Source organism: Theropithecus gelada, chromosome 11 (genome assembly GCF_003255815.1).
Source record: "Theropithecus gelada isolate Dixy chromosome 11, Tgel_1.0, whole genome shotgun sequence".
Classification (NCBI taxonomy): Eukaryota; Metazoa; Chordata; class Mammalia; order Primates; family Cercopithecidae; genus Theropithecus; species Theropithecus gelada.
In genome coordinates, this window is record NC_037679.1 from 8979065 (window position 1) to 9049505 (window position 70441).

Below are 70441 nucleotides of genomic sequence, written 5' to 3' on the forward strand. Positions count from 1 at the left end.
GCCTGGGCAACATAGCAAAACCTGGCTCTACAAAAAATACAAAAGTTAACTGGGTGTGGTGGTACGTGCCTAGGTCCCAGCTCCTGGGGAGGCTGAGGTGGGATGGCCAATTGAACCTGGGAGGTGGAGGTTGCAGTGAGCTGAGATGGCACCACTGCCTGCAAGCCTGGGTGACAGTGAGACCCTGTCTCAACAAACAAAAAACAAAAACCTAAGCATACTCTCTGACTCAGCAATTCCATTTATAGAAATTTATTTATTTATTTTAGAGACAGGCTCTTACCCTGTTCCTCAGGCTGGAGTGCAGTGGTGGGATCGTAGCTTGCTGTAGCCTCAAACTTCTGGGCTGAAGGGATCCTCCTGCCTCAGCCTCCCAAGTAGTAGGACTACAGGTGTGTGCCACCACATCTGGCTAATTTTTGTAGCTTTTGTAGAGATGGGGTCTCTGTTGCTCAGGCTGGTCTCAAACTCCCGGCCTCAAGCAGTTCTCTCTGCCTCAGCCTTTCAAAGTGCTAAAATTACCAGCATGAGCTACCATACCTGGAGAATATAGGAATTTACCTTATGGAAATATACAAGTGGCCAAAGACACATATGGAATGTTCACTGCAGTGTTGTCATGACAAAACAAATAAATAAGGTATGTCTATACAACGAAGTACAACGTACAAAAGCGGAGATTCATGGGTTTTGGAAAAATCTCCAAGATACATTATTGAGTGCTAAAGGGAAGATCAGTAACTACAAGATAATCTCGTTGTCTAATAAAAGGTAAACATAAATATGCTTGTATATATGTGGATTTTAAAAACATCTGAAAGGGGCCAGGAACAGCGGCTCATGCCTATAACCCCAACACTTTGGGAGGCCAAGACTGGCAGATCACATGAGGCCAGGAGTTTGAGACCAGCCTGGGCAACATGGTAAAACCCCCATCTCTACTAAAAATACAAAAATTAGTTGGGTGTGGTGGTGCACATCTGTAATACCAGCTACTCAGGAGGCTGAGGCATGAGAATCACTTGAACCTGGGAGGCAGAGGTTGCATTGAGCCGAGATCCTGCCACTGCACTCTCAGCCTGGATGACAGAACGAGACTCTGTGTCAAAAATAAATAAATAAAAATAAATAAAAACATCTGAAAGGATAACCAATTAACTCAGGTTGCCTGTGGAACGAAACTGAGGGTGCAGTATGAAGGGAATTTTTCCTTTTTTCTGTTTTTTATTATTTTTAATTTTTAGAGACAAGGCCTTGCTTTGTTGCCTAGGCTGAAATGTAGTGGGATTCTAATAGCTCACTACAGCCTCAAATTCCTGGGTTCATGCAATCATCCCACCTCAGCTTCCCAAGTAGGTAGGACTAGAGGCTCACACGACCATGCCCAGCTAATTTTTTACTCTTTATTTTTTGAGACAGGGTCTCACTCTGTTGCCCAGGCTGACTGCAGTGACACGATCATTGCTCACTGCAGCCTCCAATCACTCAGGCTCAAGCCATCCTCCCACCTCAGCCTCTTGAGTAGCTGGGATTACAGGTGTGCACTACCATGCCAGGGTAATTATTTATTTATTTATTTTTGAAACAGAGTCTTGCTCTGTTGCCCAGGCTGGAGTGCAGTGGTGCGATCTCGGCTCACTGCAACCTCCGCCTCCTGGGTTCAAGCGATTCTCTCACCTCTGCCTCCCAAGTAGCTGGGATTACAGGCCTGTGCCACCACACCTAGCTAATTTGTGTATTTTTAGTAGAGACAGGGTTTCACCATGTTGGCCAGGCTGATCTCAAATTCCTGACCTCAAGTGATCTGCCTACGTTGGCCTCTCAAAGTGCTGGGATTACAGGTGTGAGCCACACCCCCGGCCTAATTTTTTATTTTTTTGTAGAGACACGGTCTCACTGTGTAGCCCAGGCTGGTCTCAAACTCCTGGGTGCAAGTGATCTTCCTCCCTTGGCTTCGCGAAGTGCTGGGATTACAGGTGTGAGCCACCATGCCCAGCCCCTTTTTTCCCCCTAGTATAACATTCAATTTCTTTTCCTTTTTTTTTTTTTTTTTTTTTTTTTGAGACCAATACGGAGTCTCACTCTGTTGCCCACGCTGGAGTGCAGTGGCGTGATCTTGGCTCACTGCAACCTCTGCCTCCGGGTTCAAGTGATTCTTCAGCTTCAGTCTCCTGAGTAGCTGGGATTACAGGCACGTGCCAACACGCCTGGCTAATTTTCTTTTTCTTTTTTATTTATTTTATTTTTATTTTTATTTTTATTTTTTTTTTTTTGAGACGGAGTCTCGCTCTGTCGCCCAGGCTGGAGTGCAGCGGCACGATCTCGGCTCGCTGCAAGCTCTGCTTCTCGGGTTCACGCCATTCTCCTGCCTCAGCCTCCTGAGTAGCTGGGACTACAGGCACCCGCCACCGTGCCCGGCTAATTTTTTGTATTTTTTTAATAGAGACAGGGTTTCACTGTGGTCTCGATCTCCTGACCTTATGATCCGCCCGCCTCGGCCTCCCAAAGTGCTGGAATTACAGGCGTGAGCCACCGCGCCCAGCCTCTTTTTAATTTTTTTGTATTTTTAGTAGAGACGGGGTTTTACCATGTTGGTCAGGGTGGTCTCAAACTCCTGACCTCGTGATCTGCCCACCTTGGCCTCCCAAAGTGCTGGGATTACAGGTGTGAGCCACCGCACGTGGCCTAATTTCTTTTCAATTATTTCTTTTTATTTTTTGAGGCGGAGTCTCGCTCAGTCACCAGGCTGGAGTGCAGTGGCATGATCTCAGCTCACTGCAACCTCCGCCTCCCGGGTTCAAGTGATTCTCCTGCCTCAGCCTCCCAGGTAGCTGGGACTAGAGGTGTGCATCACCATGCCCAGCTAATTTTTGTATTTTTAGTAGAGATGGGGTTTCACTGTGTTGGCCAGGATGGTCTTGATCTCCTGACCTCATGATCTGCCCACCTTGGCCTCCCAAAGTGCTGGGATTACAGGTGTGAGCCTCAGTGCGCAGCCTCTTTTCAATTTTTTTTTTTTTTTTTTGAAATGGAGTCTTGCTCTGTCATCCAGGCGGGAGTGCAGTGGTGCGGTCTCGGCTCACTGTCAGCTCCGTCTCCCGGGTTCACACCATTCTCCTGCCTCAGCCTCCCGAGTAGCTGGGATTACAGGCACCTGCCACCATGCCCAGGTAACTTTTTCTATTTTTAGTAGAGATGAGGTTTCACCATGTTAGCCAGGATGGTCTCGATCTCCTGACCTCGTGATCCGCCCGCCTCCGCCTCCCAAAGTGCTGGGATTACAGGAGGGAGCCACCACACCCGGCCTCTTTTCAATTTTTGACACATTATAATTGTATGCACTTATGGGATACAATGTGATGTTTCCATACATGGATACATTGTATAGTGATCAAATCAGGGTATTTAGGACAGCCATCTCATTATGCATTTATCGTTTTTTTGTGGTGAGAACATTCAAAACCCTTTCTTCTATTTTGTAATAACATACCATAACTTGTTAACCATCGTCACCCTACTGTGCAATACAACACCAGAACTTATTCCTCCTATCTAGTTTTGTACCCTCAAACCACCTCCCCTCAACCTCCTCTCCTGCACTGGCTCCACAGCCTCTGGTAACCACTGATCTGCTCTATACTTCCGTAAGATTGGCTTTTTCTTTTTCTTTCTTTCTTTCTTTCTTTCTTTTTTTTTTTTTTTTTTGAGATGGAGTCTCGCTCTGTCACCCAGGCTGGAGTGCAGTGGCCAGATCTCAGCTCACTGCAAGCTCCGCCTCCCGGGTTCACGCCATTCTCCGGCCTCAGCCTCCCGAGTAGCTGGGACTACAGGTGCCCGCCACCTCGCCCGGCTAGTTTTTTGTATTTCTTAATAGAGACGGGGTTTCACCGTGTTAGCCAGGATGGTCTCGATCTCCTGACCTCGTGATCCGCCCGTCTCGGCCTCCCAAAGTGCTGGGATTACAGGCTTGAGCCACCGCGCCCGGCCTCCTTTTTTTTTTTTTTTTTTTTTTTTAAAGATTCCATGTCTCAGTGAGATCATGTGGTATTTGTCTTTGTGTCTGACTTATTTCACTTAACATAATGTTCAGGTTCATATAATTTGTTTCAAAAGACAGGATATCATTCTTTTTCATTGCTGAATAGTATTCTACTGTGTAGATATACCACATTTTATCCATTCATCCATTGCTGGCATTTAGGTTGACTTCAAGTCTTGGCTATTGTGAACAGTGCCTCCATTTACCCACTGGTGGGATTGCTGGATCATATAGTAGCTCTACTTTTAATTTTTTTGAGGAACCTCCACAGTTTTCCTTAATAGAGGTACTAATTTACATTCCCACCAACAGTGTATAAGGGTTCTATTTTCTCTACATCCTCACCAACACTTGTTTTGTCTTTTTGATAAGAGCTATTCTAACTAGAGTGAGATGGTATTTCATTGTGGTTTTGATTTGCATTTCCCTGATAATTAGTTGTAACATTCAACTTCAATTCCTTTTTTAAAAACCATGAACGTATACTTTTTTTTTTTTTTGAGACGGAGTCTCGCTCTGTCGCCCAGGCTGGAGTGCAGTGGCCAGATCTCAGCTCACTGCAAGCTCCACCTCCCGGGTTCACGCCATTCTCCTGCCTCAGCCTCCCGAGTAGCTGGGACTACAGGCGCCCGCCACCTCGCCTGGCTAGTTTTTGTATTTTTTAGTAGAGACGGGGTTTCACCGTGTTAGCCAGGATTGTCTCGATCTCCTGACCTTGTGATCCACCCGTCTCGGCCTCCCAAAGTGCTGGGATTACAGGCTTACTCTTTTTTTTAAGATGGAGTTTTGCATTTGTTGCACAGGCTGGAGTGCAATGGTGCGATCTCGGCTCACTGCAACCTCTACCTCCCAAGTTCAAGCTATTCTCCTGTCTCAGTCTCCCAAGTAGCTGGGATTACAGGCATGCGCCATCACGCCCAGCTAATTTTGTATTTTTTAGTGGAGACGGGGTTTCTCCATGTTGATTAGGCTGGTCTCAAGCTCCCGACCTCAGGTGATCCACCCACCTTGGCCTCCTAAAGTGCTGGGATTACAGACATGAGCCAGCGTACCTGGGGAACATATACTTCTATAATTTCTATGCCTTTAATAATTAAAAACCTTTTAAGGGGCCAGGCACAGTGGCTCACGCCTGTAATCCCAGCACTTTGGGAGGCTGAGAAGGGTAGATCACGAGGTCAGGAGATCGAGACCATTCTGGCTAAGACGGTGAAACTCTGTCTCTGCTAAAAATACAAAAAATTAGCTGGGCGTGGTGGTGGGAGCCTGTAGTCCCAGCTACTCGGGAGGCTGAGGCAGGAGAATGGCGTGAACCTGGGAGGCAGAGCTTGCAATGAGCCGAGATCGCGCTGCTGCACTCCAGCCTGGGTGACAGAATGAGATGCTGTCTCAAAAAAAAAAAAAAAAAAAATGTTAAAAAAAAATTTTTCCCAAGACCATAGAAATGCTCACCTTTATTTACTTCAAATTCATATAAATAAGTAAGTTATTTATATGCTTGAACTAACTCACATAGGATTATAGAATGAGGGTATATATCTAGAGTTTGCTGCAGAGAATGATTATTTCTCTTTTAAAACTTTTTTTGATAAAGAAAACAAAACAGGTTGGATGCAGTGGCTCACACTGTAATCCCAGAACTTGGAGAGGCCAGGGTGGGAGGATCTCTTGAGGCCAGGAGTTTGAGACAAGCTTGGGCAACATAGTGAGACCCCATCTCTAAAAAAAAAAAATTTTTTTTCTTAAAGAAAACAAAGCACACTATTTGTAGAAAATCTAGAAAAGGGTAAAGAAGAAAAAAGAAAAAAACCACTGGCTACCCAGAGAAAACCTGAGTTAACATTTTTGGGACATTTCCTGCAAAAGGCAAAGTGCCCAGTGAAATTGAACCTGAAGCCTTGTCATAATCTTTTGCTGATGCCTTGATGCCATTCTGGGGGATGGAGGAGGTGGCCTGGCAGTTTTGTCTTCCTTTGTTTGGAAAACCCAGCAGAATGGGTCTCGCACATTGGAAAGGCAAACATTCACCTGTTCTTGGAGGAAACAGTGAATTTACCTGAGTTCTGTAGGAAGATGTTGCAAACTGAGATTTGCAGTGTTCTGCCCTAGTAAGGATCAAATGGTCTTTTAGCCAAACCTTTCTTTGAAGTGCAAGAAATTGATTCCCCAAGAGTGTCTTTAAACTCAACTGCACATCCTCCTCCACAGAATTATTTGAGATAAAATATTGGGTCTGTGTGGAGGGCACACAATTATGTGGGCTGTGGGGTGGCTCATCTGGGCCCAGGGTCCCTTCGCGGAATGCTGAGAGATTTAGGAAGTTTCCCACCATGGAACAGTTGGTAGGCAAGAGCTGCCTCCAGGCGCCAGGTGTAAATGATGCCACCTACCCTGCCCTGGTCAGTCAGCCCACATTGCCCTGGAAACCAAGGTGATGCCCTGCATTTGCAAACACCAGAGAATAGAGCCTGGCGGCAGATGGATCAGACCCTGGTGGCAAGAATGTGGATGGACCCTCTGATCTCAGCTTGAAAGAGGTGGAGTCCTGCGTCAAACCCGCTATGCCAAACTCCTTCCCCAAAAGGAAATAGGAGAAATATCCTGCAGGCAAACAATTCTATTCTAACTAGGAAATGAGGTAATCTACCAAGTTCAAGCAGAGAAGAGGGCTTGAAAAACCAAGAAATAAAAAGTGGGAAGGAGGTAGACCTCTCGAATTCCACCTGGCAAGAAGCAGAGATTTACAGCTTGGTAATACTATGCTTAAGCCCATAAAAGCAGAAGGGATAGGACAGTGGGATAGGAACCCGGAAGCAGAAGACAGAGGTAAGAAAATGGGATATCGACTTAAAAGAAAAACCCAGACATCTGACTTGATCCTCTCCGTCTTGTTCATTTCTTCAATGATGATATTAACTAAGAGAAGGAGTAGGAAGAGAATGCTGAGAAGAAAGTCTGGCTGATGGGACCAGCTCGTCTGGATTAACCTTCTAATCTTCTGTAGAGGAGGAAAACCAAGGTCTGGAGAAGAGATGCAACTCTGCTCAGAGTCTGCATGTCCCATCCCGCCTGGGACACGTGGGGCCTGAATGCATGTCCACAGCCATCTTCCTCAGCTCCTTCTCCAAGGGGCTGCCCAGCCTCATGTCCTGCCCAAGTCCTGGGCCAGGAGAATCTCTCTGAGCCCAGGCACCCTTCCAGGCCTAAGCAGGCCCTACCCTCCCAACCCTCTGTTACCTCCTGTGATGACTCCAGCCAGCTGCCCTGGTTGGGGGGCTGTGTCACAAGGGTGCCTGGGGTCCCTCAACCTGGCACCCATGCAGTATCCTCCGACCTGGCCTGCCTGAGTCCTCCCACACAACAAGCCGAGTCAGGGGCAGGGAGGGGGCCTCCACATTTTATTAGGGATACGGCAGAAGCAGAGGCAGGGAGCAGAGCAGCCGCATTTTAAACAACAGATAAATTAACCGCAGTGCGGGGCTGGGGGCTGGGCCAGACGCTTCAATATATAAAAACAACAACGAAAAAGACGGACGAATAGACCCCAAAGGCATGGGGCAGGGGAGGGCAGCACCATCCAGACAGCAGGGAGGACCAGGACAGAGAGAGAAGGCAACTTGTCCCCCAGCCCCCAAACTCCACAAGCACAGGGGCCTCCAGGAGGACCTTGCGAGGGCTTCGGGGCAGAGGAGCAGCCAGGTTGGGCAGAGATGGCACGGCTGGTGGGCAGGAAGCCCAGCACCACAAGATAGCTCAGCCTGAAGTAGGAGCTGGGGGGCTGTGACACAGTGGCCTTAAACCCCCAGTCCCTTCAAGGAAGAGCCTTACTCTGGGTGAGAGAAGGGACCAAGGGCGGGGTCTCTCCCTGAGCTGAGCATGGTCATCTCATCCGCAGTAGCAGTGGGTGGTGGGGTGTGCCAGGGACTCCCTTTTCACCTTCTTATCCACCTGCCTCCTTGGTCCCTTCAGGGAGGGCCCTGGCTCCAGGGGCATGAAGAGAGCCGATCCAGTCTGTGGTCCCCAAATCCAGCGGGGCCGTGGTGTGGCGCAGACCCTCAGCCCTGACTCCCACAGGAGGATAGCGAGTCGTAGAGCGAGTCACTGAGAGACTCCGAGGTCTCCAGCCCTGGGGGGCCCCCGCTGGCCACTCTGCCTTCCTCAGCCATGTCCGACGTGCTGGGGGTGCGGCTACCCCCAAAAGCTGGGCCCTGGGGCATAGGGGATGGGCGGCTGGACTCCTGGCTTCGCTTCCGGTCCACGGGCAGGGCCTGGGAAAGGAGGGGCAGCTCGGGAGGAAGCTCCTCTCCACCTTTCGGCCCAGCCTCAGAGGCACTGAGCTCTGAGGGGCGTCTGTGCACCCGATGGGGAGCTGCTCCAGAAGGGGCCCCCCAAGGTGGAGTGTACTTCAGAGGAAGCAGGCTGGAGGTACAACTGAGAACAGTCCTACAAGGTTCTGGGGAGGGACAGAAACCCTTTCCCCACGAGAGGAGTGCAACGAGGGTGGGGGGAGGGCCGCTCACAGGGCATCCCGGCAGTCCTCCTCCCAGAGGGTGCAGCGCTGAGACTGTGCGATATACAGGCCATACCTCACTGGAGAAACTGGTCTCCCCACATCACTCCCTCCTGCTCCCGAGTCCTTTCCCTTTCCCCTGCTGCAATTCTCACCATGGGGGTCCTGGGCAGCCCCTCCAATTGTCGGGGTGGGCACATGAAAGGATCCGAGGAGCTGCCAGCTGCCCTAGTATTGGGGAAGGTCCAGTTCTTGGCCAGCTGGACAGGAGGGGTGGGGCCCGGGTCTTCACAGGGATCTGTCCAGGAACAAAGGGAAGGCGGATGGAGCTGCCTGGCTCTCAGGGGCATCCCACCCTCCCACCTGGACACTCACCATCAGGACAGGTCTCATGGCCCCGGTGGCCCGGAGCAGCAGGTAGCAGTGCAGGGAAGGCTGGCATGCTGGGGTGCCGCCCGCTCACCAGCAGCTCCTCTATGCCTGGCACTTCCCGCTCCAGTGTGTGGGCACGGCGGGGGACTTTGGTAAGGGGTGGGGGCCGAGCTGGGGGTACCCCGGGTGGGGGATCCAGCCGCGGTGGCTTGGTCTTAGGAAGATTCTTGCTGGGGGTCCCACTGCTACCATGGTCCGGGGGTGGGAAGGTCCCAATGCCACTGTCCAAGGTTCGAGTCAAGGAGCCACAGGCTGGGGAGGGGAAGGTCCATCAAGAGTGTGAGGCTGGGCTCAGTACCCGGCCTGCCTCCACTTCCCACCCAGCCCAGGCTCCACCCCTACTCAGGGCTCCTCCTGGCCCAACAGGCTAATTCCACAGCACCTGTCCACCATCCCCACCTGCCCTGGGCTTGGGGAAGGGGTGTATGTGGGGCAAGTACCCTGAGGGCAGGGAAGAATTTGTTCCTGTGTAGCTCCAGTGCCCACCTGGTGCTTGGCACCAAGATGGCACACAGAGCCTGGCACCTGCTGTGGAGACAGGAAGAAGTAAAGTGGGAAGAAGTGGGTAGAGGGGTTGGGGGCAGACCCATCCTCAGCCCCTGACCCTGCTGACCTGTGAAGTGTGAGGTGGGCACTGGCTCGGCCAGGCTGTCCTCCGAGGGCATCTCTTCCTGCCTCCCTGGCTCGCTGCTCGGCTGTGTGGGGTACAGGAGACCTCAGTCCACTCCTCCCCACTCCACACCCCTCCCCATGCCTCTAGGGGGTGGGAATGTGGCTATAAATGTATGGAAGTGTGAGGATTAGGGCCCTGGAGTATGGATCTGAGAACCTCTGCAGACTGGGAAGCCCCTCTCCCCTCTCCAGTCTCCCCTTAGAGACTGTGAGTGCATCCGGCACTCATGGTCTTGGGGAAGGGGAACCCTCTAGGGGGTAAGAGACCTGGCAGGGCCAGAGAGCCAGGCCCTCTATCCAGTCCCTGTCCCAAGAACTTACCTTTCCAGGAGGTTTTCCGCAGCCCTGAAGAGGGCCCACCAGGCCATTCCGGGGTCCACAGGCTGGCCAAGGGCTCTTGGGGTCAGAAGACACTGGCTGGAAATCCCCGTACTCAGGCTTGGGCTCCCTCCAGCTCTTGGGTGGCAGCTCCTTGCCATCCACCCTATGGGCAACAGCGCAGATGTAGGTGAGGGCGGCCTGGCCTACCCAGACATTCCAGCCTTGCACCCGCCAATGGTGCTGGGTTTAGGGAGGCACTACCTGCCACCCACCCCTGGGGAAGGAGACATGTCGCTAGTGATTGCTCCCATTGCCTTCTTGACACTGGCAACAGGAAAGGACCCTGGGGAACCCAAGAGGAACAGAGGGCAGGGGAGAAGATGGGGGAACTCCCCCAAAGTCATCCAGAGTCAAGCCTAGAGACTGCTTGATGGTGATTCCAGGTAGACTAGCAGACCCGGTCACATCCTGGTCCAGGAACCACACACTCCACCCGCTCTAGCTGAACTTCTGAGCACACCTGCGGTCCAAACCACACCCCTGCCTGGGGCCCAATTCCTGCAGACTTTCTGCCTCATCTGGCCCAGACAGAGCAACCCCAAGATGGGTGGGTCCCTTCTTTAAACCACAGCTCCTGTTGTGGCAGGTGTCAAAGGGCAAGATGGGAAGAGGACTCCCCTTGTCCCTTTCCTGAAGGAGAAGACCTTTATCAGCCCATAGGTAGGCTCTAGCCTTCACTTAACTATCACATGCAGGCTGCCTCATCTGGTATGGAGACCATCCAGGAAGATGCGGACTGTTAACTTCTCAAATGAGAAGCCAGAAACGAGGCCAAGCCCCTGATCTTTCCTCCAGGCCAAGTCACTGACCCCCCAGCTGCTTTGGTGGCCTTCTATCCCTTTTGAACTCTGGAAAGTCCCAGCTCCCAGGAACGGCAGGCCTAGTTCCAAACCCAGGTGTGCCCACAAAGGGAAGTGCCCCATGCCCACCAAGCACCTGTTGACTGATCTCAGGCCCTCACCTGTTTAGCAGCTGCTGCATGAAGGTGTCTGCACCTTGGTACATGCCAGCCAGTTGGCCCTGCACCTGCCCCAACCCCGTGCTGGGCCCTGGGGCTGGGCCACCAGGCCGTGGCCGGGCCCTGCTGCTTAGGTAGGCCTTCTCCTCTTCCAGTGCCCGACGCAGGTCTTCCGCCTTGGCCATCAGCTTGGAGATGTTGAGGCTCTCGGCCTCCAGCTTCCGGGATTCCATCTTGACTTCCCTCCTGAGCGGGGAGCCCCCGCCAGCCCCCTCCTTGCTCTTGGTGGCCTCCGTGCGGCGGTTCAGCGCTGGCAGCTTGCTCTTCTTAAGGCCAAACCAGCTGGCGATGCTGCTGGTGTTGCGGTGCTTGACCTCGGCACCAGGGGCTCGCTCCTGGCCCTGGAGCCGCAGCACATTCTCCTCGATGCCCTTCATCACCTTCTCCTCGATGGCTGAGTGTGGGGCCAGCCCCTCAGGGCCCTGGCCTGGGTCAGTGGGGCCAGGTACTAGGGGTGTGGGCTGGGCCGTGGTACTACCACAGTCTGCCCAGGGAGGGCCCTTCCCTTTGTCAGGTTTGGGGGACTCCTTGGTGACTGGGGAAGCCCCAGGTCGAGGCACCACCTTGGTGGGTGACTTGGAAGGGAGCTTGGTGGGGCTGCTGTGAGGGCTTTTATTGGGCTTGCCCAGGCTTGGGGCTGAGGTTGGCACTTTGGCAGGGGTACGGGGTACCTGGGGGCACAGGGCCCCTGCCAGCCGGCTCTTGGCCAGCTCCACTTTGGTGAGGCAGCTCCTTGGTGAGACAGGCTCCAGGTCCACCCTGGCCCCCATGGAGTGAGAGGAGTAGACTCGGGCCCCGGGATCCCCCATGAGTCCGGGTTCCTGCTGCTTCAGGCTGTTCGTGCCCAAGGCCACTGCCCCCCGTATCCCTCCCTTAGCTTCTAGCTGCTCTGGTGGCCTATGGATGGGGGGCACCATGTCTCCAGCACTCTCCCCTGACTTCCCTGGTCCCCGGGTCTTTTCGGTGCCAGGCCTGGCTGGCACCCCATTCTTCTCTGGGCCCAGGGCCCCCTCAGGGCCTGTCTTCAGCTTCCCCAGGGCCGCCAGTCTGTCCCGCAGAGGTATGCTGCCAGGATCCCCAGGTCGCCGCCCTGACCCCTGGCTGGGCTTCTTGGATGAGTTGCCTGGGGTCCTGCGGCCAGGATGGGGAGACTCCGAGCCTGCCTTGTCCAAACTCTTCTCCTGGGGGCTCCCATAGGGGTACGATTCTGGGAGGCAAGGGCTGGGGGGGACTCCAGGGCTTCTGAGGACCTCAGGGGCCTGTGGTACCTCCAGAGTTAGCTGTGGGTAGGTGGGCACCTGCAGTGGGGATGGAGGTGGCTCTGGGGAAGGCCCCCTAAAGGTGCTCCTAGAAAGGTCCAGGATGTTCTCATAGCAGGGAGACACCACTGGGCCTGGGGACAGCGTGGTGGACAAGGCTGACTGCGGGGGTCTGAGCTGTGCGGAGTCTGGGGTTGTGTAGCAGGGTGAAGGGCTGGTGGGCAGGCCTTGTACCCCCTCTGGGGACAGCTCTCCTCCACCCAGACCCCTTCGGGCCAGCAGTGGGGAGGGGCTGCCATCTGAGCCACTGTTCCGACAGGGGATTCGCGAGTTCCGGGGGAGCTGGGGACTGAGCTGTGGGCCTCCTGGGCTGGGGCTCTTCTCCGAGGCTGGAGGCAGCTTTAGAAACTTGAGACCCCTAGCTGGAGAGGGCAGAAGTGGTCCCTGGGCTTCCCCAGGAGAAGGGGGACCAATTTGGAGCTTGCTTTTCACCTGAGATGAGGAATGAGGGTGGCCAGGCCGAGAGCCCAGTGGGGCATCCCCAGCACCCATGAACATGCTAAGGAAGGGGAGGGGCCCCTGGCCCTCTGAGGTAGCACCGAAGCCTGGCCTGTGGGCCTCTGGGGTACCCCCACCCCAAGCTGACTTGGGGAGGCCTTTGGACTTGGACAGCTGTGGGGGCCCCTGGTCTGGGGAGGATGGCTGCCCAGGACCTGGGTGGTCCCCATTGAGTGGGCCTGCAGCCCCGGCCAGGAAGGCCTGTAGGTAAGACTCTGTGTCCTCAAGGAGCTGGCCCAGGTTCAACTGTCTGCGGGCCAGGGCACCGAGCAGGGTGTCGGGGCTGGGTGCCTCATTGGGGTCACCTGCCTCATCAGAAGAGGAGGAGGAGCTGCTGCCTGGGGCACGGTTTGGGCCAGAGCTGGTGCCCTGGGTCTGAGGAGGTCCCCTGCTAGGACCCCAGGGCTGCCCAGTACCCTCTGCCCCTCCCGGGCCCCCCAAGAGGCGCTCCCAGTGCAGGAGGCCTCCCAGGTTGCCAGGGCCTAGCAGCAGGCAGGGCGCCCAGGGCGAGGGTTCAGGCTGAGGCGGGCCACACAGCTCGCCGTTGATGGGCTCTGGGGAGCCAGGCCCCTGGCCTGGAGGCCGCCAGGGGGTGGCAGGTGAGCAGAGAAGCAAGGGGTCAGTCTCTTCCAGGGCTCTCAGCACCTCCAGAATCTGGGCCTTCTTCCGAAGGAACGGGGATAGGGCATCCAGCGCTGGGGGTGGGGCGGCTGGGGGGCCTGGGCCTCCTGGCCTCAGCTGCTGCTCCCAACATACCTTAGGGGAGAGATGATGGCATGAGGAGGAGACCACACGCAGCTGGGATCCAGTTCCAGGCCCAGGCCCTGGGCTGGCATAACAGGGAATGCCAGGAACAGAGCTGGCCTGGTTGTGTCTGTGTCCCCAAAAGGAATTCACAGCAACTGGGATATGATGGTTCTGCTTCCTCGAGGGTTGCTGAGCCCTGGTTATCCCAATTCTTCTTCCTGGCACACTTGGGGTTGGGCAGGCATCCTACATTCTTTTCTTGGTTGTCCCAGCTCCTACTCCCCACAGCCATTTGAATCAGCAAGGCTGACCACCTACAACTCTGACCTCTGTGTGTCCCAGGGGAGGCAGGCCTGTCCATTTCTCAGGCCCAGAAAGAACACAGACTCCAGAAGGGAGTGTGATGTGGCCAAGTCCTAAGTCAGTCACTATAGGCAAACCGAGCCCTCCTCAGGGAACACAGCTGACCCCGCTGACCTCATCCCCAGCAGAAAGGGGCTGGGGGTGACGCCATGCAAAGCCTTCCCTGCTGTCTCCTAGCCCTTTCTTGGGTGTAGCATAGTGTGGTATAGTGGGCAACCCATAGGCTCTGCAGTCAGCTGGTGTAGGCTCAAGTTCCAGTTCTACCTATCGACAGGGGCTTCAAGTTATTTAAGCGCTAAGCTGCTTCATTGTGTCATCTGTAAAATGGGATAATTATTATGTTAACCTCACTAAAGAAGACAAATGAGATCCAGGGTGTTCTACACAGTGCCTGGCATGCAGTAAGAGCTCAGTAAGTGTTAACCATGCCTCTTAATGCATTACTAATGCATTTGTTCACAGGGCCAGTGGCTAGGGTTAGGGATCTGCTTTTCTTGGCATTGGGCTGATAGCAGAGGGCTCACACTTCCAGCCTGGACAAAGGTTTGAGCACTGGGAAACAGCCCTTCCCCGGGGATTTGCTAGGAAACATCAGTGGAGTACTGACTGATGAGCCTCTAGCCAGTGGGGCCACGGACCACGGACCACAGTACCTAGCCCTCCTACCTCTCTCTGCCCAGCACAGTGCCCCAGAGGCAGCGGGGTGGCCGGTCCCTCAGTGGAGCTGAGGGAGGGGGAGGCTGGTGGCTCTGATGGCGGCTGGAGTGGAGTGAGTGGGATCTGCAGAGGGAGAGGCAGAGTTAGCACAGTAGCTGTCTGGCCCCAGCTCCCTACTCCCTCGCAAAGCCAGGCCTTCCCCTCTGAGTCCGCTCCTTCATGGAGGACTCCCAGACTCTCAGCCCCAAATGCAGCTCTTCCTGCTGCCCCACCCACTGGTAAGAGAAGCCTCAGGAGACCACAGCACAGGCAGATCTGGGGTCTCACAGTGAGACTGGTCAGAGGGCTTTGGAGAAACATGAATGTCCTGGGCCCAGAGGGCCACGGCAGGTCTAACTCAGGGTGCCTTTCTCAGCTCCAGGCCTGCTTTACTTTTCTGTGGGGCTTCCTCTCCTCTCACAAAGAGAGTTACCGCAAACGTCTCTTCCTGTTCTGACCACCTGGGATCTGAGGATCATAGGGACAGCTGAGATAAATGGTCTTTGATGATCTTAAAAAAGAGATGGCAGGGAGTTATAATATTTCTGTCTCCCCTACCTGGTCTCATGTGGAACATCTACTCCGAGGACTGAAAAGGCAGGATTTAATCATGGGCACTTCTCTCTGAGTCCCTGAGAATGCAATTTCCTTCTTCTGGGCATCTTGTGGCTAGATATAAGTCAGCTTTAACTCCTCCCTCTCCCTCATTCTTCACAGCCTTTAAACCCTGTCTCTGCAGCACCCCTCAGGCCCCCCTGCCCCACAACCTATGGCCAGCTGCAGCAGTGCCTCCAGCCCAGTTCTTCCTGACTCTGGCCTGCACTGTTCAGCATCTCAGTCAGTCTCCTTGACCTGGTTTGGTGGTCTTTTAATCTCCTGTGCACAAGACAACCTAAAGCATCTTTTTTTTTTTTCTTTAAACTATAAACTCTAACAATGAGATGAGTTTTTTTCAGACAGGGTTTTGCCTCTGTCACTCAGGCTGGAATGCAGTGGCACGACTGTAGCTCACTGCAGCCTAGATCCCCTGGCTCAAGCAATCCTCCTGCCTCAGCCTCCCGAGTAGCTAGGACTACAGGCATGTGTCACCATGCCTGGCTAATTAAAATTTTTTTTTTTTTTTTTTTTACAGATGGTGTCTTGCTATGTTGCCTAGGCTGGCCTTGAACTCCTAAGCCCAAGTCATTCTCCCGCTTCAGCCTCCCAAAATGTTGGGATTATAGGCATGAGCTACCTACCTCGCTTGGCCTCATTTTCTTTTCTAAAGCATTTTTGTACTCAAAAGCCTCCTATGCCTGCCCATTGCCCATGGAAACAAGTGTGAACTCCTCTGCAGGCATTCTGGGCCTGGCTGGCCAGCTCTTCCCGTGCCACCGTCTCCACCTTGCTCTCTCCCTCACCGTCCCTTCACACGTCCTTTGCTCCAGCCAAGCTGCACAGTTTGCTGCTCTCTGGGCTTCTCTGCCCTGGGATCTTTGCTCATACTATTCTTTCCACAGGGAATCCCTCCTCCCCAGTCCCCATTCCACTCTTAAAATCTCCCATCCAGCCGGACATTAATGGCTCACGCCTGTAATCCCAATACTTTGGAAGGCCGAGGCAGGTGGGTCACCTGAGGTTAGGAGTTCGAGACCAGCCTGACCAACATGGAGAAACCCCATATCTACTAGAAATACAAAATTAGCTGGATGTGTTGGCGCATGCTTATAATCCCAGCTGCTCAGGAGGCTGAGGCAGGAGAATTGCTTGAACCTGGGAGGCGGAGGTTGAGATGAGCCGAGATTGTGCCATTGTACTCTAGCCTGGGCAACAAGAATGAAACTCTGTCTCAAAAAAAATCTCCCATCCACCCATTAAGGGCCAGTTCCAATGTCATTTCCATCCTTCTCTGATGGCCTCCCCTCACTGTCCCCTGGGTTCTTTGACAGCACTGTCATACTCTGCCTTGTGGCATGGTGTCTATACCTCCCTGAGCTCCCAACAGTCCCAGGCTCCTGGGGTCCTGTTGGCCTGCAGAGGCCTCGGCCCTTAGACAGGGCCTCGTGATGCAGTCCGATTCCATACGTGTCATCAAAGGCACTGCTCACGGTAAGAGCCTAATTGACATTTGTGCGAAGGAGCTTCCACCCGAGCAAAGCACAAGCTGGGAATCACATCATAAACAGCTACCACTGACTGACTATCTACTGTGGGCCAAGCGCAACATATCATCTCATTGAATCTTCACGTCAACTGCAATATGGGTATTTTTATCCCCATCCGTAAAGAAAAAACTCTAGTCTGTAAAGCTTAGTAATTTGCCCCAGGTCACACAGCTAAGAAGGAGCTAAGTTAGGGATCCAACCCATGTTTATCTAAGGCCAAGCTTCGTGCTCTTTCCATTATGTCATGTTACCTCTGGGGAAGATAAATCTATTGGCCCAAACCCCATGAGGTTCCAGAATTCATTTAGGTAAAAAGTAAATGATTTAAGGACACTCAATCCCTCTGTTATCAGCAGTCATTGAGAAGAGTGTGCTGGGGTGGGCTGATTTGGTGTGGTTGGGCCGCCGGGGATTCCAGGGTGAACCCTGCCACAGGGACAGATATAGGGCAAGGAGAACTGCAGAGTCACTGCTGTGGACTCTGACCGAGCTCTGTGCCAACCTGGCGAGACGGGGGCTCCAGAGTGGCCATGGTGACAAGGGGCCTCCTCTGCAAGGGCCAGGCTTCCAGTGAGTGGAGAGGCTGCCTGCTCAGGGGCTGGGGGCCAAGAGCTGCCTACTTTGCATCAGACAGACACAAACACGTCCAGCCCCCTCCCTAATACACACACACACACACACACAGAAAAGTGCTTCTCTTCTTGTCAAAGTGAGGGGAAGGGGCTGGCTAACTTCAGAAACAATCTGCGGCTCACCTCAGGCATCTGGAGCTGCTCCTGATCCTCCCACCCCCATGTCTCACCCCATCCTTGGGGGTTCCTCACACAGTAACCTCAAGCAATACCTTAACTCAGCCCAGGAGGCACTCTCAATAGCCTCCTGCTTCTCCTGGGGAAGGCAGGTGTCAGGGCTCCCAGCAGAGGTTGTGAACAGTTATCAGAACCAAAATGTCCTTCCTGACCTCTCCGTGACACCACACCCTAGGCTGCCTTACACCCAGCCCTACCCCTGCATCCGGCCAAGAAGAGGCTGTGTCAGTGGCCAAAGAGGCCTCTTGGACGCTTGAAATAATTGCATCTGCAGACTCCACCCATGTCCCCACATGAGGCAGGAGCAAGTGCAAAGCTCTGTCAACAAGAAGGGACACCCTCCCGCTGGTGGGGAGCACTGGGAGGAGGGAACAGCCAAATCCAGGGAACTTGGGTAGTTTCCATACCCCCAGAATGGAAAGGGGACAGCTGATGGCCTGCTTCCCTAGGTGCATGTGAGAAGAGAGTGATGGGGCCAATGGAGCTGAGGAGGCAGGAGGCAGTGCGATGGGAGTGAAAGGAGCACAGGTGCCTACCTGGGGGAGTGAGCCTGTTGTGAGCTGAAGTTTCTGCTGAAACAGGGCACTCAGCATCTGGTTCTGCCGTTCCAGGTCAAACACCCTCTTCTTCAGCTTGATGCACTCTTCTCGCAGGTCCTGCCACCCACCCCAGGAGGTGCAGGAAGAAGAGGAGAGGACGGTGGGAGAGTGTCACAATGCTCTTCATCAGAGCAGCGGCATGCACAGATGCCATCTAAAAGGCCCCAGGACCCTTCTGGGCACACCCTTCTGCTGCAGCCTCCTTCTATGAGGAATCTGAGTCTGCTGATGTTGGTAGCTATAGCATCTTCTAGAGATGGTAAATTCTCTAACGTTTATCACCCTTGGTGGGAGGTAAATCCTATTCTCTTTGTTACCTTTCTCATCCCTGGAATCGACCCCCCGACTCTTTTTTTTTTTTTGAGATGGAGCCTCGCTCTGTCACCAGGCTGGAGTGCAGTGATGCAATCTCAGCTCATTGCAACCTCCACATCCCAGGTTCAAGTGAGTCTCCTGCCTCCGCCTTCCTACTAGCTGGGACTACAGGCACGCGCCACCATGCCCAGCTAATTTTTGTATTTTTAGTAGAGATGAGGTTTCACTATGTTGGCCAGGCTGGTCTTGATCTCTTGACCTCGTGATCTGCCCACCTCAGCCTCCCAAGGTGCTGGGATTACAGGCGTGAGCCACTACGCCTGGCCCTCTGCCTCTTAGAAACCACACATCAAAAAAGGGCCTATATAAGACAGAGTAAGGCCTTGGAGTCAAAGTGGCCCTGATGTCAAGAAGTTATCCACCATATGTGAGTAAATATTCAGATGCCATTTAGGCTGACAACATCAACACTGCTTTAAGGGCTATCACAACCTGGAAAGACAGCTGGGGACAGGGTAAGGGAAGGAGTCACGCTCAAATCAGTGACCACTGCTCAGAGACCTGGCCTTACCTAGTCCCACCCCTGCCTCTAGGCAGAACGGTATGGACCTGCCCAAGGTGGAAAGATGGGGAATCACCGGAGGGCAACAGCCCATCTCCTCCAAGCCCTTAGTCTCCAGGAAGGGCCTCGTCTGCTGTGCCCAGGGCTTCTCCCCAGGGTGTCTGGGCTTGCGGGTGAGTGTCTCCTGTGGCTACTCACCTTCTGGTTCAGCAACGCCTGCACCACGTGGTTGGCAACCTGGGGACAGAAAGCCCCGAGGCAGAGCCATCAGCTGACCCCAGCTTCTGCCAGGAGCAGATGAGCCACGTCCCCCCAGTCCCATTGCAGACCCACAGACCTCGTCCAGACAGCGCTCATAAGTCTCCCGCTGGTTTTCGTTGGCCTGGGCAAGTGCCGAGTTCTCTGCCTGCAGGAGTGAGGGAGGAAGAGGGCAAAAAGGTGGCTTTGGGGATTATTCTTCCCCCATGGCACATTCCTTTTGGGGAGGCAACTACAGGGGTGCTAACTACACCCCACTCCAGCTCTTGGCTGTGAGCAGATTCTCATATGAGGAATCCTGCAGAGGCCAAGGGCAGCAGGAGGGCAGGGCTGACATGGGATAGTTTTCTGTAAACCCTGACCTCAGTCAGTGGCACTGGGGGCCCTGGGGAGACACAGTGGCCAGGTAGACCTGAGGTGGGAGGTGCCCATAGTAACCCTCATTTCCCTGGGAGACGGGCAGAGGAGGCTGCAGGGAGGATGACAGGGTGTTAAGAATGGGTGAGGGGTGTGGCCTGAGGATCCTCACCCTTGTCCCTCAACTCCTGAGCCCTGGGCCACCCAGCCTCTTCCTCCTGTGGCCTCTGACCACCCCCTTTCCTAGAGCCTGCAGAGGCATGAGAGGTAAGGAAGGGAAGCAGGGGTTAGGACGCTCATCCCTGTGCATGCTTCTTGTCCCCGAGCCGTCACTGGGCTGGGGAGCAAAGAGCAAGGAAAGGGCTTCTCAGAGGAGCTTTGCAAAAGAATCTTCTGCTAGCCTCCCGCCTGGCAAAGCAGGCAGAGAGGAAGGTCCATGGCACCCACAAACCCGCAGGAAACTCAGAGGGAGGGGCAGCCCCGCCTCCCCAGGGCTCTGGCTGGCACTGCTTCCCCCACCCTGCCCCATGCCGCACCTCCAGCTCCCGCAGTCGGTGCAGAAGGTCCTGGCAGGTGCCCGGCTCCATGCTGCCATCATCACTCTCTCCTGGTCTTGGGTTTCCAGGACCCCCAGCTGGCTGGTCCATGGCCTCAGACATCTGGCCCTGGGAACAAGGGAGAGAAGCCCCGGCAGGCTACTCCAGGGCACGAGAAGGAAGTGAGGAGGAAGAGGACAAAGATGAAACCCTTCAGTCTCCTTGGAGCTTAGGTCAGTGTGACCTATATGCATGACACTAACAACTCAGGGCCAGGCTGGGAATCTCCCGGTCACGGTCACGGGGCAGACACACAGATACTCTCCTCGTCTTAAGAACAGAGACCATTGTTTTAGAAAGCCCCACACTAGCACAAGAAACCTGACTTCTCCACTGGGACTGGCCTCAAGCTGGCGAGTCATTCAGCCTCCCTAGATCTCAGTCCCTCTATTTGTGAAATAACACCAATATCCCCTAATCTCATTCAGTGTTTGCAAACAAAGATTAGGTCTGTGAAAGTGATTTGAAGATGTTAAAAAAAAAAAAACAAACTACTTAAGACACAAACTGTTATTACTCATAACACTAACAATAATTTAAACTAATAAGTAAGACAACTAGGATTTTGTCCTGGGCATTGGTGGTCTCCTGCCTGAAGCAGGAACATGCTTTAGGTAGTGGAGACAGTGGATAAAACCCTGGCTTTGTGGCCAAAAGCCTCTGCCTGGCTCTGCCTAGTATGAACTGGGTGAACATATGAAAATTGAGCTCATTCATTCACTTGGTCAACCAGATGATCCTCAGTTTCCCAGTTCTGAGAAATGGGCAGAAGAATTCTTCCTTCCTTACAGGGTCATTGTGAGAGTCAAATGTGATCACCTAGGGAACAACACCCTGAGAACATGACTCGGCACGTGTGGAGAATACGTTGAGCCTGGGGCCTAGCGCCTGGTGCCCTTAGCTCTAGTTCAGGCTCCAGTGCTCACTCGTTGGGTCATCTCAGGGCAAGGTCCCGCTCCCTGAGCCTTAGGCTCCTCCTAGACAGAATGGGAAGTGCCCTCCACCCCTCCAGGGCTCTTCTTTCTAGCTCCAGCCTCACTAGGTACCCACTGCCCTGGCAGGAGCTAGGCCCCAGCAGATCAGGCTCTTTGTGCACACTGGTCTTTCTGCTGGGGTCTCTTGATACCACCTGCTCCTTTCCACTTGGCCATCTCCTCCCTATTCATCCTTCAGGGCTCCCAGGCGATGCTCCTGCAAGACTGTACACCAGCCTCTCCTACCAGACAGTCAACTCCATGAGGGCAGGAACACTGCATTTGCCTCCCCATCCAAACTCACATGCCTCCTGGTGGGATCCCTGGCATGTGGAGACAGACTGATGACTAGGCAAAGTTCATGACCACACCCAGCACGACCAGGGCTCAGACCTGTGTTGCACCACGGGATCCACCCCACCAAACCTTTGCCATTGTTGCTAGCTTGAACTGACTAGTCTTCATCTTCCAATTGAGTTCCAATGTCTCTGCTAGAGAAAAATGCTGTTTTTTCTTTCACACAAATATTGTGAAGGTTTCCAGTAGATGGGCAACCCTTCCTATTATAAAAGGGTGGAACCTTGGTCCACCACTGACTACTCCTTGTGCCATTGAATCTCCCACAAAAGAAAAATGGGGTTGGGCGTGGTGGCTTATGCCTGTGACCTCAGCACTTTGGAAGGCCAAGGTGGAAGGATGGCTTAAGGCTAGGAGTTCAAGCCCAGCAGGGCAACATACTGAGACCTCATCTACCAAAAGAAAAAAAAAGAAGTGGGAGGATCCCTTGAGCCCTAGAGTTTGAGGCTGCAGTGAGCTATGATGGCCACTGTGCTCAAGCCTGGGCAACAAAGCGAGACCCTGTTTCAAAACAAAAATAAAAAGGGTTGGAGCTTTTGGACTATAGGAGAGAGGGGTCCTCAGCAGCTCACCACCCAGCCATCTGAGCACTTGCTCCCCTATCCTCCACAGTGGAGCCCAGGGGTGCCTCTCCCACCCCCAGCATGCACAGGCCCCAAAGCCCCTCACCTGTCTCTGCCCCTTTACACAGGTGAGCACACTCACTCTAGCATCCAGAACGGTCACCTCGCCTGTGGAAAAAAAAAAGATGATGTCAGCCACACACTTACTGGGCTCCTGCTATGCGCCAGGCACTGGGACATGGGATGAACAGCCAGAGAGAGCTCAGCCGCTATGAAGCTTCCATTCTATTGGGTGGAGCAGACAATGTACAGCGTTGGGTTGTGATAAGGCAGAGAGATGACAATTAAGCAGAGACTTGAATGAAGTCCAGATGAAATCCTGAATGGGAAAGCATTTGGGACAGCAGAAAGAGCCAGTGCAAAGGTCCCCAGCTCTCAGCCAGGAATCATCAGATAACAGAGGAGACTGAACAGTCACACCTGGTACTTTACCACCCGGTTCTACAACATACATTGTCTTGTCTCGTGCTCAACAGTAAACCACAACAATGTTAAATGCTATTATCAGTGCCTGTGTTTCAGATGAGGAAGCCGAGGAACAGGAAGTTACACTTGCACACACTGTGTGCACCCAGTGTGATGAACAGCACAGGCACTTTCTTCTACACCATCCCATCCGGTTCTCCTAACAACCCTGGAAGGGGAGCACCCGCCTGTGGGAGGAGGCAGGCTCTGGGGCAGAGGATGTTGCCCAAGTCACATGGCTACTTCACAAAGCACACCAGACAGGCCTAGCTTTTCCCACTCCTCTGCACACACCCAAGCTGCACTGTAAGCTCCACAGTACAACAGACACTGAAGCTCCGTACAGCCCCAGTGCTCCCCAGAGGCTAGAAACTTGGGCTAGAAATCTGACACCAAAGAATCTCTTTTCTCTTTTTCTCACTTGTAAAACAGGGATAAGAACACTTAGCCCAAAGGATTGTTGGAGGACAAAATGAGATAATATTTGTAGGGTGTCTGGCACGAATTCCATACATGGAGACTTTTCATATTATCACCTGCTGACACAGGCACAGTGCAAAGCTATGCGGTTGTTGTAGAGCCTGCTGCTACCTTGTCCGTTCACACAGAGGCCGACTCCGAGTCCCAGCGCCCTTACCCAGGGGTCTCAGCTACAGGGGTACCTGAAAATCTCAGAGTGCTCCCCGCCCACCCTGACCTCAGAAGCCTCCTCTCCAACTCCTCCTAGCCGGCTCTCCAGCCCCAGGGCCGGCCTCGCCTTCCCTCTTCTCTTCTGATACCCCAGAAAGAGAAGCAGCTGGATGTTTGGGGACTGGGATAACAGTGAAAGGGGAGAATGCTGCTGTGTGTGTGTATGTGTGTGTGTGTGGACACAACAGTGGGAAGGGGACTTCTGAAAACACTTGGAGGAAAAGGAAGACCTGTTTAATACTGATTTTTAAATTTTTTTTAAGAGACAGGGTCTCACCTCACTGCCCAGGCTGGAGTTCAGTGGCACATTCATAGCTCATTGCATCCTTGGCCTCCTGGGCTCAAGTGACCTCCTGCCTTAGCCCCCCAAGTGGCTAGGATGAGAGGCATGAGTCACTGTGCCTGGCCTCTAATGCTTATTGTTAATACTCTATAACAATCTGAAGTTGTTTGTTATTTTAACATAATAAAAATGTATCATATTTAACTTGGTTTGCTCATAACATTATCATGTTTATCATGTTTGATAGACTTAGAAATATACAGGCCTGGAAAAAAATGAAAAAAATTTAAGAATTATCCTCCTTCCCACAAATGTGGTGAAACCCAGAAAATGTCTCAGGTCACCTCCAGCATCTGACCAGTGCCACCCTCACCCACAACTCTAGTCTCTGGGCCATTGTCCTCCCACAGCCTGGAGCAACCTGCCTGTAGGTTCCCAGCGTGTCCCTCAATCCCCTCACCATCTACTTCTCTAGTGAAAACTTCCATGGAAGAGAGGCTGGGGTGTGCCTGAGGTATGCTGTGGAGGAGGAGAAAAAAGTTGGGAGGGTGAGGGAAAGGAATGGGATGAAGAAGGCAGCATCCAGGGTCTGGAAAAGGATAATGCTAAGGACCGGGAAACCCTAAGGTTTGTGTTCTTCGCAAGAAAGCAACAATGAAACAATGGGTGACAGTGGTTTAGTAGAGTATTTTTTCTCAAAATAATAAAAAAGCATCCAGGTTAGGAGCAAGGCCCAGCTGTGAGGACTGGCTGTGGATTCTCTATGTGTGCACACAGTGGTTTTCTGTGCTGAGGAGCATGGAGACCCCACACACTCCACAAAGCCAGGCACGGCCCCGATCCATAGCTGAGCTCCTGTGAATCCCAGGCCGGGAGGCCTGAGTCCCACTGCGAATGGGGGAGACCCTCTGATTTATGAGCCAGCCAGTGGCCACAGTTCTTCTTCTCAGTGTGCCCCAGCTGGAGCAGGGCTGGGACTCAGTCCCACTTCGGGAGAAACACTTTCTGGCCTCACAGCAAGGGGGTCTGGGGTCAGCCCAGGATGAGGGGCCTCCTCTGCATCTGCAGGGCCATGACAGTGGAGGGCAGGAAGCTGTTATGGAGAAGAGACCTGCAGGAAAGCTTGGTGGTGGGGAGGAGCACGGGCCGTGAGAGTCGGCTCAGAGTCTGAGTTCAAGATTTCTAAAGAAAACTTCCTGTGTCCTTATCCTTCTCTAGGGAAGGTCAAGATCCAGAGAGAGACCACCACCACCAGCTCCAAATCAAAGCCAAGTCAGGAATGTGGCCCTGTGGAGTCTGGGTTTTCTGCCTGCATCTCATGAGGGACGCCTACCCAGGCAGGCTTCGCAGTGGTGGTCCCTGCTGCCTCCCCAGAGGCTGAGCGCCGGCTTCTCCCTCAGGACCCACAGCTCCTGCTCACAGCCTTGAGCTCAGCCCGACCTGGGGCAGGGAAAACCCCAGGCTTGGGGTTTTCAGAATGGCTCTGGTTTCAAACATTCCTCTGGTGGCCCCAACACATCTGGGATGTTGGGTCTGGACACACGGTGCCGGCCAGGCAGGGGCTGGGGACTCTAACTTGAACTGGAGGCTTCTCCCGCCGGAATTGCCAGCGGAGGCCCCTCCCTCCACAAAGGCCTGATTCAGAGGGAGGTGACCTCAGTGCAGGGGGAGGGAGAGAAGGAGCAGGGAGAAGAGCAGAGTCCTCTCTGGCTCGTCCTTCAGAGGGGGTGGGGAGGGGCAGTTTTCAGGCAGCCAGGGCTGAGGAAGAGGGAAACTTGCCAGGGGTCTCTGGGTAACCTGGGCGACTACCATCTCTTCAGCCAAGTCAGTCACAGAGGGCCCCAGCTCTCTCTTCCCCCTTAAAGCCAGGAGGGGACAGAGGCTTTCAGGGCCTCCAAAGAGATCTGACTGTCCTGGCCTTTCAGTTAGCCAGACCAGAGGGGGTCTGTAGCTCCCACCCCCTCTCCAGCAGGGCCCAGGCAAGACCCCTCCCTGAACAGAGACCAGGCATGGGAGGAAGGGGCTGGAGAGGCAGGCGGCAGCAAGCCTGTCCTCATTCCCTCACCCCAGCCCTCAGCCAAGGCCTCCTGGCCCCTGGTGAGCCCCTCACTCACCAGCTGTTCCCCCCAGAGTCCTCTAGGGAGAGAAGCCAGGGAGCAGGAGTGGGGGAGGGTGGGCAGCTGTAGGAAGGCAGAGATGGAGAGCTCACTTAATCACAGAATCACCCATAACGCCAACCGCTTCCCTCTGCGCCCTCCCCAGCTGCTTTCTGGAATCCCTCTTATTCTCCCAGCCCTTTTACCAGTCACACCCAAGAATCCACTTGTAAACAGCAATTTCTGTCCCCACAGCAAACAGCCAAGATCAGCCCTGGGCTGCTGAGGAGTGTGGGGAGGGACAGGAGGACTGAGGCCTGGCTCCCAGGGCACTTCTAGCCTGAAAGGGGCCACTAAATCCCTGGCCCAAAGCATCTTTCAGCCCTGAGAATTCCAAATGGTCTCTTCCCGCTTCAGGGTAAGAGGGCAGACAAGAATTTCCTTCCCTCCTCCTGACAACTGGTACTGGAGACACAATAGCCCTTCTGAGAGGCATCTGTCTTGGAAGGGGCCCCCTGCATCCCCCCAACTTCCTTTTCACAGGCATTCTAAGCACCTCAACCACCATGGCGTGGGTTCTTCCAAACCGGCTGCAGGATAGGTCCTCGGCCCTTCCAGGAAGGGAAGAAGGAAGGGCAGTCGTGTTATGAGCCCCAAAGGCTTCCAGATTTCAACATCCCTCATCTCCCCTCCCTCAGAGCCCTCCTGCTCCCTGTCCACAGCATAATCCAGTAACAAAAATAGCAGCTGCTGGGGGTGGGGAGAGGGAAGGGGTGCCAACACAATGGGTTTATTTATAGGACCACACACCAGGGGCTCTGCAGCCAAGCAGCCCAGGCCCCACTCCCAAAAGTCCAGACTGTGCTGTCCTAGCCCAGCCGAGGGTACTGGAAACAGCCTCAGACCAGAAGGCAGAAGAGTCCAGCATTCAGTCCCAGTTCTAACTCTGCAAATAACTTACACGCTGTGTGACTAGGCAAATCATTCCGTCTCCCTGGGATGAGTTTCTTCACACCAAGTGGTTGTTGTTCTGCCACAGTGGTTCCCACAGTGGGGCCCAGGCACCCTGTGGCCCTCTCCAGGGGTCTGTAAGGTCAAAGCTGTTTTCCTAATACTACTAAGACACTATCTGCCTGTATTACTCCCATTCTCTCCTGAGTGTACAGTGGCATTTTCCAGATACTATGCTGTGTGATACCACAAAAGATTGAATACCGAAGCAGACAGGAGAGGCCAGCTTCCTTCTATTAAGTCAGACATGAGAGATTTGCAAAAATAGAGAACAATGACATTCTTATTATTTGTGTTTTTGGAACATATATAATTATATTTTTAAATAAAATGCTAACGTGATGGGTTTATTGCTATTTTTAAACAAATTAATTAAATAACTGTAAGTATAACACATATAAACAAAAGTTCTTCGGGGTCTTCAAGTTTTAAGCATATAGAAATGTCCTCAGACCAAAAAGTTGGAGTTGTTTTTCTAGAACAGTGCTGTCCAGTAGAACTTTCTGTGATAATGAACATGCTTAGTCTCTACTATCCAACATGGAAGGTATCTATTAGCTACACGTGGCTGCCGAACACTTGAAATGTGGCTAGTCCAACTGAGGAACTGAATTTTACATTTAATTTTAGATAGCCACATGCAAGCTCAAGAAGCTCCCTGGGATTCCTTGACTTGTGCATTCTAGGACAATGCTTCTTTCCACAAGGTGTGGATGTTGGAAAGGGACTCCTGTCCCCAGGCTTGTGCTTACGCTCTCTCTCACTCTCTTCCCCACCACAGAAGGCCAGCTCAGCTCCACTGTCAGTCCAGCCTGGCAATCCTGCCCGGCTCGAGTAAGAGAGCTACTCTCTCATTCTCTGCCATGAGTAGTATACACCCTGTCCACTCTCCTAAAACTTCTGGCCTCACCCTCCTGTTTCCCCAGAGGATTAAAGCCAGAAGGAAATCCCCTCACACATCCTGCCGCCACCATCCCAGCCCCCTCGGAACCCTCCCCACCTCCTCGTCCACTATTATAGCAGATGAGCTGCCCGCTCCCAGCCAAAGCTGGTACCGCTTGTCCCAGACTTACCCCATTTACGTCTTCAGTATCTACCTCCTGAATAGAGCTTTCCCATCTACCCTTTAAAACTTAAAATCTTTAAATCTTAAGAACAATCTTCTCGCTGGGCACAGTGGCTCACACCTGTAGTCCCAGCTACTTGGGAGGCTGAGGTGGGAGATCACTTGAGGGACTACCAGGCTGCGGCGAGTTATGACCCGGCTACTGCTGCACTCTAGCCTGGGCGACAGAGAGGGACCCTTTTTTTTCTCTTAAACAAACAAAACCAACAATCTTTGCTTGACATTTTCCCAGATACTGCCAAATTTCAAAAAATACTCTAGATACTTCAAAGCCAAACTTCTCAAAAAACACAAAAGAAAATCCCAAAACCATTTTCTCATTCCTCCCTCAACCTGGTCCAACTTCAGTGGTAACCACCATGATGCTAAATCCAAACAATATTTTTCAGTCCTCATTGCCGTCGCAGGTATAAGACCTCTGTGACCACTTCCTCCTGGACTTTTTTTCTTTTACGGAGTCTTGCTCTGTCGCCCAGGCTGGAGTGCAGTGGTGCAATTTCAGCTCACTGCAAGCACCGCCTCCCGGGTTCACGCCATTCTCCTGCCTTAGCCTCACGAGTAGCTGGGACTACAGGTGGCCGCTATTTTTTTTGTATTTTTCTTAGTAGAGACGGGGTTTCACCGTGTTAGCCAGGATGGTCTCGATCTCCTGACCTTGTGATCCACCCGCCTCGGCCTCCCAAAGTGCTGGGATTACAGGCGTGAACCACTGCGCCCAGCCACTGGACTTTTTTTAAGCTTTGAGACACAGTCCCTGTCTCACACAATTCACCCACTTAAAGTGTACAATTCAGTGGTTCTTGGTATACTCAGACATACGTGCAGTCATCACTATGGTTAATTTTAGAACACTTTTATTAGCTTTTTTTGTTCCTTTCCTTAATACTGCCCCCTCCCCACCCAGTCACAGGCAACCACTCATCTATTTTCTGTCTCTATGGATTTCCCTATTCTGGACATTTCATGTGAATTCAATCATATCATTGGTGCCTTTTACGACTGGCTTCTTTCACTTTGTGTGATGTTTTCAAGGTTCATCCACGTTGTTGCATGTTTCAGTACTCCATTCCTTTTGTTTTCTTTTTTTTTTTTTAGACAGAGTTTCACTCTTGTTACTCAGGCTGGAGTGCGATGCTGTGATCTCGGCTCACTGTAACCTCTGCCTCTCAGGTTCAAGCGATTCTCTTGCCTCAGCCTCCTGAGTAGCTGGGACTACAGGCACACGCCACTACGCCTGGCTAATTTTTGTATTTTTTAGTAGAGACGGGGTTTCACCATGTTGGCCAAGCTGATCTCGAACTCCTGACCTCAGGTGATCCTCCCGCCTTGGCCTCCCAAAGTGCTGGGATTACAGGCATGAGCCACCACACCCAGCCTCCATTCCTTTTTATGGGTGAACAGTGCTCCACTGTATAGGCCAGCCACAGTTTATCCATCCATTCTACTGATGAACATTTGGCTTGTTTTCACTTTTTAGCTATTATGAATATTGCTATGAGCATTTATGTAGTTAGCCTTTGGCATCCCCAGGGGATTGGATCTAGGTCTCCTGCAAAAACCAAAATCTGAGGATGCCCAAGTCCCTTATATAAAAAAATGGTGCCGTATTTGCATATAACCTAAATACTTCCTCTGGTATACTTTACAAATCATCTCTAGGTTTCTTATCATACCTAAACAGTGTAAATGCTATGTAAATAGTTGTTAGACTATATATATAAACAATATGTATATTGTTTTAAGCTTTGTATTATTTTTATTTTATTTTTATTGTTTTTTTTCTTCCAAATATTTTTGGCCCGCAGTTGGTTGGACCCTCCCCTGCAAATGTGGAGCACCAACTACACAAGTTTTTGTATAGATGTATGTTTTCCCTTCTCTTGGGTATATATACTTAGGAGTAGAATTGCTGGGTTATATAATAACTGCAGGTTTAATCATTTGAGGAACTGTCAGATTGTTGTCCAGAGCAGGTGTACCATTTTATAATCCCACCAGCAGTGTATGAGGGTTCTAATTTCTCCATACGGTCACCATTTATTATTTGATCTGCTGATTCCAGCCACCCAGTAAGTATGAAGTGAGATTTTATTGTGGTTTGAGTTTGTATCTCCCTGATGACTAATGATGTTAAGCATCTTTGCATGTGCTTATTGGCCATTTGTATCTCTTCCTTGGAGAAATGTTTTTCAAATTTTTGCTGATTTTTAAACTGGGGATTGTGTCTTTTTATTATCTAGTTGTGAGAATTCTTTAAAAAAAATTTTTTTTTTTGAGATAGAGTCTTACTCTGTAGCCCAGGCTGGAATGCAGTGGCATGATCTCAGCTCACTGCCACCTCTGCATCCTGGGTTCAAGCGATTCTCCTGTCTCAGCCTCCCGAGTACCTGGGATTACAGGCATGCGCTACCACACCTGACTAATTTTTGTATTTTTAGTAGAGATGGGGTTTCACCATGTTGGCCAGGCTGGTCTCGAACTCCTAGCCTCAAGTGATCTGCCCGCCTCGGCCCCCCAAAGTGCTGGGATTACATGCGTGAGACACTGTTCCTGGCCTACATTTTTTTTTTTTTTAAGAGACAAAATTTGGCTTGGCTCTGTCACTCAGGCTGGAGTGCAGTGCCACAGTCATAGCTTACTGTAACTTCAGACTCCTAGGCTCAAGTGGTCCTCCCGCTTCAGCCTCCCAAGTAATCAGGACTACCACAGTTGGCTAATTTTAAAATTTTTTGTAGAGACAGGGTCTTGCCATACTGCCCAGGCTGATCTTGAACTCCTCCTAGTGATCCTCCTGCCTTGGCCTCCCAAAGCACTGGGATTACAGGGATGAGCAACTTTGCCCAGCCTAGTTTTCAGAACTCTTTACATATTCTAGATACAAGTCCTTTTATATATATATATGTGTGTGTGTCTGTGTGTGTGTGTATGTATATATATGTGTATATATATGCATATATATGTATATACATGATTTTAAAATATTTTCTTCCATTCTGTGGGCTGTCTTCTCACTTTCTTGAGGGTATCCACTTCTTCCTGGATGACTTTTCCCTTTCCTATTACATTCCCCTGCTCCTCCCACCCCTCTTCCACCTCTTCTTCTATGTGCCTATGTGTTACTTTATGTATAAATACATACTTAAAAAAATACATAGTAGCACATTCTCATGGTTCCACATCTTTCTTTAGCATAACAATTTTTAGAAAATGAAACTATAGCCTTTATATGGATCTTATCAGTTTTTGCACCAATATTCTGTTCCAAGATCCAATCCAGGATTCCACAGGGTACTTGGTCACCCAGTCTCCTTAGCATTTACAATTCATGACAATCCCTTGACCTTTCTTTATCTTTCATCATCTTAACACTTCTGAAGCGACTAGTCAACATTTTGGAGAACGTCCTCCAGTTTGGGTTGTTTGATGTTCTCACTGATTAGACTGAGGTTATATGTTTTGACAAGAATACCACGGAGGTGATATACCTTCCCCAGGGCATTATATCTGAGGACACACATGATACCAAGTTTTCTTGTTCCTGGTGATGTTTTAACCTCATCACTTGGTTAGGCAGTATCTATTAATTGGTTTCTCCATTGTAAAGTCACTGTTTTTCCTTTTGTAATTAATATTTTGGGGGGCAATACTTTGCGACTATGCAAATATCCTATTTCTCCTTAAATTTTCACCCGGCAATTTTTAACCAAAATCAGTGGATCTTGCTTGTAGCAATTACTATGGTGTTCTAAAACATAATTTTCAATTTCCTATCTTCCTTCTATATTTATTAATTGCAAGTTTTCTATAAGGAAGAACTGTCCCTTCATCCCATTTAATCATGTATTTATATTGGTATGGACGAACTGGATATATATTTTTTTAATTTAATTAAAAAAAAAATTTTTTTTTTGAGACAGAGTCTTGCTCTGTTGCCCAGGCTGGAGTGCAGTGGCACAATCTCGGCTCACTGCAAGCTCCGCCTCCCCGGTTCACATCATTCTCCGGCCTCAGCCTCCTGAGTAGCTGGGACAACAGGCACCCACCACCACGCTCGGCTAATTGTTTTGTATTTTTAGCAGAGACGGGGTTTCACCGTGTCAGCCAGGATGGTCTCGATCTCCTGACCTCGTGATCCACCCGCCTTGGCCTCCCAAAGTGCTGGGATTACAGGCGTGAGCCACCACGCCCGGCCTGGATATTTATTTAATCTTTGGGTTATAATCCAATACTATCATCACATTTCATTGCTCAAATTCCAGCTATGGCCATTGGCCATTGAGAATCTTTCAGGCTGGGTCCTCCTTCCAACATGCTTCCTTTTTTTCTTTTTCCTTTTTTTTTTTAGACAAGTCTTGCCCTGTCGCCCAGGCTGGAGGGCAGTGGCGTGATCTCGGCTCAAGCGATTCTCATGCCTCAGCCTCCTGAGTAGCTGGGACCACAGGTGTGTGCCACTACACCTGGCTAATTTTTATGTTTTTAGTAGAGATGGGGTTTCACCATGTTGGCCAGGCTGGTTTCGAACTCGTGACCTCAAGTGCTCCACCCACCTGGGCCTCCCAAAGTGCTGGGATTACAGGCATAAGTTACCATACTCAGCTGGTGCTTCCTTTTTTTTTCTTTCTTTCTTTTTCAAGCACTCTCTTGCCGTAAGATGTTCCTGGCTTATCTTGTATTTTCCTTGCCACAACCACTTTTCCAAGGAGCTCCACCATAGCAACCTTCTAAAACTATAAATCTGATTGTGTTCTTCCCACTTCAAATCTTCCCACGACCTCCTACTGCTTTTGGGACCGACCAAAGCCCTCAACACAACCCTCGAAGCCCTGCCTTTGTCTGGCCCCTGAGCAACTCTTTGGACAAGCTTTCCTGGACTCATGCAGCCTCACTGTTCTATCTTCTTCAAGTGCCTCCTGCAGGATCAGTATTTCCAAATGCAATGCAGCCTGTTCTTGAACATTCTCTGTGAAGAGGAGGGGACTCCCCATACTGTTAAAAGGGGAGCTCCCCCAGGAGAGGCTCTTGCTTGTATTTCTGCACTCCCTGCCACACCCTCTGCCAGTGTACCACTCCTACCAACCAGACCAGGCCCTGAGCCACCCTGCCCCCTGCAGAACTGGTGATCTCCTTTCATTCTCGCCAGAAAAAAGGTTAGAAAGAAGGGACAGTAGACCATCCTGGCTAACACAGTGAAACCCCATCTCTACTTAAAAAATCCAAAAAACTAGCCGGGTGAGGTGGCGGGCGCCTATAGTCCCAGCTACTCGGGAGGCTGAGGCAGGAGAACGGTGTAAACTCAGAAGGCGGAGCTTGCAGTGAGCTGAGATCCGGCCCCTGCACTCCAGCCTGGGCGACAGAGCGAGACTCCGTCTCAAAAAAAAAAAAAAAAAAAAAAAAAGAAAGAAGGGACAGCTAAGAACATACCTGGGCTCATCAGGTTCCCCGAAAGACCCCTAACTATCCTCCACCAAATGGCTCTTAAGGCCCACAGGACAAACCGTACTGAGGGGTGAGGAAGAGACATTTTCAGATTTGTCCCTGACCCTTTCAAAGTTCTCAACCCTCTCAAAAAAAGAAAAAAAAAAGCCAGAAGCGGTGGCTCACACCTGTAATCCCAACACTTTGGGAGGCCAAGGTGGGCAGATTAAGAGGTCAGGAGTTTGAGTCCAGCCTGACCAACATGGTGAAACCCTGTCTTTACTAAAAATACAAACATTAGCCGGGCGTGGTGGCAAGCGCCTGTGATCCCAGCTACTTGGGAGGCTGAGGCAGGAGAATTGCTTGAACCCGGAAGGCAGAAGTTGTGATGAGCCAAAATCGCGCCACTGCACTCCAGCCTGGGTGAGAGTGAGAGTCCGTCTCAAAAAAAAAAAAAAAAAAAAAAAAAAGGTTCTCAACCCACTCTTAGGACTCAGTGACTCTCTCTGGCAAATAGTACTAACCTATTCATTCTACAGATATTTCTGGACTGACAAACTCACTAGGAAATGCATTGCTTGGGTATATAGCTGGGGGCAATTCAGAGAAGGGTCAGCTCTTGGGCTTCTGGGAGCTTTCAGTCTATAGGGGACATAAGACATGCAAGAAAAAAAATCAGCAGCCTTTCTATATGTTAACAATGAACTACCTAAAAAAGTACAAAATAATAAAATATTCCAGAATAAGTTTAACCAAGGAGGTGAAGGATCTCTACACTAAAAACTATAAAACACTGATAAAAGAAATTGACATGAATAACTGGAAAGATGTCCCATGTCAGGGATTGGAATAATTAATATTTTTAAAATGTCCATAAATACCCAAAGCAATCTACAGATTCAATGCAATCCCTATCAAGTTACCAATTATATTTTTCATAGAAATAGGAAAAAAAATCCTAAAACTCATATGGAACCGTAAAAGACCCCAAATAGCCAAAGCAATATATCTGACAAAAGAATTACTTTGATAGAGTAAATAATAGAGGTTAAAATCCTCTTATTTCTAGAATATAGGAATTGAACCTACCCCTGAGAATCCAAAATTCTCCGTGCTACCTATCACACCACATCCTAGAGTAAAGCCAGGTAAATAAGCTGAGCAAAAGTTTGTTCTTAAGCAAAAGAACAAACTTGGAGACATCACACTACCTGATTTGAAGAACCTACTACAAAGCTATAGTAATCAAAATAGCATGGTACTGGCATAAAAACAGACACTAGACGAATGGTTCAGAATAGAGAGACCAGAAATAAATCCACATGTTTACAGTTAATTAACCGCTGACAAAGATGCCAAGAACACACAACAGGGAAAGGACAGTCTCCTTAGTAATTAGTGTTGAGAAAACTGGATATTCACATGCAGAAGAGTAAAATTAGGTTAGACCCTCATCTCACACCGTATACAAAAATCAACTAAAAATCTATTAAAAACTTAAACCTGGCCGGTCGCAGTGCTCATGCCTATCATCCTAGCACTATAGGAGGCTAAGGCAGGCAGATCACTTGAGGTCAGGAGTTTGAGACCAGCCTGGGCAACGTGGTGAAACCTCCTCTCTACTAAAAATACAAAAATTAGCTGGGTGTGGTGGCTCATGCCTGTAATTCCAGCTACTTGGGAGGCAGAGGCACAGGAATCTCTTGAACCCAGGAGGTAATGGAGGTTGTAGTAAGCTGAAATCTCACTGCTGCACTCTGGCCTGGGTTACAGAGCAAGACTCTGTCTTGAAAAAAACAAAACAAAACCTTAAACCTGACCAGAAACTGTAAAACTACTAGAAGAAAATAAAATACAGGGGAAAGACTCCATGACATTGGTCTGGGCAATGACTTTTTGGATATGACCCCAAAAGCACAGGCAACAAAGGGGATTACATCAAACTAAAAAGCTTCTGCAGAGCAAAGGAAACAGCAGATTAAAGAGACAATCAACAAAATAGTAGAAAATATTTGTAAACCACACATCTCATTCACTCAGGCTGGAGTGCAGGCTGGTTGCAGTGGTACAATTATGGCTTACTATAACCTCAAACTCCTAGGCTCAGCTGATCCTCTCACTTCAGCCTCCCGAGTAGCTGGGACTATAGGCATGCATCACCATGTCCAACTAATTTTTTGGATTTTTTTTTTTGTAGAGACAGGGTTTGACCATGTTGCCCAGGCTGGTCTCGAACTCCTGGGCTCAAGCAATCTGCCTGCCTCAGCCTCCCAAAGTGCTGGGATTATAGGCATGAGCCACTGTGCAGAGCCCGACATTTCTTAAAAGACATACAAATGGCCAGTTGGTATATGAAAAAATGCTCAATATCACAAATCATCAGGGAAATGTAAATTTAAACCACAATGAGATATTACTTCACACATTTAGAATATTATAAAAAAGACAAAATAATAAGTGTTGGCAAGGATGTGGAGAAAAGGGAACCCTTGTACACCATTGGAGGGAATATAAATTAGTATAGCCACTATGGTAAATAGTATGGAAGTTTCTCAAAAAACTTAAAATAGGCCAGACCAAGTGGCTCACACCTATAATCTTAACACTTTGGGAGGCCAAGGCAGGAGGATCACTTGAGGCCAGGAGTTCAAGACCAGCCTAGATAACACAACAAGACCCTGTATTAAAAAAAAAAAAAAAAAAAAAAAAGGCTGGGCGCGGTGGCTCATGCCTGTAATCCCAGCACTTTGGGAGGCTGAGGTGGGCGGATCACAAAGTCAGGAGATTGAGACCATTCTGGCTACATGGTGAAACCCCATGTCTACTAAAACTACAAAAAATTAGCCGGGCATGGTGGCGGGCGCCTCTAGTCCCAGCTACTTGGGAGGCTGAGGCAGGAGAATTGCTTGAACCCCGGAGGCAGAGCTTGCAGTGAGCTGAGATTGCGCCACTGCACTCCAGCCTGGGCGACAGGGCAAGACTACATCTCAAAAAAAACAAAAAAAAAAAATTAAAAACCGTTAAATGGAACTACCATTAAATCAGGATGTTGAAGAGATATCTGCACTCCCATGTTTATTCATTGCAGTCAAGATATGGAACCAACCTAAGTATCCATCAGTAGATGAATGGATAAGGAAAAGATGCTATATACACATAATAGGACACTATTCAGCCCTAAAAAAGGAGGAAATCCTGTCATTTGTAACAACATGGATGAATTTGGAGAACACTATGTTACGTGAAATAAGCCAGGCACAGAAAAATACCACATGATCTCACTTATATATGGATTCTAAAAAGTTGAATGCGTAGAAGCAGAGGATTGCTTGAGCCCAGGAGTTCAGGACCGGTCTGGGCAACATAGCAAGACTCTGCCTCAAGGGGAAAAAAGAAAACAGACATGTGGATAGATAGCTGTACTATGAAGGAAGTTTCATAAGAGGAGTCTGTTGAAGAACTTTAAAAATCAAGAAAGAAATATTGGAGTTTTTCAGAATTGGAGACATCAAGTGAACAGAAGGTAAAGACAGGTGGGGTTTACATACAATGAAAAGGGAAGGGTGTCATTCCACACAGAAGGAAGGGCAGAAACAGAAGTGAGGAGGCAGAAACCTCTGGGTGTATATGGAACCAGAATGACTCAGTGCTGCTGGATCTAAGGACATTTGAAGGTGGTTGTTTCCTGCCGCCCGGCCCATGCCAACAACTAACTCCTCTCCTATCCCCTGGCAGAATTAGGGAGTTGCATCTTTTCAATATCCTGGGCATAACCAGAGACACATGCTGGGTCCCACAGGAGGAACCAAGGCAGAGAGGCTCCTGGAGGTGATGGCGAAGGTGATGGCAGAGCTGACCACTGAAACATCAGCTATTAGTATTTTCTCCCAGGTTTGAGACAATAGGGCCTAGGAGGCTGCACCTGCAGGGGGAGGAGAGCTGGGCAGATACGCTTCCAGCTCCTAGTGCCCATCCCCTAAACTTTATCTCCTGGCTTTTTTTTTTTTTTTCTTCTTTTTTGAGATGGAGTTTTGCTCTGTCACCCAGGCTGGAAGGCAGTGGCGTGATCTTGGCTTACGGCAACCTCCACCTCCCGGGTTCAAGCGATTCTCCTGCTTCAGCCTCCCAAGTAGCTGGGACTACAGGCATGTGCCACCACGCCTGGCTAATTTTTGTATTTTTAGTAGAGACCGTGTTTCACTATGTTAGCCAGGATGATCTCGATCTCCTAACCTTGTGATCCACCCACCTCAGCCTCCCAAAGTGCTGGGATTACAGGCATGAGCCACTGCACCCAGCCCCTCAATCTCCTGGCTTCTTTCTACAACAAGAACAGGCTCTGGCCAACCAATATGCCTTCTGCATTCAAGCAACTCCAGTGCTCAGCTAGTGGGCACCATCCAGCCAGAGCCCAGAGGTGACACCCCAAGCTGCCAGCTCTGTGCTGGGAGGAGAAAACAGCTCTGGTTCGCCCACAAGCCCCCACTGGGCTCTGCTCTTGTTTGTGATCACAAACAGGAGGCAGGCTTTTGGGATTCTGCTCCTGAGATTCATGCAGCCAAACCACATGACCCTAGGTAAAGCTGGCACCCCACTGGGCCTCAGTTTCCTTCCTGTAAAATGGGGGTCAGCCCTCTGACTCCTCTCCCCTGCAGGGCACAGGAGAGAAGAATATCCCATCTAGAGAAGGACTGCAGCTGAGGAGCCAGGTCCCTTGTGCGGGATAGGGGTGGGGTAAGGAGCTCCGCAGGGCCTTCAGGGATAAACTGCTGGCTTTGATGCTGCCTTGCTCCTCCAAGGCCTGCAGGCTTCCCAGGAAAGCAGTGGGGGAGGAGAGAGGAAGGGGTGGCAAAGCCAAGAGTTTTAGCCTTCTTCTAGCCTGGAGGACAGGAAGTGAGGTGCTGTCTACAGAGGAAGTGAGAAGCAAACCCCCGTCCCCACCCCCCAACTTCCCCTCAGCCTGGAGTGGAAAGAAAGGTTCCAGCTTCAGGAGCCTGCAGGCTCACAGCTGGGGAAATAGAAGGTGATGCAATGTGGGTAGGGGAAAACGAATGATCAGCACCATCTGGAAGAGAAGAGGGTCTCCTGTCTTGGGCACAATAATACTCAAGGGACCCAGGACACCCCACAGACTGGGGGAGTGGGGAGAAAAGAAGCCACTCAAGCCAAGTTGAGAAAGCCAGTATTCCAGGCCACGTGGTACCCACATCTGCAGTCCTGGCCTGACTCCTGCTCCCAGCATGTGTGCCATGTCATGCGCCTCAGCACGGGCCACCCCCAGCACTAGGTGGGGCAAGTCCTCGGAGCACTTGCTGTTATAGCACGTGTCCTTTCTTTGCAACCCTTATCACGGCTATAATTATAAAACCATTTAATTACTTGATTAACGTGGACTTTTTTGATCACCACTTATCCCTAGAGATTAGCACAGCACCTGGCACACAGTAAATTCTAAATAATCTGCTGGCTGAATAAATAGGCCGCTCATATAGCTTGAGAATTCCTCAGAGGCCAGTTTGGCCTGAATCCTGACATCTGAATGAAGTTCGGTATACAAAGGTGAATGAACACTGCTCATGACTTGGGGCCAACTGGGGAACCCTGGGATGAGTGGTCAAGGTCAGTGCTATAGTCTGAATGTTTGTATCTCCGCAAAGCCACATGTTGAAATCCTAATACCCAAGGTAATGCTATTGCGGGGCAGCAGGGCAGTGGTGCTTTGGGACGTAAATAGGTCATGGAGGTGGAGCCCTCATGAAAGGGATTAGTGCTCTTATGAAAAGGGGCCTGGTGAGATTCCTCACCCCTTCCACCATGTGAGGACACAATAAGAAGCCTCTGTCCAGGAATCAGAAAGCTGGCCCTCACCAGACACCAAATCTGCCCTTGCCTTCACCTTGGACTTCCCAGCCTCTAGAGCTGTGAGAAATAAATTTCTGTTGTTTCTAAGCTGCCTAGCTTATGGTATGTTGTTACAGCAGCTCAAACAGACTAAGACAGCCAGAAACGGGAGAGCTGACATAGGTGGTAGGAGAAATCCAGGCACACCCAGGTACTGCTAATAGGTAAGGCAACAAATACAGTAGACACACTATGCTGTATTTTGGGTACGAATGAAAAAAAAAAGAATATATATTTGTGTGTGTTTGGTATTGTGTAAGGAAACTCAAGGGATATATAAGAAACTAATAAATGATTATGGGGGAAAAGGGGATGGAGGTGGGAGTGAGATTTTTTTTTTTTTTTTTGAGACAGGGTCTTACTGTTGCCTAGGCTGGAATGCGGTAGCTCAATCTCTGCTCACTGCAACCTCTGCCTCCTGGGTTCAAGTGATCCTCCCACCTCAGCCTCCCCAGTAGCTGGGACTACAGGTGCACACCACCACACCCGGCTAATTTTTATATTTTTTGGTGGAGACGAGGTTTCACTGTCTTAGTTAGGCTGGTCTCGAACTCCTAACCTCAAGTGACCCACCCACCTTGGCCTCCCACAGTGCTGGGCATGAGCCACAGTGCCCAGCAGAGATTTCAATTTTCAAACTATATTTATAAAACCTGGTGAAAAAAGAAAACAAAACTGCAAAAAATATTAGAAGGAATCAAACTATTCAACAAGTTGATTTCTAAAGCTCCTCCCAGCTGTGGCATTCACCCTCTTCCAGGCCCCTAGGACAAGGGAGCAGGTGAGGCGGCCAGTCAGATGAATGTGGGGGCTCCAACCCAGGGTTGCTGATGCCTTCACATCCTTTCTTCTCCAGCCATCTTGCCCTGGGTTAGCAGAGAGGCCCTCCTAACCCCAGGCTGTGGTGTGGGCATGGTAACACCACTATTCAGAAGTTGGTCATGGGCACTTCTACCTGGGTAAGAGTTGGGTTTATTCTAGGTCGCTCAGAAGGGGGACAGTCTGGTCAGGGGCAGAGGCAGAGGGCAGGGGAAAGTTTGGGGCCAGTGGGGTAAATGGCTCCTGGAAGTGCCTGGTGCTGCTGTGGGCAGGTTCTGGGGGTGTCTGAACAGATCCTTGTACAGAAGGGCCGATTATAGCCCCCACATCAAGCCAGCTGGGAGTGAGGTAAATCAGCCCCTGGAAACTGCAACTGCTGAGAACCCCAGAGACACACCCCGGGAGTTCCAGGGCCCCTCACAGCCCTGCCTAGAAAAACCTTGACCATTGGCCTACCAGAGAGTCTACGGGCAGGGACAATTTCAGGCTGAACTACATGAGAGTGAGGAGACATGCAGACCACAGGTTCTAAGCAGCACCTGTCACTCAAGCCCTGCAGGCAACAACAGGAGCAGCAGAATGGGGTCTTCTCTCCTTTAAGACATCTATACTTGAAAAAAAAAAAAGCATAGTGAATATTGGAGAATTCCCAGAGTTCAAGGACCAGCATAAGGTACAGGGTGCTGTGTCTGACTGGGCTCTTCTCAGCAGCTGCTGGGTTTTAGAAATCGGTAATAACAGCAACAATAATTCACCTTAATAACAGCCTGGCCTCCTCTTTCATCTGCGTAACTCCCAGAGCTGGGAAAATGGTAATTATCGAGCAGGTGCCACACCCCACTGGTGATGCATAATTAATCCAGGAACACTGGCTGGGAAACTGAGGCCCAAGGAGAAGGATTTCCCCTCGCAGAGAGCTACAGACACAGGTGCCAAGGGCTGCTGGGCGGAGGGGGGTGAGGGTGCCAGTTCCACACCTGTAGTGTTTTGGGAAGGTGCTAAAGACAGGGGCACTCATTCCAGAGTCCTCCAGACTTGGGTTTGGGGAGAAGGTGAAGAAAGACCCAGATAAGTGTCCCAAGCCCCCTCCTAGGCTGCGGCAGGGCCTGGTGAGTAGCCCTGGCTGGAAGTCAAGGCCTCTGTTCTTGAGCCCATGCCCTACCCTCCCAGAGTATCACAAAGCAGGCTGACAGCTGCCTCAGGCACCTCCACATCTCTACAGTATGCCCAGGCGCCACAGGGTAAGTGAGTGCAGCCCTCCGAACAGCCCCACGCCACAGGCATAGTTCATGAAGTGGGAGTGGGGAGCACCTTACAGCCAGGTAGGCAGATCAGATCAAGAGGAGTGAAGAAATGGGGGAGACTGCTTCTTGGGAACCCCAGCCCATCTCTGAAGCCCCCTTGCATCCTTGGTACTGATCCTAAAATAAAGAGATCCTTCCTACAGCAAGGCCTGTCTGGCCAGTGCTGTAGAAACCTGCCAGGGAGGTCCAGTTGGCGTATGCCCTCTAAGAGGGCAGAGGACGGTGGGCAAAGCATCCTAAGAGACCAAAGACCTTTTCCCACTGTGTCCACAGAGGGAACCAGTAGAGACTCAAACTAGAAGGGAAGGGTAAACAAAGATGGAGGCATTGCATATGCAGGTCCATCCACAGCCTGCTGCGTGCCTGGTACTGTGACAGATGCCAGGACAGAAAAAATCTAAGTTCCCGAAAAACCACAAGAGCCAAGACAGGCAGCAACCAATGACCTTGTCCTCCAACCCTCCAGGTCAGTGTCTGGGGGAAAATATTATGGGTCTTGTTCTCAGGGATTTGAAGCTGTTTTTCCTCAGCATGTTACAAAGCTGACCAGAGCCCCTGGGCGGTCCTGCGATAACACTCTGACTCTCCGAGGGCCCAGCTTTCTGCTATCTCAGGTTCAAGAACTGGCCCTCTCTGCTTTAAATCCAGCCAGGCTACCTCATGCATAAAACATTAAGGCAGAATGGGACCATGTGAAACTACAGAGCAGAATCAGGAGGCCTGCCTCTGACACTCACCACCGCATGAATCACTTCCCGCTCTGGACTTCAGTTTCCCCATTTTTAACACGAGGGCGTTGGACTAGACTGTCTCTAGGATTCCTTCCAACCTATGCTCTGTGTTGTTTTGATGTAGTGGCAGATCCCAGATTGATTTACATAAATTTGCATGTTCAATCAGAAACCCCAAACTCCAAGTATAGAAAATCCAATCAGTCCATTAATGCAGCCAGACTGGGGCTCGGGGAACCTGCCAGGTTTGGGTGAGGGTTGTCGAAGGAGACGGTGGGAGCGGTGTTGAATTGGGGGAGGGGCTGAGAAGCAGGGGCTAGAAAGGGCACTTGTTTTGAGAGATGCAGCTCCAGTGACTCAGGCATGATGGGGTCAGGAACCCCACTTCGGCTGTCAGGCAAGGGCCCTTTCTCCTCCTGCTTCTAACGGGGCCTCTGGCTGGCCAGCCTCAGAGCCACACCCCAAGAGGGAACAGCAGCCTCTGCCTAGTAACAGCTGCATCCTTCAGTCTGACAGGGACTCCAGCATTAGCCACTTTCTGGGAAACTGACCTCCCTGGGAGCTTCCATTATCCATTCCAAGGGCTCACAGCAGTAAGGAAGGCTTCCTTGGGGTTTAACCTAAACACCTCCTGCTGCAGCTTCACCCTCATAGGCAGCAGGGCCCAGGGCAGAGGGCTTCCCAGGCCCAGGAGAGCCAGCAGAGGGAAAAGCAATGCAGGGAGAATGTGCCCCTACATGAGCAAACCCAGGGCTTCCTTAACCACCACCTCTCCTTCAACATTCCCCTTCAACTGGGAGACCGAGGATGAAAACAAACAAGAAGAACTTCAAGACCTCTGGCTCTTGGGCTGGAAAGCAAGTCCCAACCTGGAGAGCCCAACTCCTGACGAAGTCCTACCCCCGGGAGGGAAGGGGCTGGGAAAGGTGGGGTGGGTGCAGTTTCTCCTCACTGCTGCCACTGGCTGGTTTGGCAGGGCCTGGGAGGCTGGCTGGGCTGGATGAGGGCAGTGGGGAAGATTCCTTAGCCCCTTGCCTGGGACCTGGGGATGTGAGTACAGCAGTGAGGTGGGCAGGGCTGGGGATGGGATGGGCAAAAGCAGTGGGGCCCTCCTTGCCCTCCTCCTATAAGAGGGCGGGTGGGTGAGTGTGTTGTGCTCCCTGGCCCAGATCCTAAAACAAGTCCCAACAGCTGAGACGTAAACTGTCTCCTGGGAATCTGCTTACCCTGCTGGCCCTTGGCTGCCTCCTCCTCTCTCAGCTCTTCTTCAAAGGGCCAGGATGTCTCACCACAGGCGTGATGGGTGGGCCAAACCCAAGCCAGCAGGAGTTCATATCCCAAGGCACCAGGGGTGTGTGGGACAAGGTCTACTCTCAGGCATAGAATAAGGGAATCTGTTCTCTCTACGCAGGGTTCTAATCCTAAGTAATTGCAATTTAAAGCACACCCAACACTTTAGCTCCCTCTAAATGGGACCATTCTGCCAGAGGACCTTTCTCCCCTATAGATTCACCCATCAGTGAAACCACTCAATGTCAAAAAGTGGACGGGAATATTAGAGCTATCTAGTCCAACTACTGAATTTTAAAGATGGGGAAACTGAGCCCCAGAGAGCAAACTGTCTCGGCCAAGGTCATACAGCAAGCTAGGAGAAGTAGGGACCAGAGCTTCTGACTCTGTCTTTATTGATACCAGCTTGGTCCCCAAACACTTAGGTCTTCACCGGCCTGTCATGAAGATCTTTCTTCCCTGCCAACCACGGCACCTGCCCCTCCAGGTCCTCACTCTTTTCCTGAGGGCCAGAGCTGGAGAAAGATGCCACCTCATGCACAGACCATAGCCTTTGAAAACAAGCTTGAATTTGGGAATATCTCCCTGGACAGGAATACACACGGTTTCTTTGGGATAGGAAACCCCACTAACTCCAGGTTGTTTTTAGGAAGATGGGGGGACCAATTTGAGAAGTGAATTCCTGTCACACAAGGAGTCTCAGAGAGCCAGATGGCGTAATGTCTGCAAGGGAGGGTCTGCAACAAGGCAAATGGGCTATGTTCATTTTCCCCAAAAGTACTGACCATAAACCGGTTAGGCATTGACACCCTTTTTACCGCTCCCCAGGACCACCCCTGCCCGGGCTACTTCCTCTGGCTGACCACTGTGCTTAAGAAGGAGGACCCATGAAGGAGCGGGAGAAGTGGGAGGGAGGGATTGCCTCTACAGCCAGAGAACTCCTTAGCCCAAGATCCCTAGCTCCTCAGCAAGGCAGGCCTTTAAGAAGTAGCAGCTGGAGAGACTAGGTAGACTGGGCTGATCCAGCCCTGGGATGCCTGGAAAACTAGGCCTGTGGGAGGCGAGGGCCCTCTGTGCCCTTGGGGCCATGCCAGGACTGGAGACAACGCAGGGCCTTGGGCCCAGGACAAGGAGAGGAGAGCTAGGATCCGGGCAGCCGCTTTCTTAGTTGGGCTAAGCCAGGGAAGCGTCGGGCACAGATGAATTCTCTGCATTCTTCTGGCACCGCAGCCAGCACCCTGAGGGCCTTTTCTGCAGGCGCTGCCCTGTCCCTGCTCCCTGCCCAACCAACCCTCTTCCCTCCCTTAGCTTCTCTTCAGCTTGCAGCCCGCCAGGTCCTTCCTCCTTCCCGCAGCCCCTCAAAGCCTCTGAAGGGCTGTTCTCTAGGAGACCCGCTCTTTCCGCCTCTCCCCGCCTTCCTCAGGCCCTACCGCCCCAGGCCACGGGGACTGGAAGGAGTGCGAAAGGGAGCCCCAGGCTCGTCTCCGCGCCTGCGCTTTGGGGAGAGAGCCCCTCCCCCCGCAATAACCCGGCACCGCTAAGCGGCACCCGGACGGTGGGATGCGGGTTGGGTGGGGTGGGCAGCTGGGGCAAGGTCAGTGCTTTCAAAGAGCGAGGGGAGCCCGGCCCCCGGAACATCCCCCACTCCCGAAAGTTTCCCTTCCGGGGCCACTGAGTGTGCGCGAGGATGGCGCGGGGGGCGGGAGGGGGTGGGGTGGGGGTGCACAGAGTCTCAGCCGGACCCCCGAGGAGGGTGCAGCTGGAGGGAGGGACGGAGGGGCGGCCAGTATGGTTTGGGCAGGAAGCCGCGACGCCCTCTCCGACCCTGTACTGCCACGAGAGCCTTACCCTCTACACCCCACTTCCCCCGGCACGGAGCTACAGATCCCCCCCGCACTCGCCGCTCTTTCAATCCCAAGTAGACCCAGAACTCACCGAAATCAGGTGTTGAGCTGGGCCAGGGCAGGCCGGATCCGCCAGGTCCATGGCCGCGGTTGGGGGCGGGGGGCAGAGAAAGGGGGGTGCCGGAGCCGCCTCCTGATGTCAAGGCTTTAAAGGGGCCGGAGAGCCCCGCCCCTGGCTCTGACCCCGCCTCCCTCCTCCCTAGCAGCCAATCCACATTCACCCTGGATGCGCGCCCCTCCCAGCCCCCTCCAGATGTTCCCAGGACGCCAGCTAAGTCTGCCCGGCCGGCGCGCGCCGCTTCCGCTCTGGTGGGAAGGACCTCCCTTCCCCCTCTGTAGAAACACTTTCTCCAGGCCCGGCCGGGCTTGGTAAACCTCAGCCGTGCCTGGGTAGAGGACGCCGGGCTGGGCCGAGCGGGGATGGAATGAGGGCGTCTAGAACAGAGAAAACTAAGTAGCTGCGCGCGGACCCACAGGCATGCGCGTTTGCTTCTGTGGGGCTGGGCGTGCACGTGTATGTGTGGTTGTGAGCGTCGGTGTTTGTCATTTGCCTTCCTGCATACGTGTTGGGTGTAAATCCATAGGGAAAGTCTTGAGTGCCTCTTTGGCCTTAAATGCTACCGCCTCTCTCTTCTTTATCCAGGATAGGGTCGTCCCCCCAGTAATCTGGAAAACAGTGATAGGAACAGGCTCCGCTCATCGACAAGCAGTGCTGGCTGTTTCCTTACTGGTTTGGGAGGGAAGGCTGAGCAGAAAAAGGATACAACCTTGTTCTCAACCACTTGCTATCTCGGTGGGGATAAGGAAAAGCAAACAGCCCATCCAGGCCCCTGCAGAGCCTCAGAGCTTTCAATATCATTCCCATTAGTCCTTAATTAAACACTTACTTGCCCTTGCCTAAATACCGTATAAACCTCACAACCTGCATTGTAGTGACTGCCCCAGAAATGTAGGTTCTCAACTGGGTTCTGCAGGGAAATACGAAGGAATCCCTAGGCACTGTCTCTGCCTACTTCATTAAAATTTCTTTTGTTGTGAGTATACAAAGGAGGCAGCTTAGAGTATCATATTAGTCCAATAAAGGAACATAAAAAGGGAATTCAGAGTGCTCAGATTGGCTAGGATTAGGAGTTCTTTTCTGAAGGAGGCTTATTTAAACACGGGATTTGAAGGGCAGAGAGAACTTGAGTAGGGTCCAGGCAGGGTAAAGGCCACAAGGAGACTCAGATAGGAAAGAACAAATTATCTGCATAGGACCGTGAGCAGATCACTGTGGTATGCTGGAAAGTGGAAGAAGTTAATGGAAGAGGTTTCCTACGGAGGAGAGCAGAAGAAGGATACGGATGTGACAAGGCATAAGATAAGTCATTTTGGGTTCTTGAGCATAGAGGTAGCTTGATGAAAAGAGTGCCCAAGGACAGCTATTACTGGAACCTAAAAGATGTCTTGATGGTTACTCCCACCAACTTTTTCATTTTTTTTGCTTAAAAAATATTTTATTCTGGTTGGGCATGGTGGCTCACGCCTGTAATCCCAGCACTTTGGGAGGCCAAGGCAGGCGGATCACGAGGTCAGGAGATAGAAACCATCCTGGCTAACACGGTGAAACCCCGTCTCTACTAAAAATACAAAAAATTAGCCGGGCATGGTGGTGGGCACCTGTAGTCCCAGCTAATTGGGAGGCTGAGGCAGGAGAATGGTGTGAACCCAGTAGGCGGAGCTTGCAGTGAGCCAAGATTGTGCCACTGCACTCCAGCCTGGGCGACAGAGTGAGACTTTTTTCTTTTCTCTGAGATGGAGTCTCACTCTGTCCCAGGTTGGATGGAGTGCAGTGGCACAATCTCTGCTCACTGCAACCTCTGCCTTCTGATTTCAGGTGATTCTCCTGCCTCAGCCTCCCAAGTATCTGGTATTACAAGTGTGCGCCACCACACCTGGCTAATTTTTGTATTTTTAGTAGAGACGGGGGTTTCACCATGTTGGCCAGGCTGGTCTCGGACTCCTAACCTCGGGTGATTTGCCCACCTCGGCCTCCCAAAGCGCTAGGATTACAGATATGAGCCACTGTGCCCAGCCCTTAAACTATTCTTAACATGCAATAAAATGCACACATCTTAGGTGCTTTGTTTGGTGAATTTCAAAATATACACCTATGTAATTAACACCCAAAACAAGATACTGAACCACCACCCTAGAAAGTTCCCTCATGCCCCTTTATAGTTGATCACCCCACACCCACCACCACCCTCCCCTGGCAACTTCCTGAATTATAGCACCATAGATTTGTCTGCATTTGTATTTCACATATATGGAACTTTACAGTATGTACTTGTGTCTGTATGCTTTAGCTTAGTAATGTTTTTGAGATCCATCCATGTGTATCAGTAATCTGTTCTTTTTTATTGCTGAGTAATATTCCATCACATGAATATATCACAATGTGTTTATCCATTCTTCAATTGATGGATATTTGGTATTTCCAGTTGGGGTTATGATGAATATGGCTGCTATTAACATTCTGGTGCAAATATTTTCATAGACATGTTTTCATTTCTCCTTTTCACCTTATTTCTTGATGATAATGGCATCTTCAGAAGCCTACAGCATTGTGAATTCTTATTCAATTATCTAACATTTATTGAATAGGGATCAGTGGGCTAGTTCTGGGATTACAACACAAAGTAGACATGGTCCTTTCCTCAAAGGGCTTGAAAGTCCAATAAAACTCCATGTACCTGTTGTATTCCTAATATTGCCTTGTATTCCTAATTCTGCCTTGAGGTAGAAAACCTTAAAAGTCTGCCAGGCATTTCTAACTACTTTTGGATGTTTCCAAATAACTGAATTATTGGAAGTAAACAGAACGTCAAGATGATAATTTACTTTTTTTTTTTTCTTTTTTGAGACAGAGTCTCACTCTGTCACCCAGGCTGGAATGCAGTGGCACAATCTCGGCTCACTGAAGTTCTGCCTCCCAAGAGGCAATTCTCTTGCCTCTTGCAATTCTCAAGCAATTCTTCTGCCTCAGCCTCCCAAGTAGCAGAGATTACAGGTGGGTGCCACCACATCCAGCTAATTTTTGTATTTTTAGTAGAAATGAGGTTTCACCAAGTTGTCCAGGCTGGTTTTGAACTACTGACCTCAAGTGATCTGCCCCCGTCAGCCTCCCAAAGTGCTGGGATTACAAGCGTGAGCCTCCACGCCCAGCCAATATTTTACTTTTCATTTAGATGTTTACCCTTGTTTAGTAAATACAGCCAGAACATCTGTATTTGTCAGAGCAAGCACCTGTGCTCCTTCCTTAAAGGCTATTGTGCATTTGGTAATTTTGGCATTCAGATTTTGGCAGATTCTCTATGCTTCACAAACCTTCATCCTCACTGACAGGGGTTGAAAGAAGTGTAACTACTATTGCTCCAAGATCCCTTTCAGTCTTTTGATGAGACTTAAGACTCTTTCATTCCTTAGTGCTATTATTTGCATAAATTAAAAATTACACAGAAGTCCCAAAGTTTGTTCTTCACTCTTATATCACTAATCATATATTGTTATTTACTTGAGTCGTCTGTGTAACAAAACAGGCTAGGCCTCTTAGGTCTCTGGTAGCTACAAGCTGTTACTACTGGTTTAGTAACAAACCAGTTTGGTGGTATTGTCTAACTATGCATGTAGTGCTGATGCCTGATAGATGGATTGTCAGAGAGAACCACCCTGTCACTGCTAACATCAGTACTTTGAATGGGGTTCCCTGCTTTAATACTATGTGGTCATTCATTTAATGTTGGAGCATCTTCAATTCTCAGAGGTTGAAACTGTAGCCATTTAGCCATTGGCTGACAAACTGACTCTAGTTTAGAACTCCTGGCAACAGGAGATAGTCAGGTTGGTATCTAGCCTCTCAAAACATTTTTTCTTTTTTTTCTCTAGATTGGGTCTTGCTGTGTCACCCAGATTGGAGTGCAGTGGTGTGATCACAGCTCACTGCAGCCTTGACTTCTAGGCTCAAGTGAGCCCCCACCAACTAGCGGGGACTACAAGTGCACTCCACCATACCCAGCTAATTTTTTCATTTTGTGTAGAGACAGGGTCTCACTGTATGCTCAGGCTGGTCTTGAACTCCTGAGATCAAGCGATCCTCCCACTGTGGCCTCCCAAAGTGCTGGGATTGTAGATGTGAGCTCCCATGCCTGACCTCAAAACATTTTTGTAATATGGCTGTTTTCCAGACAGATGAACTCTGACTGCAATCTCAATGTCTTTCCTGATCAGTAATAGGAAGAAAGAAGCTGTTGTATAATGTTTGGTCCACTTGCTGTATAGGAATAGATCTTTACTGCTACATGTACATAATTCTCTACGGGACAGTCATGTTCCTTGGATTCTGACAGCATTGCCAGTATGTGCTTTGAAACCTCCTACCTGGCACAGATATGATGGATCTGCTCATATCCTTGAACCTCTTTTTCATCACTTTTCATCATTCGAACATTTTTATTGAATCTATATGCTAAGCACTGTACATAAGGTATTAGATAACTTGTACAGAGTTCATGTGGGGTATGATAAACAATGAGACTGGAAAGGTAAGCAGTGGGTAGACCATCCTTTATCCTAAGAGCAGTGTAGACTTTGAATGGTTTTAAGCAGGAGGGTAGCATAGTCAGATTTGCATTTTAGATCAGTGTGGTTGCAGTGTGGAGGATAGAGAGAGCAAGACTGAAGTCAGGAGGGCCAGGCAAGGTTTTTGTAGTACCTGAGGAGAAAAATGAGAAATGATGTGGTCTGGACTAGGAAAGTGATAGTGGTGATGGGGAGGATGTTGAAATCCCCAGGGGGCATCCAAGTAGAAACATCTCTCCAACTCGTCAGAACTTCCCAACTGTGTGCCTCAGGAAGAGGTTAAGGTGGTGCCGCATATTGGGCTTCACAATTCTCAGGGCAGCACAGGCTTCCTGAGTCAGAGAGCAATCTTGGTTATGCCAGATTGCATCATCCAGCATATAAAACACCATCGTTTTCTATGTGTGTACTGACACAGAAAAGGTTGGGAAGCACTGATGTAGGCTGTGGGATAAATAATTCTGAAGCTCAGGAGAGGAATTGGGATGATAGATAAGAGATTTGTGAGTCCTCAGAACATTGGTGGTTACTGAAGTCATGGAGTTGAGGAGATCATGCAAGTAGAGAAAAGAAAAGCTGGAGCAGAACCCCAAGGAACATCAACATTAGAGGGGGGTCTCCAGAGAAGGAGAAAGAAAACTGAATGAACATTGTCAGCAGAACCCAAGAAAGGGATTTCCAAAAAAAAAAGACCAAATACAGTCAGTCCTTCTTATTGGTGACTTCCACATCCATGCACTCAATCAACCTCAGATCAGAAAAATAAACAAACAAAAAAACTACATCTCTCTGAAGACTAGATCAGGAAAAAAATAAAATAAAATACAGCAATAAAAATGCAAAATTTTAAAAATTTAGGCTGGGCGCAGTGGCTCATGCCTGTAATCCCAGCTCTTTAGGAGGCCAAGGCGGGTGGATCACGAGGTCAGGAGATCGAGACCATCCTGGCTAATACGGTAAAACACCGCCTCTACTAAAAATATAAAAAATTAGCAGGGCGAGGTGGTGGGCGCCTGTAGTCCCACTACTCGGGAGGCTGAGGCAGGAGAATGGCATGCACCCGGGAGGTGGAGCTTGCAGTGAGCCGAGGTCGCGCCACTGCACTCCAGCCTGGGCGACAGAGCGAGACTCCGTCTTAAAAAAAAAAATTAGTGTGAACTATTTGCATAGTATTTACATAATATTACATATTACAAGTAATCTAGAGATGATTTAAAGTATATAGGAGAATACCCCTAGGTCATTTGCAAATACTACACCATTTTATGTAAGGGACTTAAGCATCCTTTGACTTTTGTATCCTTGTGGGTCCTGGAACCAATTCCCCATGAATAGGAAGAGATGATTTTTTTGGCCCCGATGTTGCTGAGTCAAGTTGGATCAGGACAGAGACATCCCTACTGACTCTGGCCACTTGTCATTGGAGACTTTGATAAAACCAGATTTTACTTGTTTATTTAAAACAAAGATGGGGTCTCACTCCATTGCCCAGGCTGTTCTCAAACTCCTGGGCTCAAGCAGTCCTCCCATCTTGGCCTTCCAAAATGCTGGGATTACAGGCGTGAGCCACCCCGCCCAACCTGGCAAAACCAGATTCTGAAGGATTGAGAAAAATGTACAAAGGAAGGAATGGAGACAGGAGGTGTTTAAAACTTTTTGGCTGGGTGCAGTGGCTCACACCTGTAATTCCAGCACTTTGGGGAGGACAAGGTGGGTGGATCACCTGAGGTCAGGAATTCAAGACCAGCCTGGCCAACATGGTGAAACCCGGTGTCTACTAAAAATACAAAAACGAGCTGTGCGCAGTGGCACGTGCCTGTAATCCCAGCTACTCAGGAGGCTGAGGCAGAAGAATCACTTGAGCCTGGGAGGCAGAGGTTGCAGTGAGCCAATTGTGCCATTGCACTCCAGCCTGTGCAATAGAGTGAGACTGTCTCAAAAACAAAACAAAAACACAAACAACAACAACAAAAAACTTTTCTAAGATTTTGGCTATGCTGTGAAGGAAAAATTAGGCAGATAGATGGGTGGTACAGTGAGAGTTATTTTAGAAAACACTCGCTACTTTAAAAAATTATTCATTTAAGATTAGTTTGTATAAAAAGTAATATGTCCATATGTTTTAATAATCAAATAATACAGAAGCAATTATTTGCTGCATTTCTTACCCCCAGCAATGAGCCATTTTAACTTTTTGGCTGATTCTTCTATATGACTAAATATGCTTATACTGCCATTCCTTTTTTTTTTTTTTTTTTTTTTTGAGATAGAGTCTCACTCTGCTGTTCAGGCTGGAGTGCAGTGGCATGATCTTGGCTCACTGCAACCTTGCTTTTCAGGCTCAAGCAATCCTCCCACCTCGGCCTCCTGAGTAGCTAGGACTATAGGCGCATGCCACCATGTTCAGCTAATTTTTAAATTTTAAAATTTTTTTGTAGAGATGAAGTCTTATTGTATTACCCAGGCTGGTCTTTAACTCCTGGGCTCAAGTGATTCTCCCGCCTTGACCTCCCAAAGTGTTGGGATTACAGATGTGAGCCACCGCACCCGACCTGAGGACCTCATTTTTATGGGCACTAATTACACATCCTTTTTGAAACCAACTGCCACAGACGTGAAATACAGTGGTTCCTCACAACAGGTCAGGTAACTGCTCAGCCAATCTCTTACTAGGGAACAGGTCAGGTTCGGATGCTGAAGCATCTCCCAAAGCTTTTAGTTATTGAGGATTTCTTTTTTTAAGACAGTATCACTCTATTATCCAGGCTGGAGTGCAGTGGCATGATCTTGGCTCACTGCAACCTCAGCCTCCTGAGCTCAAGTGATCCTGCACCTCAGCCTCCCAAGTTACCAGACTACAGGTGCGTGCCACCACTCCCAGCTAATTTGTGTGTGTGTGTGTGTGTGTTTTGCAGATTCGGGGTTTTGCCATGTTGCCCAGGCTGGTCTCAAACTGCTGAGCTCAAGTGATCCACCTGCCTCAGCCTCCCAGTGTTGGGATTACAGGCGTGAGCCACTGCACCTGGGTATTTCTTAATTAGCCATGTTGGACAAAGCTCCTGTGTATCCTTCTGGTCACTGAGGTTATTTTCTGTTATCAAGGAGTTATCTGGGAAAGGTGCCACTTGGCTTTGTAAGCCAGTCTCACTGTAGTCAGAGCCCATGTATTAGTTTTGTAGTGTTGCTCTAAGAAATCACCAAAAAACTTAGTGGTTTAAAATACTGATTTATTCTCTTACAGCTCTGGAGATCAGAAATCTAAAATCAAGGTGTTGGCAGGGCTGTTCCTTCTGGAGGCTTCAGGGGAGAATACATTTCCTTGCTTTTGCTAACTTCTAGAAGCCACCTGCATTCCTTGACTTGTGGCCCTTCTTCACATCACTCCAACCTCTTGCTTTTGTCATTACATCTCCTACTGTGGTCAGCTCTCCCTCTGCCTCCCTATTATAAGAACACTGATGATTGCACTTAGGGTCTATTCTGATCATCCAGGTTAATCTACCGATCTCAAGATCCTCAATCTCATTTGCAAAGCCCCTTTTGCTATCTAAGGTAACATTCACTGGTTTCAGGGATTAGGTGGACATCGTGGGGGACCATTATTCATCCTACCATAGCGCCACGTATGTTTCTGTGCACTGCCTTGGTGGAGTGAGAGAAGAGAGCACCTAGCAGGGTTACAAGGTTTCAAAGTGTTCCTAAATTAAGATCTTGTGGGCAAACTCAGCTCTGTAACTACTGTGATAACTGAGACCATCATAAACTGGCCTCATTTCTATTAGCTCCATATCCCTCCCTGCCAACACTGCTTCCTTTAAAATGTTCTGTAGCACTGAGGCTGGACTCCTTATTACTTCATTATCCTGAAAAACAAGTTATTCGAGATAGTAAGATGCATGTTTTCTACAAGGTGAGATGTTTTTCTCATAAGCCTCTGGTCTAACAAGTGCAGTTGTGGTCTGCAGCATGCTCACACAGTGTAATAGCACCTTATTTTTCTTTATCACTCTATATTCTGCAAAATACCTTCACATCCTTAGGAAATTTGGGCATAGGAAAAGGAAAGTGGTGTTATTTCAGTTGTACAGATGAGTAAACTGTGGCTGTAAGGCAGAGAATGGATTGGAAGGTAGATGACTTTAATATAGGAACCCCCCACCAGGCACTGGACACATGGATGGAATGAAACGTACATGTAATTGATAGAATTTGCTGCTGGACTTTGTGAGCATTTAAATGTGGGGAATGTAAGTGAGAAAATCAACTGAGGTTTCTAGCTTAAGCAATGAATACTGTAATGAGCTTGCTTTTGAGATATGTTGAATCTGATGTATCTAAGAACTAAGGGATATAATGACAAAACAGGAAAAATGCTAGTCTGGGACTGTGGATGTAGGGCTACCAATATATTTGGGGACCATAAGCATGCAGGTAGTTGTTAAAGTCACAGGGAAGAACTCATACCAGGAAAAATACATAGAGGAGGGCTGAATGGAACCGTAAGCACTCGAAGTATGGTCTACCTCTGCTTGCCTCAGAATCATCTGGGGGAGCTGTTAAAAACAGATGCCTCATTGTTAATGTACTTAATGTCACAAAAATTGTATACTTTTTAAAAAATTATTTATCTTTTAATTTTTAACCCAGTTTTTGATGGGATTTCCACATTCTGAAAAACTATACTTAAAAACAGTTAAAATGGTAAATTTTATGTATATATTACTATAATAGAAGAATGCACAAACAAAAAACAGAAAATAGATTCCTAAGCCACATTCCAAACCTGAATTACTAAGGTTTTGCCCAAAGTCAGGCCTAGCAAGTCCGGAAGCCTGAAGAAACCAGGTAAGATTCAGAGAGCCCAGGAACTGATATATTTTAAGACTAGCCTAGTTTTATCTTTATAAATAATCCCCCAAAGCAGCCCCCTCCATAACCCATAACCAGGACCACTTTTCCTAGGCCATCCCAATCCAGATACCCTAGCTCACCACTCCACAGATTCATTCTCCACAAGATTTGTTCCAAACAATGGGGAACAGATACCGATTCTTTGAATTATATGCCTTGGACATTTTACCAAAAGCTCCTGCCAGGTTTTGAGGCTGCCTGATTGTTAAGGAGTTAAGGAGAATGAACATAATTCTCAATATAAAACTCTTTCAGTATCTCTTTCTTGGTCTTCTTGCCCTCCCATCTCACTGCTTCTGGAATCATAATCTGTTCTTTTCTTTCCCTCTTTCTATCAGTGATTCAGGGATTGGATGAGTCTCTATGGTTTGTTTTGCCCTGAAGAACAGAAGGCTTCTGTCCCAACTGGTGTTGCCAAAGCAACATATTAATTCCATGCCATGATCCTGGGTCAAGATCTGCACAATCTGATTGGTCATATCACCTCGGATGGCAAGGGAGTGGAAGTGGTCAAAATCATGGAGTCCCAGCTTTCGGAGACGCCTTGCAGCTGCCCGGTAACACTTCCAGGGTTGGGGCTCCACAAGGAGGTAGTGGCAGAGGGAGGAAAGATGGGCCAGGAACTCCCACAGGCCATGGTCTCCGTGGTTCAGATGAATCCACATGGTTATTGACATACAGAAGCCAATGTCAAAAACTGAACGTCCAAATTGGCTTAAGAAAGAGCTCAAGAGAACCTTCCGTTTCCTTTGATTCATGAAGTCCAGGGTAATAAAGGTCAAGGCATCAGGAAAAGGACATTCTTTTTCGGCTCGCTTCACCAGGACTGGATCTATGTCACAGCAGAGGAGCCGGAGTTCTCTTGAGGCATCTGAGCAGGTCTCCCCGTCAGGTAGGGAGAGGAAGTGTTTGTACAGAGCCACACTCAGATCCTAGAGGAATCCAAAAGAGCTTTGTCACTACAGTTCTCAACCAATGAACAGAAGAGAAATCTATATCATTCTCCCACTAAGAATGCCACTTACCTCTGGCTGTACAGGATGTGAGGTTCCTAAACCATAACCTAAAGAGGTTGTGCAAAAAGTTTTCCACAGAATAGGCTCTCAGTGCCCTCCAGGGGTCACATGCTGTAATGCATCATCCCCATATTTTCCTGACACTGATGATAGATTGGGTTGTAGTTCAAAGTTACAGCCAAATGGATGCAGCAAAGGAGCCTACAGCAGTATTTCCCAGCTTAAGTAATATGCTGACAAACTCACTCTTTTTCTGGGTATCTCAAGACCCCAGGGAGGAGGAAAGGGGTCCAGAGGCATAACCAGTGTCTCTTATGAAGGAAGTGAGGAATACAGCAAGCACCATCTTATAAAAACCTGCTTCTCAGACCTGTGGTGGGGGAAGTCTGGATTCCAAAGTCCTCATTTAGCCTTCACTACAGCTTCAATTTTACTGTCTTAGGATTCATCACCTCCTTCTAAGACATTCTGCTTCTATAACCATCATTGCTAAAAGTCACTGCTAACAACCTTCTAGACAAGTCTAATGATTTGTGATTTTTACCACATTAGCACCTTTTTACTCTTAAGTCACCATCTCCTTTCTCTAACTTTGAATTCCTTTTTTTTTTTGGAGACAAAGTCTGGTTCTGTCACCCAGGCTCGAGTGCAATGGCGTGATCTCGGTACACTGCAACCTCTGCCTCCCAGGTTCAAGCGATTCTCCTGCCTCAGCCTCCTAAGTAGCTGGGATTACAGGCACACGTCACCACACCTGGCTAATTTTTGTTTTTAGTAGAGACCGGGTTTCGTCATGTTGGCCAGGCTGGTCTTTAACTGACCTCAAGTGATCCACCTGCCTTGGCCTCCCAAAGTGCTGGGACTATAGGAATGAGCCACTGCACCTGGCCTCTTTGATTTCTATAACCATTATAACTAACTCAAATTTGTGTTTTTCCACATAGTATTTTCCAGGCATTTTTCTGTTTACTACTTTATTTGCTTGGTGTAACAAGCATGTGAGGAAAATATTTATTTATGCCTTTTGTGCAGGTGAAGAAAATGCACAATGGAAGCCACCCAGATGTCCAATGATAGTGGCATAGTCAAATCAATGTGGTATAATCATGAAGATAGAATACTAAGTAGCAGTTAAAAATGAAGACACAGGCTGGGCGCGGTGGCTCACGCCTGTAATCCCAGCACTTTGGGAGGCCGAGGGGGACGGATCACGAGGTCAGGAGATCGAGACCATCCTGGCTAACACGGTGAAACCCTGTCTCTACTAAAAATACAAAAAATTAGCCGGGCGTGGTGGCGGGTGCCTGTAGTCCTAGCTACTCCAGAGGCTGAGGCAGGAGAATGCCGGGAACCCGGGAGGCGGAGCTTGCAGTGAGCCGAGATCGCGCCACTGCACTCCAGCCTGGGTGACAGAGCGAGACTCCCCGTCTCAAAAAAAAAAAAAAAAAATGAAGACACACAACTTGGTGCACAGCATGGACAATTTTCACAAATACATAATGTTGAGAAGAAAAAGCAAGCCATAACAGAAAATATATGACAAGCATCCACTTACATGAAGCTCAAAAATGGGTGAAATTAAACTACATCATTCAGGGAAGAAAAACAGTACACTATAAAGAAAAGCAAGGAAACAATAGAAGGCTAGTTGTTACCTCTGGGTAGAGAATACAGGTTTATGAACAGGAAAAGGAACTTTTGGGGAACTTGTGGGGTGCTGACGTTTATTCTTTTTTTTTTTTTTTTTTTTTGAGACAGGGTTTTACTCTGTTTCTCAGGCTGGAGGAGAGTGCAGTGGCGTGATCACTGCAGCCTTGACTTCCCAGGCTCCAGAGATCCTCCTACTTCAGCCTCATGAGTAGCTGGAACCACAGGTGCACACCATGATGCCCAGTTAATTTTTGTATTTTTGGTAGGGATGAGAGTTTGCCATGTTGCCCAGGCTGATCTCGAACTCCTGAGCTCAAGCAATCCACCAACATCAGCCTCTGAAAATGTTGGGATTACAGGCGTCAGCCACTGCGCCCAGCAGTTTTTTGGGTTTTCTGTTGTTGTTCTATTTGAGACAGGGTCTCACTGTGTCACCCAGGCTGGGGTATGTGGCACAATCAAGGTCCACTGCAGCCTCAACCTCCTGGGTTCAAGCGATCCTCCTCCCTCAGCCTCCCTAAGTATCTGGGACTACAGACGCCCACCACCACACCTGGCTAATTTTTTTTAGAGATAGGGTTTTGCCATGTTGCCCAGGCTGGGGAAAGAGTATTTAAAATTGAAAAAAAAAAAGCACCCATAAATTATGGTACATCTATCCAATGAAACATTAGGACGCTGCTAAAAAAAGAATGCGGTTATATAATCTCAGAATTAAAAGCTACTAATAGTGTGTTACCATTTATAAAACTAAAAGGGGGGTATTTATACCTACATAAAATGCTGGTATACACACAGGACTGTGTGGGGGAAAAGGAGGATTTAGGGTTGGGAGTAGAGACTTTTTACTATTTACCCCTTTGTAGTTTGAATTTTTTTGTTTTATCAAGCGCAAACATTTTTTTCCCTTTTCTGACTACAAAGATCCAGAAGAGAAAGCATTTTTTAAAAAGTGCAAAACAGAAAGCTCCATAAACGTACAGCCAGGTTTGGGAACCACTACCCTAGTTAGCTGCCAACTATGTCTTTACCTCTCATGTGTATACTACTCTTAACTTTAAAATCTCTGGTGGTTTCCTAATGCCTTTCGTGAAATCCCAAGCCTTAACCTCAGTCTCTCTTTTCCACCGTTTTCACCCTCTGACTTCCTGTATCATCACAGAGAAGAAATTTTGCAGGGGACACCAGACATCAACCCATCTCCTCATTCCAGTCTTTTAAGACTGTATCCAAATGTCCTCCTCCTACTTATCAACTGAGTCCCACAAGGTCTGCAATCGTCCCCCAAAGTCTCTTCTGTGAAAGGACAGCAACACAACAAAACTGTCCCCTGCACTCCAGATGCTGGACTGGAGTGGTGGAGGGAGCAGAGAGAGGGTACTAACTTTTGAAGCATTTGCCATGGTAAGTTCAGACTGCCTGCTAGTGTAGGATATCCCAGTGGCTACAAACAGGTGTGGGAGAGACATTTCCTTATTTTGCATGTGGTTTGATTATAATCATTATATGCCTAAGAATAGTTTGCAGCAAGAAGAGTGGCAGTGCCACCCTTCTCCATTCCCTCGGGCAAAATGCTCTATTTGCTTCTCGATCCTCTCCACTGTACTTTGTCAACTCACTGTTTTTGTTTTGCTTTGTTTTTGTGATGGAGTGTCGCTCTGTCGCCCAGGCTGGAGTGCAGTGGGACCATCTCGGCTCACTCCAGGCTCCGCCTCCCGGGTTCACACCATTCTCCTGCCTCGGCCTCCCGAGTAGCTGGGACTACAGGCGCCCGCCACCACGCCACCTAATTTTTTGTATTTTTAGTAGAGACGGGGTTTCACTGTGTTAGCCAGGATAGTCTCCATCTCCTGACCTTGTGATCCGCCCGCCTCGGCCTCCCAAAGTGCTGGGATTACAGACGTGAGCCACCGCCCCGGCCTACTCACATTTTTTGAAATAAACATGCAGGTCCTAGGGTCTGTCCTGTACTGTATAGCACACGAGTCTCAATATCAGGCATGATTCTGTCACCCTTGGCTTTTCTCTCCCAGTAAACCAAACCTAACCCCATGTTCCCAAACGTGTGTCTCTGGAAGCCCCCTCTCTCCAGCCAAAGCGCCAGGCACGCTGGACAGAGGCCACCCTAGATACAGGGACCGTCCCCACCTGGGGTCTGGCCCTTAAATAGAAGTGGGAACGTAGTCGACAAAGACTCCTCTCCAAGAGAGATTCCTAAGACAGATGGTGGAACCCTGGCGGGCAGGCATCAGCAGCACTGGCAAGGTCAACGCCACGCTTTATACTCGATTTGGGAAAGTTCTGATGGGTGTGAGCCCAGGCCAGAACCACCGTGGATGTGTAGGCAACCAACCGCTTGGTTCCGGATGCTCCAATCCCTCCCCTGTCACTCACCCCGGAGTTACACCCCACGTCGAGCCCCAGAATCGGCCCGTTCTCGGGACTCTGAGGAAAGAGCTGTCGAAGCAGCTCCGGGGGCAGGAGGCGGAGCCGTTGCTCCGGAGGGTGGAAGCGAGAATAATGAGGAAAATTTCCGAACGGGGCGGCGCCGGGTTCCAGAACTCGCGGTTCCTCTTCCGCTGCGGTCTCCTTAAGACTCCCTCCATCCAGTTCCGAGGGCACCGCCATTAGCCTCATCACCGCCTCTGGGCCCTGGCGGAACCGGAAGTCGGGAACCTGTGGTCGGCGGGGGCGGGGCGGTGCCAGCGCGCGTGCGCTGAACGGCGAGGGCGGGTGGATGGAATTCTGCGGTGAAAAGGCGTCCCGACTTCCTCGCGCTGTGTGCCTGTAGCCGGCGAGCGCGTGGGGGGGCTTGCCTTGTATTATTAAACCCTCATCACAACACTGGGAGGGGATTAGCAATATCATCCACGTTTTACAGGGATGAAACAAGCTCTGAGGGCTAAGTGTCTTGGCCAAACTGACATAGTTTGAAACTTGGGCTGCTTGACCCAGAGCAAGGATAATAGTTTGTTGGGATCTTGGAAATCAATTTTAGTCCGATTTCCTTTCTTTATAAATGCAAAAAGTGAGACCCGGAGAGAACTTACTTGTCTGGGGCCATACAGTGAATCTGTGACTAAAGAACTTCCACCCGGTTCAGGAAAGGGTAGCCAGGAGCTGCAGGTCACTTGCGAAGCCGGCCGACTCAGTCCTGTCCCCCAGGGGGAACAGGACCGCGCCTTAAGAGCCAGCACTTAAAGAGTGCTTACCGGGCACCAGACACCCTTCTAAGCTTAGTCAATCCTCTCACTAACCCCATGATTAAATGACCGTATTATTATTCTTTTTATATAGATGAGGACAGTGGAGTACAACAAAGTAACTTGTCCAAGATCCTACAGTTAGAAATGATGGTACTAGGATTCGAACCCAGGTAGTTTGGATCCAGAGGATGTACTTGCAATGCTGTGTTATTCTCAACCTTGAGTCTCCTGTACTTACCATGGGCCTGGCACAAAGATGCTCAACAAATGTTGTTGAATGAAAACTCAATAGAGGATACAAGTAGGTGACTAAGGCCAGATCTGTTTGGGGAAAATTTAAATGGAAGGGAGAAAGGATGCAAACTGAAACAGACAGTGGAATGGAGTTGGGCAAGATGTGAGCTAGAGATTGGAAATAACAGAGCTGATAAGGAGAGGAACTGAAGGGTCAACCTAGGTAGCAGGTTCCAGTCAAAAGCCAGCATGGCCCAGAATATCCGTCAGGGTCAACCAAGCATCAACAGAGTTGTGCAGGAACTCCCACCCCCACCCCTGCACCTGGCCCACCCATCTTAAAGAGGTCTCCTGCTCCATGAGGCTGGCAGTTTGGTAAACTTCTTACAAGGCACTGAAGCATGACTCCTGCAAACAGTGCCGTCAGGAGTTAAAATAAGCACTGTTTTCCTCTCAGTTTTTACTTTCTATTTTCTTTTTCTTTTTTCCTTTTTTTGAGACAGAGTCTCACACCGTTGCCCGGGCTGGAGTGCAATGGCACAATCTTGGCTCACTGCAACCTTTGCCTCCCAGGTTCAAGTCAGGTGATAGTTATATGGGTGTTTGCCATAAAATTATTTCAACTTGTCTATGTGTTTGGAAACTTTCATAACAAAATATTGGAAAAAAGGAACATTTAATGCACAAAAAACCCTCTTGAAAATTAACAATATAATAGCAGAAATGAAACACTCCATAGAACAGTTGGAAAATAAGCTAGAGGCAATCTTCCACAAAGTAGAGCAAAAAAAGATGGAAAATGGAAAATAGTAGACAAAAGACAAGGTCCAGCCTAGGAGGTCTCACATAATAGGAGTTCCAGAAAGGGAAAGCAGAGAGAACTATCTAATTATCCATCAAGGAACTACTATCAAGGAAGCAATTCAGTAAAATTTCCTAGAACTGAAGGGCCCATCAAGTGTCAAGTATAATGGATGAAAATAGTTTCACAAATGACAAAACATGGTGAGTTTTCACAACACTGAGGACAGAGAGGAAATCCTCCTACATGTTTTCAGAAAGATGAAAAACAAACAAAAAGACAGATTTCATACAAAGGATCAGGAATCACGACAGCAGTGGCTCTCTCACCAGTCACAGTGACAGCTGGAAGGCAATGGAACAATGCCTTGAATGTTCTGAAGGAAAATGATTTCTAATTTTCCCTTCTATACACAGCCAAATGATTAATTTAGTGTGAAGACAGAATGAAGGCATTTCTAGACATGCAAGAAACCAAACGCATTGTCTTCTATGAGCTCTTTCTCAGGAAGCTACTGGAGAAAATCTTCCACCAAAATGAGGTAGAAAAACCAGAAGTGAAAGTGTATGAGTGTATGGAACCTAGAAAGCAGGTTTTTAACAGAGGAGAGTTGAAGGAAATCCCCAGGATGGAGATGGAAGGTTATTGAACAGCAGCTGGGCAGCAGATCTTCAGAGTGACCAATGCAGGCTACAGCAGTCAGAAGATTCCAAGAGAGAAGATGGCATCAACAAGATGAAATTGATAAAACATTTAATGGGCTGGGTGCAGTGGCTCACACCTGTAATCCTAGCACTTTGGTAGGCTGAGACAGGAGGATCACTTTAGGCCAGGAATTTGAGACCAGCCTGGTCAACATGGCGAAACCCCATCTCCACTAAAAGCATAAAAATTACCTGGGCCATCGTGGCACGCACCTGTAATCCCAGCTACTCGGGAGGTTGAGGCACGAGAATTGCTTGAACCTTGGAGGCAGAGGTTGCAGTGAGCTGGGATTGCGCCACTGCACTCCAGCCTGGGGGACAGAGTAAGACCCTGTCTCAAAGAAAAAAACGAACAACAACAACAAACCATTTAATGTATCTGAATATATTCAGAGAATATTTACCCACTTAGGGAAGAGTTAAGAAGTTACTAATAGGCTGGGGGCAGTGGCTCAAGCCTGTAATCCCAGCACTTTGGGAGGCTGAGGCGGGCGGATCACCTGAGGTCACGACCAGCCTGACCAACATGGAGAAACCCTGTCTCTACTAAAAATACAAAATCAGCCAGGCATGGTGGCACATGCCTGTAATCCCAGCTACTCGGGAGGTTGAGGCAGGAGAATCGCTTGAACCCGGGAGGCGGAGGTTGTGGTAAGCCAAGATCGTGCCATTTGCACTCCAGCCTGGCCAACAAGAGCGAAACTTCGTCTCAAAAAAAAAAAAAAAAAAAAAAAAAGAAAGAAAGAAAGAAAGAAAGAAAGAAATTACTAATAAGGACATGAAAAAACTAATCAATTGAACATATAACTAACAACAATGATCAGCTCCCAGAAAAGCAAAATGTTGTGCAAGGAAGGAGAAGTAATCATTGTATACTACATAGTTCAGTGGTCAACAGGTTTACAGTCTTGATAATGTAAACATTGAATATTGATCAATCTGCAATCTTAGTTATAACCAAATCAGAAGGACAGGGTAGGAGTGGCAGGAGGTGGGAAGAATGTGTGTGTGTGTGTGTGTGTGTATGTGTGTGTGTGCGTGCATGCCCTTGATTTCCTTCTCTTTGTTTTTAATCCCTTCTGATTTTTTCTCTGACTGACCTTTTGTGTTCTTGTTCAAACTAATGTATTTCCAGCTTTCTAATGCACATATATTAGTTTTATAGTCAGAAACCAATACAGGTTATTACCAAGAAAAGGTTAGGGACCACATCTCTGCATCCTGTTTCCCTTCTTAACTCACCATGGACTTACATCTGTGAATCTTTCTCTATGTTTTTTGAGCCTACTTATGTTTTCAGCATGTGCCACTGCTTGGGCATAATGAATTCCACAAGGTCACTCTGCTGTGCAAAGTATTTCATAGAATCATGGAATCTTACATTTTCATTTATCATTGTTCAAACCCAAGGGATTCCTTGCACTCAAGAATTACACCAGGTGTGTTCAGGGCAGTGAGGCTGAGTAAAAGTCTGTGAAGACAGGTAGTGGATGGAGGACTGGAGTGTTTGGGGTTAGTGGTGGCAGAAGGGCTGATGAAGACACAGGGAAGGAGAGGACTGGGAAGAGGATATGAAGAACCAAACCCTGCTGCAGACACCAAGGAAGGTGGACCGAACAACTGTGTCCTGCCCCTGCTGAAAGCCCTCAAAGGCTCCCCAGTGCCCACACAATAAAGTTTGAAGGTGTTAAATCAGAGCAGAGCTTCTTGAACTTGAATGCACAAAGGAATCACCTGAACCTCTTATTAAAATGTAGATTCTGGTTTGTTGTTTTTGTTGTTTGAGACAGAGTTTTGCTCTTGTTGCCTAGGCTGGAGTGCAATGGCATGATCTTGGCTCACCACAACCTCTGCCTCCCGAGTTCAAGCAATTCTCCTGCCTCAGCCTCCCGAGTAGCTGGGATTACAGGCATGCACCACCACACCCGACTAATTTTAGTAGAGACAGGGTTTCTCCTTGTTGGTTAGGCTGATCTCAAACTCCTGACCGCAGGTGATTCACTTGCCTTGGCATTCCAAAGTGCTGGGATTACAGGCATGAGCCACTGCACCCGGCCTAAAATGTAGATTCTGGCTGGGCACGGAGGCTCATGCCTGTAATCCCAGCACTTTAGGAAGCTGAGGCAGGAGGACCCCTTGAATCCAAGAATTCAAGACCAGCCTGGGCAACATAGTGAGACCCTGTCTCCACAAAAAATTTTAAAAATTAGCCAAGCATGGAGGTGCATGCCTGTATTCCTAGCTACTCAGGAGGCTGAGGTGGGAGGATCACCTGGGCCATGATTACACCACTGCACTTCAGCCTGGGCAATAGAGTGAGACCCTGTCTCTAAATAACTAAATATGTGTAGATTCTGATTCAGAAGGCCTGTGGTGGGCCTGAGGGTCTGCACTTCTGACAAGCACACAGGTAATGCTCTTTGAGCAGTGAGGCCTCAGAGGACTCAAAAACTCCTCTGAGACTGACTTCCTGTCTATTCCTTCATCTTCCCCTGCACTCCCCACCCTATCCCAACATCTCTGTTCCAGCCATACTGAACCACTCACAGTGCCCTGAGTGTGCTGGATGGGAACTCTGTGTCCTCACATGTACTGTTCCCTGTGCCTGGAATCTACCCTCCATGCACAACTCCCACTTTCCTCAAGACCCAGCTCATGTGTGTCCTCTTTTGTGAAGACTTCACCAGCTACTCTCCTTCAAAGAGAGTGAATATTTTCCTTCCTCTATCTACATGAATGTCTGTTACTGCATTTGTCACACAATACTGCAATGTTTGATTTACTGTGAACTCATGGAAAAGAGTGACCACATCTAGCCTTTGTATCCCCAGCATCTGGCACGATGCTGGGCAGCTAAAGGAATGCTACCTTAATGGGTGGAGGCTCTTTACACGTAAAGAAGGAACAGGTTCTCAGTAATGCACAGTTTTACTAAGGGAAGAAAAATAATTCTCAGGAAAGGACATCTGATGTCTCAAGTAGTTGATACATGGTGAGTATCACTAATTACCTGTATTCCTGCCATCATCCTTCCCTCCTTCTTTCTTCCTTCCCTCCTTTCCTTTATATCTGTTTATTTTTTGAGTTTCTCTTTACAGTATATTTTAATACCCAAGTTATAGAATTCTTTCAGTATAGAAAAATTAGTAAACCTAGATAAGCTACAAGAAAAGACCTATTCTTACCCAACCTCTGGAGATAATAATTAATCTTAAAATTTCAAAAAATTTGTAGGTACATAGTAGGTGAATATATTTATGGGGTACATGAGATATTTTGATACAGGCAATAATGATCACATCAGAGTAAATGGAGTATCCATCAATTTAAGCATTCATCCTTTGTATTTCAAACAATCCAATTTTAGTTATTTTTAAATGTACAATAAATTATTATTTTAATTATTCGTAAGTGTACAATAAATTGTTGTCGACTACAGTCACCCTGTGGTACTATCAAATACTAGACCTTGGTCATTCTAACTATATTTTTGTACTAATGAGTACCATCCCCACTTCCACATTCCCCACTACCCTTCCCAGCCTCTCATAATCATCCTTCTACTCTATATCTCTATGAGTTCAATTGTTTTAATTTTCAGCTCCCAGAAATAAGTGAGCACATGCAAAGTTTGTCTTTCTGTGCTTGGCTTATTTCCCTTAACATAATAACCTCCAGTTCCATCCATGTTGCTGCAAATGACAGGATCTCATTCTTTTTTACGGCTGAATGGTACTCCATTGTGTATATGTACCACATTTTATTTATCCATTCATCTGTTGATGGACATTTACTTGGCTTCCAAATCTTTTTTTTTTTTAAGACAGAGTCTTGCTTTGCTTTGTCGCCAGGTTGGAGTGCAGTGGTCCGATCTTGGCTCATTGCCTCCACCTCCTGAGTTCAAGCGATTCTCCTGGTTCAACCTCTCGAGTAGCTGGGACTACAGGCACGCATCACCATGCCTGGCTAATTTTTTGTATTTTAGTAGAGATGGGGTTTCACCATGTTGGTCAGGCTGGTCTGGAACTCCCGACCTCAGGTGATTAGCCTGCTTTGGCCTCCCAAAGTGCTGGGATTACAGGCGTGAGCCACTGCACCCGGCCCCAAATCTTGGCTATTGTGAAAAGTGCTGCAATAAACATGGGAGTGCAGATACCTCTTTGATATAATGATGTCCTTTCTTTTGGGTATATACCTAGTAGTGGGATTGGTGAATCATATGGTACCTCTATTTTTAGTTTTTTGAGGACCCTCCAGACTGTTCTCCATAGTGGTTGTAGTAATTTACATTCCCATCCACAGAGTATGAGGGTTCCCTTTTCTCCACATCCTCGCCAGCATGTGTTATTGCCTGTCTTTCAGATGAAAGCCATTTTAACTAGGATGAGATGATATCTCATTGTAGTTTTTGATTTGTGTGTCTCTGGTGATCAATGATGTTGAGCGCCTTTTCATATACCTGTTTGCCATTGTATGTTTTCTTTTGAGAAATGTCTATTCAGATCTTTTGTCCATTTTTAATTGGATTACTAGATTTTTTTCCTATTGAGTTATTTGAGCTCCTTATATATTCTGGTTATTAATCCCTTGTCAGATGGATAGTCTGCAACTATTTTTTCTCCCATTCTGTGGGTTGTCTCTTCACTTTGGTCATTGTTTCATTTGCGGTGCAGAAGCTTTTTAACTTGATGTGATCCCATTTTTCCCATTTTTGCTTTGGTTGCCTGTGCTTGTGGGGTATTACTCAAGAAATCTTTGCCCAGCCCAATGTGCCGGGGGGTTTCCCCAATGTTTTCTTTTAGTAGTTTCATAGTTTGAGTCTTAGATTTAAGACTTCAATCAATTTTGATTTGATTTTTGTATATGGTGAGAGATGGAGGCCATTTCATTGTTCTGCATATAGATATCCAGTTTCCCAGCACCATTTATTGAAGAGAATGTCCATTCCCTAATGTATGTTCTAGGCAACTTTGTTGAAAATGAGTTCACTGTAGATGTATGGATTTATTTCTGGGTTTTCTTTTCTGTTCCATTGGTCTATGTATCTGTTTTTATGCCAGTACCATGCTGTTTTGGTTATTATAGTGGCTCTGTAGTATAATTTGAAGTCAGATAATGTGATTCCTCCAGTTTTGTTTTTTGCTCAGGGTAGCTTTGCCTAACTAACACTTTAATATATATCCATCTAGAGGTTTTCTCTATTCATAAATAAACATAAAATATGTGTGCATATATATATTTAGTCAACATTAAACTAATTAAGTAGTTTTAATATTACTCACTCAAATATTACAATTGTGAGGATAGTCTCGTTTGGAGGTGCCATCAGAAACCTACATTTCAGAACATTTTTGAGGAATACAGGCCATTTAGTTTGCCGAATATCCTTCAGTTTGGTTTTTTTTCTTGTTATTGGTTTTTGTTTTTTTTTTTTTTGAGACAGAGTCTTGCTCTGTTGCCCAGTGGTGTAATCTCAGCTCACTGCAACCTCTGCCTCCCGGGTTCAAGCAATTCTCATGTTTCAACCTCCCAAGGAGCTGGGACTGCAGGCGCGCGCCACCATGCCCAGCTAATTTTTGTATTTTTAGTAGAGATGGGGTTTCACCATGTTGACCAGGCTGGTCTTGAGCTCCTGACCTCGAGCTCCTGACCTCAAGTGATCCACCCGCCTCAGCCTCCCAAAATGCTGGTATTACAGGTGTGAGCCACTGCACCCACCCTCAATTTGGTTTTGTCCAATATTTCTTCATGATAAGACTCAGGCTTTGCTGCTGCTTTTCTTTTCTTTCTTTCTTTTTTTTTTTTTTTCCTTTTTAGTCTCACTCTGTCGCCCAGGCTGGAGTGCAGTGGCATAGACTTGGCTCACTGCAGCCTTCACTGCCTGGGCTCAAGCAATCCTCCTGCTTTGGCCTCCCAAAGTGCTAGGATTACAGATGTGAGACATCCTGCCAGCTGGCTTTGCATTTTTTTTTGGCAGAAGTGTTATAAAGTATATTTTTGTCCTTCTCAGCACATCATATGAGAAAACACATAGTGTCAATTTGTGTCATTATTTGTGATTTATGATTAAGTTGGAACCTAACAGTTTTCTCTACTGTAGTGTTACCATTTTTTCCTTTGTAACTTTTTTTTTAGACAGGGTCTCGTTCTGCCCAGGCTGGAGTGAAGTGGCACAATCTCGGCTCACTGCAATTTCTGCCTCCCAGGCTCCAATAATCCTCCCACCTCAGCCTCCCAAGTAGCTGGGACTACAGGCACGTGCTACTCAGCTAATTTTTGTATTTTTAATAGAGACAGCGTTTCGCCATGTTGCCTAGGCTGGTCTTGAATTCCTGGACTTCAGTCTTCCAAAGTGCTGGGATTACAGGTGTGAGCCACTGTGCCAGACCTCTCCTTTGTAATTTAAAAGTAATCTGTGAACAAAAAGCAATCTGTGCACATGAAAAGATACTAAGCATCACTACTCATTAGGGAATGCAAACCCAAACCATAATGAGGTACCAATTCACATCCACAAATAGGGCTACAATTTAAAAGACAGACATCAACAAATTGGCAAGGATCTGGGGAAATTGGAACTCTCATCCATTGCTGATGGGATATAAAATGGTGCAGCACCTTCGAAAAACAACTTGGCAGTTCCTCAAAAAGTTAAACATAGGTACCTATGACACAGCAATGCTTCTCCTAGTATACACCCGAAAGAACTGAAAACACATCCCCACAAAAATCAGGAATGTTTATAGCAGTATTACTCATATAGACAAGTGAAAACAAATGTCCATCGATTGATGAATGGATACATAAAATGTCGTATATCCATACAATAGAATATTATTTGGCAATAAAAAGGAATAAAGTGGCCAAGCACAGTGGCTCACACATGTAATCCCAGCACTTTGAGAGACGGAGGTGGGTGGATTGCTTGAGTCCAGGAGTTCGAGAACAGCCTGGGTAACATGGTGAAACCCCGACTCTACAAAAAAATAAAAATACAAAATACAAAAATTAGGCTGGGTGCAGTGGCAGATGCCTATAATCCCAGCACTCTGAGAGGCTGAGGCGGGCAGATCACTTGAATCCAGGAATTCAAGACCAGCCCGAACAACATGGCGAAACCCTGTCTCTACAAAAAACACAAAAATTAGCTGGGCATGGTGGTGCATGCCTGTAGTCCCAGCTACTCAAGAGGCTGAAGCGGAAGAATGGCTTGAGCTCACGAGGTGGAGGTTGCAGTGAGTGAAGATTGTGCCACTGCACTCCAGCCTGAGTGACAGAGCCAGACCCTTTCTCAAAACAAAAACAAAAACAAAAATTAGCTGGGCACGGTGGTGTGCACTTGTAGTCCCAGGTGCTCAGAAGGCTGAGGCAGGAGGATTGCTTGAGCCCAGGAGGTGGAGGTTGCAGTGAGCTGAGACTGCACCACTGCACTTCAACCTGGGCGACAGAGTGAAACCTTATCTCCAAAAAGAAAACGGAATGAACTACTAATAAATGCTACAACTTAGAGAACACTGGAAAACATTATGCTAAGTGAAAGGAGCCAGTTACGGAAGACTGTATTGTATGATTCCATTTATGTGAAGTGTTCAAAATAGGTACATTTCTAGAAACAGAAAGTAGATTTGTGGTTGCCAGGGCATAGGGGAAGGAAGGGAATAGGGACTAATACTAATGGGAGAGAGAGACAAAAACATTCTAAAATTAGATTGTGGTGATAGCTGCACAGCCCTTTGAATATACTAAGAAAACATTGAATTGCACATTTTAAATGGTAAGTTATACAGTATTTGGATTATATCTCAATAAAGCTGTTCAAACACAAAGAAAGGCCGGGCATGGTGGCTCACACCTGTAATCCCAGCACTTTGGGAGGCCGAGGCAAGTGGATCACCTGAGGTCAGGAGTTTGATACCAGCCTAACCATCATCGTGAAATCTCATCTCTACTAAAAACACAAAAATTAACTGGGCTTGGTGGCGGATGCCTGTAGT

General features: G+C 48.8%; 2 protein-coding genes and 1 long non-coding RNA gene across 3 annotated transcripts; 1 reads left to right on the top strand and 2 right to left on the bottom strand.

Annotated features, from left to right (window-relative positions):
* Positions 1-7416: 7416 nt before the first annotated feature.
* NCKAP5L (NCK associated protein 5 like) lies at positions 7417-45432 on the bottom strand. The gene is made up of 13 exons (XM_025403204.1): positions 45336-45432; positions 22316-22377; positions 20256-20414; positions 19442-19510; positions 19303-19341; positions 18165-18284; positions 14646-14759; positions 10996-13625; positions 9975-10137; positions 9595-9676; positions 8925-9233; positions 8705-8847; positions 7417-8307 (listed from the first exon to the last, which is right to left on the bottom strand). Exons 3-13 carry the CDS (start codon positions 20376-20378, stop codon positions 8095-8097), a joined length of 4005 nt encoding a protein of 1334 aa, XP_025258989.1. The 5' UTR covers positions 20379-20414; positions 22316-22377; positions 45336-45432; the 3' UTR covers positions 7417-8094.
* A 123-nt stretch (positions 45433-45555) lies between these two features.
* LOC112635215 lies at positions 45556-55428 on the top strand. The gene is made up of 3 exons (XR_003121877.1): positions 45556-45758; positions 45948-46097; positions 55174-55428. It is a non-coding gene; the product is annotated as an uncharacterized LOC112635215 (long non-coding RNA).
* Positions 53135-60165, bottom strand: BCDIN3D (BCDIN3 domain containing RNA methyltransferase). The gene is made up of 2 exons (XM_025403205.1): positions 59896-60165; positions 53135-55767 (listed from the first exon to the last, which is right to left on the bottom strand). Exons 1-2 carry the CDS (start codon positions 60136-60138, stop codon positions 55138-55140), a joined length of 873 nt encoding a protein of 290 aa, XP_025258990.1. The 5' UTR covers positions 60139-60165; the 3' UTR covers positions 53135-55137.
* Between the last annotated feature and the right edge of the window lie 10276 nt (positions 60166-70441).

Excerpts from the sequence above, each read along its gene's own strand:
- NCKAP5L (XM_025403204.1), bottom strand. The coding sequence starts at position 20,378 with ATGTCTGAGGCCATGGACCAGCCAGCTGGGGGTCCTGGAAACCCAAGA. Across the intron at positions 19,511-20,255 it reads ACCGACTGCGGGAGCTGGAG|GCAGAGAACTCGGCACTTGC; the intron begins GTGCGGCATGGG and ends TCACTCCTGCAG. Across the intron at positions 19,342-19,441 it reads ATGAGCGCTGTCTGGACGAG|GTTGCCAACCACGTGGTGCA; the intron begins GTCTGTGGGTCT and ends TTCTGTCCCCAG.
- BCDIN3D (XM_025403205.1), bottom strand. The coding sequence starts at position 60,138 with ATGAGGCTAATGGCGGTGCCCTCGGAACTGGATGGAGGGAGTCTTAAG. Across the intron at positions 55,768-59,895 it reads ACGTGGGGTGTAACTCCGGG|GATCTGAGTGTGGCTCTGTA; the intron begins GTGAGTGACAGG and ends GGATTCCTCTAG.